General features: G+C 46.8%; 2 long non-coding RNA genes across 3 annotated transcripts; both read left to right on the top strand.

Moving 5' to 3' along the window:
• The first annotated feature begins 33912 nt into the window (after positions 1–33912).
• On the top strand, positions 33913–42433 carry LOC125616543. 2 transcript variants are annotated; one of them, XR_007347190.1, is made up of 4 exons: positions 33913–34068; positions 34187–35917; positions 41177–41289; positions 42244–42433. It is a non-coding gene; the product is annotated as an uncharacterized LOC125616543 (long non-coding RNA). The 2 variants fall into 2 exon arrangements; XR_007347191.1 differs by lacking the exon at positions 42244–42433 and having other exon boundaries at positions 41177–41363.
• Positions 42434–47213: 4780 nt separating this feature from the next.
• LOC125616542 lies at positions 47214–59167 on the top strand. Its single transcript, XR_007347189.1, has 2 exons — positions 47214–47449; positions 58692–59167. It is a non-coding gene; the product is annotated as an uncharacterized LOC125616542 (long non-coding RNA).
• The last annotated feature ends 12922 nt before the right edge of the window (positions 59168–72089 follow it).

Raw genomic sequence — 72089 nt, 5'->3', positions numbered from 1 at the left:
AACTTGGGGGTTAGTCATAGCATGGATGAACCTTGGGGACACTAGGCTCAGTGAAATCAGCTAGTCACGGAAAGACAAATACTACGGGAGTCCACAGACACGAGGCAGGGCAGTCAGCTTCATAGAGATGGCAGAACAGGTGCTCTCCGGGAGCTGGGAGTGGGGAGCGGGATATGGAGTCTGGGTTCAGAGAGCTAAACAGAGCTCTGTGCGTGTTTGTGGTGATGGGTGAGTGCATTCAGCACAGACCTCTGAAATGATAAAAGTGGTAAAATTTATATTATGCATATGTTACCAAACTGTTTTAAAAAGAAAAGCTACCAACTGTTTTGAGGTGTTGTGACAAGGACAGTGGTCACGTTCATTAGGGGCTAGCATGGGCCTGGCTTGGGGAAGAACTCAGTCAGCCAAGTGCTGCTAGTCCTTTCTCCGGGTCTCTGCCGTGCCACTGGTACCTGGGACATCGGACTCCCGGTGTACCTGGGGAAGCCCTGCTGCCTGGCCTGCCCCACAGGGTGGCTGTCAGCAACAGACAAGATCTTGTGTGTGAAAATGCTCATAAACTGTTAAAAAAAAAAAAAGTGGCGGAGTGATTGATCAAGGTGTCGTTGGCACATTTCTCAGCTAGCTGAGCTGCACGACTGTCACCTCTTACACTTTGAGTTTATCCCATCAAAGTGCCTGTCGCCTTCCACGGGGGTGTCTTCTCTAGGCCTCTCCCCCTTGCCCGTGAGTACCCAGCAGAACTCTTCCTCTCTTCTTCTTTTCCACTCTCCGGCACCCACCCAGGGGGAGCGTCATCGATTTTTGCTGCCACCTGCTCAGTCAAGGAGGCGGGAAGCAACCCTCCAGGTGATTTCAGCCAGGAGGATCTCCTCTGGAGGAAGGCGGGAGGCTCCCGGGAGTGGGGTCCCCTCCCAGGGGCAATTTGCCCGGTGAATGTGTAATCGCCCAGCCCTGCCTAAACACAGGCTCTGCAGATTAGTGGGCACTTCCCTCTGGGAAAGGGAAGGAGAATAATTTGGGGTGGAGAACCTCCCAGAAGAAGGTAACCCCAGGACACAGGCTGCCTTGTGGTGAACGATGGTTTTCATTATTCGGTTCGAGCTCCCGTGGAGCAGTTCTCAGGCTTATTTGGGGGATCTAATTCTGGAGTCTTTGAGCTCCAAAGAGTGCAATAAAATACCTGCTCCAGGGAAGTGTTGGCTGCTTCGTGGCTGCCAACTCTGTATCCACTGTGGACAGGGAGACTCCCAAGAGGTGAGGTGACTTGTCTTCCATCTCAAAGGGGAAGTGTCCAAGCAGGAACCACAGCGCACAGTTCCCGGATGGGGATCCCAGGGCCCTTCCCTGACGGGAAGGCCGAGCGTGGGGGTTAGCCTGAGGGACACAGGAAGCTTCTCTGGAGCAGGGAGGCCTTTTCTACAGTAAAACGCCAAGTGTATTCCCCAAGAGTCTACAGGCCTTCGTGACAGCTGCAGCCACTAACCTGGACTAAGCTGGGCCTTCAGACTCCAGACCAGAAATACAGCTTTTTCATCCTTCTTCCCTTTGACTCATAACAAGTCCTCAGCATGTTCTACAGAGGGAGTGCTGGCAGGCCACGGAGAAGAGCGAGGGGCTCCCTCGCTCACCAGCTGCCCAGGGACAAGCTGACTCAGACCGTCCATGACTGGCCGACTTCTCCTCAGGGAGGAAGAAAATGGCCGCCCAGTGGTTCCACTTGGGGTTCCCAGTTGGCCAGTGGGTTCAGTGTGTCTCCATAACTGCCTCTATTTCTTCTAAACTGGAGCTTGGTGGCAGTCGTGGGGTGAGGGTTGGTGGCGTTTTGGATGGACATAGTGAGACGAGGCATGGAGGAGGTGGGGGTTTGTTTGAGGGCATATGGCAAACCCCCAAATCAAACTCCAGGGGCTTCACGCAGAGTCGGGCTTCTTCCTGCTGCTAGAGGATTTCGCAAGGCCAGGAAGCAGCAGTCCGCGGGTCAAGGGAAGGGGAGGCAGCTCTGGGACACCCCCGAGAGCAGCTTCTGGTCAGGCAGTGCTGGCAATGTGTGGGACCACGGCGTCCACGCCTCTTCCATGATGAAAGTTTCTAGGCAAAGCTGGCCATCCTCAGGGGCGGGCAGCGCTTGCAGTGTGGTTCAGGGGCACCGAGAGGTCTCCCTTCTAAAAATACCTCCCTCCCCTTTCCTGCTGTGGAAGCTGAAGTCCTCACAGGAAGATGTCCTCCCTTGGTTTGAGGCATTACAGTGCTGGTAGATCTGAGGACACATTAAACACCACTGTGTGCAGAACAAACTGAGGCATTGTCCCACCATGACCCCCTACTTGGCGTCCATTCACGTATCTATCTAAATCCCAAAGGAGAATTTGACAGCCTCACACATATGATTTTTCTCAGATCGGTCAGCTCAGGGAATCAGGTCTTGTTCTGGCCAATCCAGAGAGCAGCTAGAGGAAGCTTGAACTCTGCCTTAGACATTCCACCTTCTGCTCCAACACTCTGATCAATGGCTTCCCATTGCACTTGAGATGGAATTCAAGTTCAGGAGCTTCCCAGGCCCTGAGCACTCAGGCCACATGCCACTCGCCACCCTGCCCTTGGCACGCCCGCTGCCCACGCAAAAGCACAATGCTCCTTCCTGCCATGGAGACTCCCCGGGAGCTGCCCATTCTGCTGGCAGACCTCATCCTCTGCTCCTGGTTCCTCCCGTCCTCAGGCCTTGGCTTGACGCACCACCCAGCGGCCTTCCTGACAGGGCCACCTAAGGAAGCCATTCTCCTGTTCTGCAAGACACTCTGTCCTTTTCCTTATTATAGTTTGAATAATGATCCTCATTATTCACAAAGTCTGTGCTTAGGGGTTTGCCTAATCCCTAAACTTTATTTGAAACTCCCAAATCAAAACTTGACAAGCCATGGAGGGCATTTGAGGGCATGCACAGAGCAGCGGAAGATCTGAGTCACCCAACACTCATGCTCCCAACCCAGATCCCACGGGGCGACCCCCGCTCTGAGTTCTTGCCTCTGCTCTCATTCTGTCCTACTTAAGAGTCCTTTCATAGTCAATTCAGAGCCAGCTTTTCCATGTTTGTCCTTTTTGATGATGGTTGTATCGAGTATTTCAAATAGTCCCCAAGTAGCAGTGTCCCTACTGCACTTCACAAAGGCTGTGCCTTGCGACAGGGGAAATATGTGTGTTAGGTGAGATTCATTCAAGCGCGAGTTGTATTGCTGTGGGCCAGGAGTTCAATCGATGAATCAACACTGAATGTTAAAGAAGGTGTCTTTAAACAGAAACACGGGTGACACAAGGTTATGTGCTGATTGGATGATAACACTAGAGGCTCACAGGCCCCTAACCCGCGTCTCCCCCGCAGCGGTGGCTCAGCATTGGCTACTTCAGTGCTTCAGGTGACATTGTAGATGGTCATTACTGTGAATAATGATAATAACCTGTATTTTTATTCTCTTTTTCAAAGGGGCTTTCATAATCAATACTATAAACTGGGCGACTTAAATCAACAGAGATGTATTCTCTCACAGTTCTGGGGCCCGGAAGTCTGAAATCCAGGTGTCCAGGGTCAGGCTTCCTCCATAGGCCCTGAAGAAGGACCTGCCCGTGTCCTCCTGGCTTCTGTGACACTCTCGGCCCCTCGGCCTGCAGCTGCTTCTCTGCCTGGCCGTCACATGGCATCCTTCCTGAGTCTATTTCCGACTCTTCATGTAAGGATGTCAGATTAGATTCGGGGCCCAACTCCTCCATGCAGTATGGCCTCATCTCAACTGGGTACATCTGCAGAGACCCCACTTCCAAATAGGATCATATCCTGAAGTTTCCTGAAGAGCACGCGTGGGGGTAGTGTTCAACCCCAGAGCATACATGACATGCGCACACGTTATTTAATTAGATCCTTCTCTTCGACTAGGATGAAAGTTCCATGAAGCAGGGGACCATGGTTTTCTTACTCATCATTGTATCCACAGTTCAATACCTAGCCTGATACATGGCAGGCGCTTAGTCAATATTTATTGAGGAGAAACTGATGAATGAATGCATGAGTTTCAAAGCTTAGGATGTTAGAGGTCATTGAGCCAGCAGGGGTCAAACTCTCCTGGAGTTCTTGGCTCCTGGACGTCCTTCATTTATCAGGTCAGGCAAGAAGGAGGCCGAGTAGGTGGACTTCCAGCCTCAGCCCCCTTCCCCACGCCACTCCAACCAGTTTCCCTGCTCCTGTCTATCTGTCTTATGTATTCTGCTTCTATATGATATTGTTTTTATAAAAATGCTCTAATGGAGTTTAGCAGTGTGGAAACCACTGAGCTTAGCTCTCCGTTTTATGGGTGAGGAAGGAGGTCGGAGCCACGAAGGGGTCTGTCCTGGTAGAGGCAGGCCTAAGACCTGTGTCCATTACTCCAGCAACTTTGCCTGCAGCTTGCTCTCTGCCAAGACACACAATGGGAGTGCCCTGGAATTCGCCCTCCCTGGGACCCTGTTTTTCTATCCAGAGCAACTTCTGAGACAAGGAACCAGAGCCCAGGCATGTGCCCCCTCCCTGCGGCTCTTAAAGGCCCTTTGTGCCAAGTTCCTGGACATTCCTCAGGCCTGTTTTAGACAAGTCCATCTGACGACAGGCCACCATACTCAGCCTCTGTCTCTGAGCTGAGCTGTTTGGGCCTTTCTGCTTTTAAATACATCTTCTGCTTTCTAGAAGCCAGAGCCCACCAAGGGAGGCCACACTGGGGAGGCTCTGGGGCTAAAGGGTGGGGTGGGTAGACCGCCAGAGGAAAGGGGTCTGTTTTGCAGACCTGGTTGGAGAAGAAAACGGTGCTGATTATCTCCCAGGCCAGCTGCAGAAACAAACTCCTCAGCCCGCTGCAGATTATAAATAGCCCAGAATCCACTCCCAGCCACTTAAAAAACAAGGGTAGTTTTTTCTGCCTGAAGGATAGGGCTTTATAACTCTCCCGAGCCCCCTCCTGAACCCCTCCCCCAAAGAGCTGTGATTCATGTCTTAGCACCATTGCTGGGCCCAAGGCTCACACAGCCCCCCACACTTGATTAATTCATTGCCAAGTTCAGAGAAGGGAGGCATTCCTTTGGAGGTCATCGCCTTCATTTTGGCACAGACATGCTGGCCCGGGAGACCAGAGGGGCAGCTTCACTGCAAGATCATTATCCTGGGTTTCATCTGGTCCCCTCTGTCCCTGTGCACATTGGGGCCTGGAGAAGGGCAGATGGTCCCCAACCTGGTGGGCAGCGGGGACAGATACCTGGGGAAGCGCTCATTGGAACTTAGCTGTTTGCTGAGGTGCTCAGGAATGGAAAGGTCAGAAGTGCAGAGTGGCTTCATTTACATTTAAGTTCTTCTCTCGGGAGGAAATCAGCCTCTATCTTAAGGAAATCACAAAGCAGGTCTCCAACATCCTAGCCATCCTTGAATTCTTAGCCCCAACCCTGGGACCTGAAGTTTGAAGAGCAAGTCTTAATGTACAAAGCACTTTTCACTTCCTTCTCACATCTGACCTTTACAACAAGTGTTTTGTTTTTTTCTAGAATCAAAAATAATGCCTGCTTGTTATAGAAACATTCAAAACTAGTCAGGCGTGGTGGTGCATGCCTGTAATCCCAACAGCTTGGGAGGCTGAGGCAGGAGGATTTCAAATTCAAAGCCAGCCTCAGCAACTGAGCAAGGCCCTAAGCAACTCAACGAGACCCTGTTTCTAAACAAAATCTAAAAAAGGGCTGGAGATGTGCACCTGGGTTCAATCCCCAGTACCCCCCTCCAAAAAAAAAAAAAGCAAAAAAGAAAAGCAAAAGAAAAGGAAAAGTTCAAAACTTTCAGAAAATCATTAAGAAGAAAAAAATCCCACCCAAATCCCAACCCACTAAGACAGTGATGTTTTCATGAATATCNATATATATATATATATATATATATATATATATATATATATATATAATTCTACCTAAATGGGATTATATTATTTTACTAGTAGGCTCTTGGCAGAAATAGATGGAGTCTTAACTGGGTAATTCAGGAGAGTTTAATAAGGGCATTATTTACATAGGTGTGGGCAGAGATCAGGAAAGCCAGCATGGAATAGTGCAGAACACCCCCAGCTAGCAACAGGAGAAGCCTCCATCACCTCTGGGCTGAAGGTCAAGGATGGCTAACAGTTCCCAGGAGAGCAGGACCTTGTGGGTCATGGGGACAAGGGTCTGCCAAGTCTGGTCACAGGATCTGAGGAGAGTCAGGAGGAGAGCTCAAGGGGCCATCCTAGAAGGTGAAGGCGCTGCAGAGGACACAGGGGAGGGAGGGAAGGAAGAGGGAGGGGAGGCGGGAAGTGCGCAGGTGAAGAGGAAATGATGTTTCACCTCCTGGCTGGCGTCACAGTTGTCACCTTGAGAGGTGGATCCAGTTCCCAAGGCCTTTCAGTGGAGGAGAGGAGAGGAAATGGACCTGGGTGGAAGTCGGAGCCAGAGCCGGAGCCGAGGGAGTTGGGTGAAAGGGGGCAGGTGGGAGCCCTGGGGGAGTCGGGTGGAAGGCGGGCAGGTGAAGGCTGCCTGGTTTCTCAGGGCACTACCTGCTCGCACCTCAGTCTTCTCACCTGGAAAATGGACAGAGTGCCCACCAAGCAGGCCAGCCTGAATCTGCGCACAAGAGACGATGGCCTGGACTTGGGCACTCAGCTCATGTATGTTTTTTCCTTTCTTGTCCAAAAGCTGAGGGCCGAGCCAAGTGAACTGTTTGTTTGAATTTTGAAAGTCAACAAATGTTTACAGAGAAGTGGACAAACACGAAGCACGCATGGCTTTGGCCCTCTACAGGGAGCTCAGAAACCTGCCTGCGTGCACCCCGAGACCTGAGGCTCTGGGCCTGTCTGGCCTCGTGTCCCTCCGCCTGGGACTCACTCATCTCTGCCTGGGGAAGCGCTCTCAGCCTCAGGACGCCTTGTCTGGTGCAGAGGTGACACCCTCTCATACACCATGGCAGCCTGTCTGGGCCTCCTCTCAGACCCTGTCACCTGGTGGGGTCCAGATCAAGAGCCCCGCAGCCAGGTGGGCTTGTTTCCCTGCAGCCCTGCTGCTCACCTCCCGGCTGTGTCTCAGGCTCCTCACCTGAGAAATGGGAACGAAATACTCTTCCCTGGGGCATTGCCACGACCACGGGTCTCTATGCAGAGCACGTGGCGTGGAGCCTGACCCAGGGAAATGTGCTTCTGTAAGCCCTAGAACCAGCACAGCACAGGGCTCCGGGGACGCTGGGCAGAAGAATTAATGATGTGTATTCAGTACCAAAAGAGCAGGATAAAATATGATTCCAAATGGCAGAAGGAGGCACTGGTGGGGCCAACCAGATTACCAGGACCCCAAGGTAGGAGGAGCAGAAGGAGCTGTGGAGACCCACGTCCAGCACCTCCTGTGTGACTCTGGACACAAGCTCCTAACCTCTCTGGGCTTAGCTTCATATTTAAAGATGAGGATAAAGAGCCCCTTCTCACGAGGCGTGGTGGGGATCCCCTGGGGTAAGGTGAGGGATGCTTGGGGAGCATCGTGATCCCGCAGCTGTCCTTGCTCGTCTAAGCAGAGCCATTTGGGGCATCACCTGCAGCCCTGCACAGGGTAACTCTGCCTGGCGAGGTTCCTTCGAGCTCTATGATCCAGGGTTTCCTGGTTCTGGGAGTCCGTGTCGGGCGTGAGGGCAGAAGGCTGGGGAGTCCTTCTGTGCCAGCAGAGCCTGGCTCCGCTGATTCCAGGCCCCTGCCAAGCGCCCATCTGCTGGGTCTGCCAAGGCCAGAGCCACGAGGTGGAAGTGGGGAAGGAGCCCAGGGCCTGCACTGGATGCCAGCTGGGCACTGACTTTTTACTTCCCAAGGTGTCCCCACAGGCGCCACCAATCGGCTACCACCCCTGGCCTTCCCCCAGGAGCAGCCATGGCCTCTGGCCTCCATTGCCATGGAGACAGTGTCCCTCGGAGACCTGGCCTTGTCTCCTAATTCCCCGTGTTTGCCTTAGGCGTCCTCCACCTCCACAGCTGACCTCCTCCTCCCCGCCTCCGCCACTGACCTCCTCCTCCCCGAGGGCAGCCTCCCCTTTCGCCCACTTATTGACTTAGATAACGCACATGCAGGGTGCCTCCTACGGACTGGCCACCTTTAGGTGCTCAGACACAGAACTGAGGAAGACAACCCAGTCCCTGCCCTCATGGGGATTATATTCTAGTGGGGAAGAGAGGTAATAAAAATAAATAAATATACAGGCTACAAAGAAGATCATGCAGGAGTGGCCCCCCAGGGAGGTGGCATTAGAATTGAGGCCCTGGTGTAACGAGGGAGAAGCCACATGGGATTTGCCTTCTAAGCCGGGGAACAGCCAGGGCGAGGACCTGGCCCGTGAGGCGACCACAGGGCTGTCTGAGGAATGGAAGGCACCCCGTAGGGCTAGAGCCCAGGAAGTGAGGTTGGGTGGGTGGAGGTGCCACAGAGCCGGGGATGGGGGGTGTTGCCAGAGAGGCTCAGTGTATTCAGGGGCTGGGACGGTGATTCCCCTGGAGGGGTCAAGCCAGGGAAGGTATGGCGGACTGGTGGGCGTGGGGTCCCACAGGTGGAGGCGGGGATTCAGCTGGAAGGTTAACACGGCCTCCTAGGTGAAAGGCGGGGTGCTGGTGGTGGTAATCGCCACTGGTTCGATGGAGATTTATTGTGAGGGTGCAGTCCACAGAGCTCTCTGCTCAACAGCAAGCACAGTATAAGAAAGCGTGTTTCTCAGAACGTCTCCTGAGACATTCGTGCTGAGCTACTTTTTCCTGAGATGAAGAAGATAAGGAAGGAGAAGATATATGGGTAAACTTCAGAGATCAGTTTTTGGGATGTTAAATTTGAGGTTTTAAATGAGAAAATCCCACACTGTACCCCATAAATATGTACAATTATTACACGTTAATCCAAAATTTAAAAAAAAAATGTTTAAGGAGCTGGAAATGTTAATTAACTACCCTGATTTGATCATGACATACTATGTACATGTGTTAAATTATCACATGGTAAAAAGCATGATTTGTATAATTAAAATAATATTTTTTAAAAAGAAAGCCCATATAAGAATATCCTAAAATGCTTCTCTTTTTAACCCTCAAAGAATTCTTTTTAAACATTTAAAAGGTGAGAAAACGCAAAATCTGAGCTGCCCACTGGAACTCAGGGTGTTTTGAACCTGGAAATCGGGAGACAGACTGAGGGGAGATGAGACGCAGAGGACACATGTAGGGACCACAGCCTGAAGGAGACTCTTGGTGGGCACACATGTCTGAGAGGCGAGCTCTCAGCTCCTCTGACACCTACAACTTAAGAAGAGGAGGAAGACGGTAAAGAAGTCCAGACCAGATCCACAGGAAAAGGGAATGAGAGTTGTGTTCTAGGAGCTGAGCAAAGAAAGTTTACTAAGAATCAGTGCAGCAGACAGAATAATGTCCCCCCAGAATGTCACATTTCAATTCTCCTCCCTGTGAAAATGCTATCTTACCCGGCAGAGAAACATTGCAGATGTGATTACAGTCGGGGGCCTTGAGATGGTCCTGGATTATCTGAGGGGCCTGAGAACAGAGGACTTTTCCTCAGTGAGACCAGAGGGAGATGTAACTGTGGAAAACTGGCCAGAGAAGGGCAGCGTTGCTGGCTTTGAAGATGGAGGCAGGGGGCTTCGAACCAAGGAATGAGGGAAGCCTCCAGAAGCCTCTAGAATCGGGAAAGGCAAGGAAATGGATTCCCCTCCAGAGCCCCAGAGAGACACAGAGCCCTGCCTAAGTTTTGACTTAGCGAGGCCCCTCCCTGACGCCCGAACCACAGATCTGTAAAATGACAAATTGGTGCTGTTTGAAGCCACTACTCACCTCTTGGTGATCTGCTGCAGCAGAAATTGAGAAGCAGCACCAGGAGGAAGAGATCAGCTGCTCCAACCACCATCCACGCGTGGTAAAAAGGGGGTGGAAAGGACTGGGGATATAGCTCAGTTGGTAGAGTGCTTGCCGCACATGCACAAGGCCCTGGGTCCCAGAGCCACACACACACAAAAAAGGTGTGTGTGTGTGTGTGTGTGAGAGAGAGAGAGAGAGAGAGAGAAAGTCCTCCGATGGTTTGGGTGGGGGGACCTTGACCTTATTCATTCAGTGGGGAGGAACGCAGGGGGAAGGGACAGGGGAGACATGGGAGAGGAGGAGGTGAAGTCTGGAACTGGGCCAGTCTTTGGAGATTGGTTAGAAAACAAAGCTGAGAAGTAGGGCAGAAAATGGGTGAGGGCTGAAGCGAGTTTCCGCTCCTGTTTTTGATGATGGGGATACTACTGCACGCTTGTGTGCTAATAGGAACGAGCCAGGAGAGGGGCCAAAGCCCTGAACCAGGAGCCTCGGTTCTAGCTGGAGCTCCTGCATCCGGCCTGCAGCCAGGAGCAGAGGTGAAGGGCTCTCAGAGATCACCACCTCGACCCAACCCTTCCTGGAACACGGGGCTCTCTCCCAGACTATGGGGACACAGAGCCTCTCCTGGAGCCACTCCCCTCTGTGTGCTTGATCTGTAGCACCTTGACCCTTCCTCCCCACACCCTGCATTCCAGCTTTACTGACCCTGGTGTGACAACACCATCCTGAGAGCATCCCAATCCTTCCCATTTTTCAAGGCAAGCAGGTTGAGACTCAGGGACATTGGACAACTTGCCCAAGGCCACATGGCTGGTGGATGGCAGGATCAGGACTCGAACACTGGTGGTCTGGCTCAGGAAGCCCCTTTCATAACCAGTACTGCATGTCACCTATGGCATGTACCAACCCAAGGGGAAGTCACCTGCCAGTGATGAAGAGCCAGAGGAGGGAAACCCAGGCCTCGGAAGCAGGAACTCAGGCCGTGTTTTGTAGGCAGTGGAAATCCCTGCAAGAGCCTGGAAAACATCGTGCAGGGTGCCAGGGTCCCTTTCAACAGGGCCGGGGACCAGATCTGGTCACAGTGCTAGAATGGGGAACAGAGGTGGCAGCATCCCAAAGCCTAACCTGCCCCATGACCCCCCGCATCTGACTCTGGTCTGTCCCAGTCCTCCAAGATTCAAGTTCACTTTGAAACAGCAGTGTCCAGGATCAAGGCTGGAGGGGGCTAGGACAGTGTCAGAGGAGGGGCAAAGGCCAAGCTGCGTTCAGCTTCGGACTTTGCTGAATCCCCGAGCAGCCCTGTGACTGGGCAGACAAAGGGAGAAGGCAGGCTGAGAGATGAGGACAGCATGTGACACCTGGGCCACGGGCCTGGGCAGCATTCGCTGCAGCCTGGGGATAATGGCTCCCTTTGTCCAGAGTGTAAGCTCTGGAAGAGAAAGGATCCCAGGGCCAGCTCCCCGTTGGCAGTGCTGGCAGCCATGGCACTCGAGGGGCACCGAGTCCCTTCACTGTCTCTTCCCTTCCAGGTGAAGAAAGTTGGGCGAAGAAAGAAGCAGAAAGTTGGGCGAGTGTGCCAGACATTCTGCAGGCGCTGAGACGCTGGACGGACACAGCCTGGAACTTCCTTTCACAGTCTCGAGCAAACCAAAGAATCTTGAAGCTCTGAACTAGAGTCTTAGGAGCATCTGGAGAGCTCCTTGGGATCCTGGCACTGTCCACTCCCCTGTCTGAAGCGGTCCAGATGGCTGCAGGCACAGGCTTTGGAGTCGCTAAGTCTGGTGCTGCCAATCACAATGACAACTTAGCAACCACGAGCCTTAGTTTCCCCATCTGCAAAGTGGATGTTATGGCACCTACTTCGTAAGATTGTCAACAGGAATAAATGAGAAAGTGCACGTAACATGTCTAGCACGGGGCACAGCCTCCACAAAGACTCTGTGAAAGTGATCCCACCTGTGCTTGAATTCCTCCAAGGAGATCACTTGCTGGGTTCCATTTCCAAACAGAGTACAGATCTGCCTTTTACACCTCATGGCTACCGACATGTTCATGAGACATACCCTACGTGCTAGTTTGATCATAAATGACTCAGAGAAATTGAGAGCCTTGTCCTGGCCGCATAGAGGAAGTGACAAGGATTTGAACCTGGGTCTGTGCAACCCCTGGTACCATATGTGAAAACAGCTCCCACAGCTTTAGAGGCTATGGTTTTGTGATTCCCCACCATCGTGGTCCCTCTGTTGCAAAATTTCACTGAACCTCTTGAAAATATAACCTCCAGACATAATAGTTCTACCATCTTCTGACCAATGCACAAGAGGCACGTATGCTTGCCTTTTTTATTCGAAGTGCACTGGTTATGCTAATAAAACCTAGGACAAGTGCCCTTGGACCATCCACAGGCTGCTGATGGCTCCCGTGCCCACCACGTTCGGCCTGGGAGGATTGCACTCTGAGAAGTCTGGAACCGTCGTTCGGATCTTCATTGCAGACAACAGAACGCTTCCAACTTGCCTGAGCAAGTCAAACTATTGCTTATTTGGTGGCTCACAGAATCTCCTGCAGGAATGAAGGTCAGGCCTGGCAGAAACAATGCCACGAACAGTTCCCAAACCATGAACTGTTCACAGACTTCCCTCCTGGAGACACCTCTGCCTTTGGACAAGGAGATGCCACTGTCACACTGGCAATGCTGGTGTGGAACACATGTAGCCCACCTGCAGGATGTCCCCAGTGATCCTCATTTCCCAGAATTCAAGTCCTTGTGCAGTCCTCTCCCACACTGGATAGGGGACTATCCAGAAACCAACAGGATGGTGCAGAGAGGACCCAGTGGGACATCCAAGACTAGGTCATAAAAGACATTGTGACTTCCCCCATGCTCTAGGGGAGGCCAGCTGCCTTGTCAAAGGTGGTTTAAGCAGAACTATGGAGAGGTCCATGTGGTGAGGACCACCAGCACAAATAAGCCAGGCCCATGAGGGAGCCAGGCAGACGTGGCTCCTGCCACCCCTGCCCCCCGTCAAGCCTTCAGATGATGCAGGCCCAGGCAACATTTGGCTGCAACTTCTTGAGACCCTGAGCCAGAACCACCCAGTTAATCTGCTCCCAGACCCCTAGTTTACAAAAACCACGGGAGACAACAAAATAATATAAAATAGTGTTTAGTATTGGTTGCTTAGGTTTTGGAGGAATTCATTACACAGCAGTAGATAACTAAAACAAACAGGAAGACAGAAGCTGGCCAGCCAGAGGCCTGTGTTCCTTCAGGGTGTCATTGCTTTTGTCCCCACTCACCTCTGGGCCAGATGTCAGCAGTCCTGCCTCAGCCCCTCTGGGAGCCTGACCAACAACAGTGATGACTTTGCTGAATCCCCGAGCAGCCCTGTGACTGGGCAGACGAGAAGCCTCACTTAGAAATGATGAGGGCTTGAATCACTTGCCTCGGGTCCCAAAGAGAAAGCCTGGCTGTCTGGCTCCAAGCTACCTCCTCACAGACTGGACTGAGTGTGCGAGGCCCCCAGCTTTGTGAATTGTCACTCCAAGCCTCCTTGAGCCTGGCATGTAGAAGCCTGGGGGACAAGCAGAGGCAAATGCCAGGCTCCCCTTTCCTCACCTGCACCACCACCTACCTTTGGGTGCACATGTCACAAGAACCAAGGGTAAGTGGGTGGATGGGAAGAAATTTGGAGCTGACAATGCCTTATCAGAGACTTTTCTGTTGGGATTAAGGTACAGGCTGCCTGGGAACCAGTTCGTGTCCCAGGAAGCCTCCAGGGCTCCCTCTGAGGCTGGGCCACCTTCCAGGCCTTTCTTCACCACTTGCCCTGTCCCCTCCCAGTACTAACCCTAGAATGGAATATAGCCTCCCTGCCTACTTCTTGACTGTCTCCCAAGCAGGTCCCTAAGTCCCTTTAATTGGAAGACTTTTCCTACCGGTTGCATGGGGTGGGGGAGGAAATAAATAATAAACAGTGGAGTTTCAGGACCTTATAGCATAAAGGAGAAAACAGAGGTTGAAGATGGACTCACCAAGGCTCAAATTCTGATAAAAAATATGTCAGCGAAATGGCCAGGGCAAATGCCCCAACTTCCCTGAGCCTCAGGTTAGTCATCTGAATAATAAAGATGATCCTCTGGGAAGAGCCATTTGGCAAAAGAGATCAAAATCTAAAAGGAACACACCCTTCCATTACCAAGAAACTGCTCTGCAGAAAAAAAACGGTCACGTACGCTCTGCATCAAAAGTTCCAGGACAACATTGCTTATAGTGACAATTTGCAAATATTTGCCCATCAGGAAATAGGTAAATCCACTGTGGAGCACCCATGAGCCCAAACTGCTTGGATGCTGTCAAAAAGCAGAGCTTGACCAAGCGAGCTGGCACAGCTCTCCAGCGTCGCACGGGCTGTCTGGCCTTTACCCAGTGGACTTCCTTGCTGCCCACGCTCCTGTATTCTCACAGTATCCGGCTCACACAGCAAGCAGGGCATCTCAAACCCAGCGGGGATCCTGCGAGGATCTGGTGAGTAGTGGATCTTGGGGGCCTGGGCTCCATTGCTACAGAAGAGTCAGTTTTCTGACCTTTCTGAAAGCATCTCCCTTTCCAGAAAAGTGACGACAGTGACATAGAACCCAGCCTCCCACTTCTAGCCCTGGACTCTCCTCCCCACCTCAGGCTCCGGCCTCTTTCCCGTGAGTGTCCTAGCCTGGCTCTCCCCATCACTCTCCTGTGCTCTAGCAACCGCCTCAACCGAGGTTTCCCGCCACCATTTTCCTGCAATCTGTCCCCCTGGCTGCTGCAGGATGATCTGGAGCCTGAAGCAGCTGTGCCCTACCTCAGCTCCAGGTGGCTCCACAGGACAGTCACATGCATCCACACAGCCATCCATGGTGCTGTCCAGCCCATATCTCCAGCTAATCCTCTCTGAGAAGAGCCTTTGCTGGGCTGCCACATGCCAGGGAGGGCTCCGGCCTTCGCCTCTGTCCACACTGTTTCCTGTCCGCCGTGAAGGTCCTTCCCTCGCCCTGCTCCATGCCTGGCTCTTTCTCCACCTTTTCACGCCCAGATTCTGCTAATTCTTTGACAGGAGTCCTCTAGGAAGACTTTTCTGGCCACAGCCTCTCCCTGCCGCCCTTCCCACTGTGCTGGCTCAGAAGGTCACCATTGACAGGACCCATCTCAGCCATTAGGCAGGGAGAGAAGTCACCACAGCAGATTTCCCTCCAGTCCCCTGGGGACCTGGCATTTCCTAGGCAGCAGATGCTCAATAACAATGTTAAAATGATTAATGAGTAAAGCAGAGGGGTGGGTTCCTTCTGGGAGTCATTTCCAAATGAATGAAAGAGTAAGTGAATGAATTGCCCTAAGTTCCTGAAGGAATGATTAGAACTTGACCCCCAAGCCTGTGGTCACCGGCTCCCTTGCTCCAGGGAATTGAAAACCAACAGAGCAAAAATCCTTGTCCTGCTAAAGAAAGTGCAGGCACAGAGTAAGGATATAATTTCCTCAGGATTCTAAGAAGACATCCCAGGAGAGAAGCAACCACGGAAGAGAAAGGACAGAGAGCCCCAAGCATAAGGAAAGCTAGCTAGTCAACCTCATTCGTAGTAAAAAACTGTAATTTCAGACAAAACATAATTCTGTTCTCCTGCTAAATTGGTAATGCCTAGTTGGCAAAGGAGGAGAAACAGAGAGTCTCAAGATTTTTCTTTTCTTTCTTTCTTTCTTTTGTTACTATAAACTAACATTTAGTAAGGTCAATCTGAAAATAAACATGAAAAATTCTAACTTCCCAATGTGTGCGCGCACTTTGACCCAGCAATTCTACTTTAAGAATCAATTTTAAAGAAATAATTGGGCAAGATGACAAATTGTGGACAAGAATTTTAATTTCATCATTGTTTGTAAGAAAGAAAAAGAAGGAACGATATGGAGGTCGCTCTCTAGCAATCTCGCTAAATAAATGATGCTTCATCTACACAATAAGACAACCAGACCCGGTGCAGCCATAGAGAGGAGGAAGACCGATGTGCAGACAGGACCGGATGCCCCAGGGTCCTGTCCTCCATTAAGTAGCAAAAGTAGATGAAAAACACAATCCTTTCTATTTAACATGCATGTAATGCTTATTTGTGAATTAATTATGGAAATCACACAAGAAAATGGCTAGGGTAGTGAGAGAAACTGTCAATTTTAATTTTTTACACTCATAGTTTTTTTAATACATATTTTTAGTTGTAGATGGACACAAAAACCTGTATTTATTTATTTATTTATTTAAAATTTTTATGTGGTGCTCAGGATCGAACCCAGTGTCTCACACATGCTAGGCAAGCGCTCTACCACTGACCTACAACCCCAGCCCACACTCACGTTTTTTTTTTTTTTTAATCGTCGACTATTTTTATAATCAGCAAAATACATTACTTTAAGCAATGGCCTCTGGGGAATGGCACAGAGCCCATGGGAGAGTCCAGGGGCAGCTGCAGGTCCTGGCCTGGTCCCGCCTGCCCTGGCTGGGCTTCCACTGCTCCCAGACCTCTGCTTGTTCCCTGCTCCAGGACCCAGTCCCTGGGAAACGCTGCCGCAGCCCACTTTTTGGAACAATGGAAACAATGGTGTTTTCTACAGCAATGTCAAAAGCAATCTCCAGAATAAAGCTTGGGGTCATTTCAGTCCCTGCAAGGAAGCTGAGTGTGTGAATGTCCCACAGCTTAGGGTGGGACACAGAGGAGACCCTGGGGATAGGTGTCCTCTCCCTCAGCCTTGCCCAGTTTTGTTCCAAGGTCGCAATGCCTGTGGCCACTGCCCCCACCACTCTTAGAACTCAGGGGGCTTCATCCACAGCCCCAGGGTATGAGTTAATAAGGCCTGGGGAGAGTCCAGAAGCAACCAGAAGGGGAGGGGCACAGGAGCTCTGTGGGGAGAAGGCAGCACAGCACGACAATATTCGCTAGGGCTTCTTAAGTGTCCTGGGCCAGAAGCCTGGGAATCAGCGGCTTTGGACAAGAACCTGATCCCTGTCAGCCTGGTTTTTCCATTTGTGAAATGGGATGATAACACCTTTCTTAGGGTTGCCAGGTGGAATACATAGATTTTTGCATGACAGCGCCTGACAGACACCGAGTTACCAATAAATAGCTATTTATGTTATTGTTGTTGAAGTTCCACTCTGATCTGCAGGAGGCAACAGGCCTTCTTTACCTGCCATAGCATCATGCCAGAGGGTCCATTCAGTGGGGACAGTGGCTGCTACCACCTACAGGAAGGGACCCCTGACCAGTGCAGTGGTTGGGCAACAGCTAGTTAGACTGTGAAGGAGATTAAGCCGTAGGCTAAAGGGGACTGTCCTAGGGAGGACGTAGAAGAACCGTAGAGCAGGATACCAAAGCCTTAGAGAGGGGTGACATGGGTTTAACTGTCTCCCTGCTCCACCAGTGTTGAAGGCCTAACCCCAGTACCTGAGAACGTGACCTTTTGTGGAAATGGTATTTACAGCTGATCAAATTAAGATGAGCTCATTAGGGTGGCCTGTCCTTATTAAAAGGGGACAGATGCACAAGGAGAGAATGCCATGGGAAGATGAAGGCCAGGGGACACCAGAGAATTCCTACAAGCCCAGGACCTCTGAAGATTGCGGGCAAACCTCTAGAAGCTTGGGAGAGGCTCACAGCCCTCAGGAGGAACCCACCCTCTGACACCTGATCTGGGGCCTCCAGCCTGCAGAACAGTGAGACAATAAGTCACTCAGTTTGCCACGCTTCGTACGGCAGCCCACGCTGACTGTCATCGTGGGGTACGGTGAAGACAGGACAGACCTCTCCTGCTTGCCAGTTCTTTGACCCTTGACAGGTCCCTTGGCCTCTCTGAGACAAATTCCTTATTGTGCAGTGGGGTTAACAGTGGTGACTGCCTCATGAGCGTAAGTGAGCTGTACTGCTCCTGACACAAAAATGCTCAGCAATTCACAAACACGCACATTAGTCACCACTGGAGATCACAGGATAGGGCCCTGAAATTCACTTAAAGTCTGTGTTTTCTCTGCTGGCATCTGACTACTCGACCCTGATAACCTCCATCCCTTCCTTTTGCTGAATAAAGGGGACCCGCCAGCTCCTACAAAATAGTTGTTCCACGGTCACTAAATGTTAGGCCTACAGGGACCTGAGAACCAGGGAGGGCGTGTGAGCAGCCTCCCAAGGAGAAGGTGCCCTGACTGGACCTCAGCCAGGTCCCCTGCCCTTGTGCCTCCACAGGAGTGGGGACTTGAGCTCCCAGCTCAGGAGCAGGAGAGGGACAGAGGTCTGCCTCCATCGTGTTTCACAACATGGTGTGGGATGCACAAGAAAAAGAAGCCTGCTTTCAACATCTTACAACTGAGTGCTGGAAACTCTAGCTAGCACCATAAGGTAAGAGGAGAAATATCGCACGAACATATTAGAAGGATTCGAATGGCTCCTCTTTGCCGATGGCCTAAACATTGGATAGAGAACTATGAAGAATCTAAAAGCAAAAAATCTCCAGAACTAAGAAGTAAGTTCAGAAAGGTTGCAGAATTTGTAATTGACACAGAAAAATCGAAGGCATTCTATATTCTAACAGGGAACATAGGAAAATGAAATGAAAAACACCATACCATTCACAGTCATGCCAAAGAAAACGGGGCTGTAGGGGTGTGGGCCAGTGACCTGGGACCCGATTCTCCTGAAAATCACACATGGGTGATTTTCCCAGAGACTCAGGGTCCTCACAGAACCCTCTAGAAACATCAGTGGTCTCCCTAAAGCCCAAATGGCCCTTCATGGCATTGCTGAGATCCTAGGATTCATGCAGGGAAAGCATTGCTGCCCGAGGATGTGTATGCAGATTATAGTGCACACAGAGCAAAACAGGGAGGGTGTCTTTATGCTGAAAATAATAAAGCAGACAAACATTTTTGTCATTAATGTGCCTTCCGTCCCTGTGAGGCCTGATATGGCCACAAGTCTGATATTTTATACAAAACAATGCACAGAACTTTTACACTGTTACACAAAGCAATTGAGATCATCTTTTAAGTCAGGAAATGTAGAGAGCTGCACCACCACCCCAGGTTCAGGATCGATCGTTGGGATATCCAGGCCTCAAGGTTGGGTAAGTGTCACGAAATCTCCTATTATTCTTGTCATATATGCCTTTGTTTTGTGACCATATACATTTGTTCAAAGGACGTGCTGGCAGCAAACAAAATAATGGCCAGAGGTACTCATCAATGTGAAAAGCAGATGTAAAGGGAGCTTCCACGTGGTCACTGCCAAGTTCAAAGCTTAATTATGAGAGAGCAATGGAGCAGCAGGCTTAGCAATCTGCGTCCCCCAGCCCACTCCAGTCAGTCTACACACCCACTGCTCCAAGCTGCTCTTGACAAGGTTGCAGTGACCTCCACGGACCACCTCTCAGGGCAGTGGCAGCCCTCATGTGACAAGACCTGCCACAGGGTTTGGCACCGTTGAGCACACTTCCTTCACCTGGGGCGGAGCACACTCTCAGCATTACAAATTGGCTCTTTCTGCAAAATGTATTCAGAAGGCGACACTTCCAGCTCCACTTCTGGATGGCTGAAATAGCCTGCTAGCTGGCCTCATATCCCGCTTCTAGAATCATCTTCTACATCTCTTCTCAACACATCAGCCAACAGGATCCCCTTTATGGGTGCCAGGTCATGTCACACCCTCCCCATCTCTTACAGAGTGAAGGTCTAAGGCCACACCAGGCCTGAGCCTCCGAGGCTCCTCCCAATGTTTCCCTGGCTCCCCTGCTCTGGTTACCAGCATTACTGGCCTGGGACACAGCAGGGGTCTTTCTGATCACTACCTGTCACACCCTTCACCCTGTATTACAGAGCCAGCTCCTTCACCTTAAAATGTCCCTATGATGTCTGTCACTTTTCAGTGAGGCCTGTTCTAAGCGCCTGATTTTAAATTCCAGCTCATCCTACCTCCAGTCATCTAGAATAATACCTGGCATCTAATAGGGTATTGTGCTGGGTAACCATTGATTAAATTACCTACTGAACAAATTTCTGGGGTATTTAACCACCACAAAGAATTTATTCTTTTAATAGATATTCACAGGAAATTCTGTGAAGAGGGCCAAAATATTTTATCATCCATCTTCCAGGTAAAGAAATGGTATCTCAGAGCTAAGGGTTTTCCTTCATTTGTTTAAAATGCTATCACTTGCTGGGCATGGTGGCGCACACTTGTAATCCCAGTGGCTCAGGAGGCTAAGGCAGGAGGATCACAAGTTCAAAGCCAGCCTCAGTAATGGTGAGGTGCTAAGTAACTCAGCGAGACCCTGTCTCTAAATACAATACAAAATAGGACTGGGGATATGGCTCAGTAGTCGAGTGATCCCCAGTACCAAAAAAACAAAAAACCCACTCTCACTTATTTACTTAGCAAAAACTTAAGAGTGGAAACATGGTTAGAGCTATGCTTTAGAATAGAGATTTGTGCCTATCTGTTCCTGGATGTTTCTCTCTTTTGAGAAATATCAAAATCTCATGCACCCCTCCCCTCTTCCCCAGGAATAAAGCAGGGTCAGTTCTGCTATAGCTAAGAAAGAGTGTGTTTTAAGTCTACCTCCTCGGCTCTCTGGCTCTGTGACCTGGGAATGTCCCTCAACAATTGCCCTCCTGGGTTTTCAGAATTGTGAGATAAGAAAGGCAGTAACAACCACTTCCTGGCATTGCCATAGGTCCCGTGAAACAATGTGTGTAGGCATTGTTACCCTCCTTGTGCTCTCTGCCTATCCCTGCCAGCCAAAGGGATTTCATCCAATTTGCTTCTCATAATTTGCATGACAAAACAGGCTCATTCTTTTCATTTCCAAATATAAAGATATATTGGATCAGCTTTTTCAAACCCAGCAGTTTGATGTGCCCCCTCCTCGTAGCCCAGATGCCTCCCGCATGCAGATTGTCAAGGGTGACCCCAAGTGAGGAAAGGCTCTGCTCCAAGCCTTCCTCCTTTGCCTCTGCTCCCAGCTGAGGAAGAGCTACTGATTTCCAGCTGCAAGGTTGAAATGGAAACCAGCAAAAGTGCAAGCAAAGGGCTCGATTTCCCAATAGCTGCAGCTGTCCAGCGCCCTGAGCTATTTTTAAACCCCTTTTCAGAAACTCCAGCGCTTGCAATGGACCTATTTTCTTAACTGCCAAGAGATAATGCTTAAAAGGGATAGCTTGAAAATATTCCACAGCACTCATAAAAATGACTGAAATAGATAGTGCATATAAGACGGCCTCTGTCTAAGAGCCGCAGAGGAGTCTCAGACCCCAGGGCCCCAGGGCTGCTGGATCTGCCGCTGACAACCACGGCTTTGTGTCTTGAACGTGCACTATGACCAGAAAAGGCAAGAAAATCAAACAGTAACTGTAGAGAACATCAGAGACCTGGCATTTAAATTGGTCACAATCCCAGGAAATAGGAGACCCCAAAATAACTCCTAAAGAATGTCCCTTGACTTGAGCACAGGCTTGTCTGGTAAACCTGTCCAAACTGTCTCAACTGAATTTGACTTCTGCCCCTTCCCTGAACTCCCGAATTTTCTCTGCCTCACTGGGTTGAAGCACCAGTCGTGCCAGCATGCATTACAAATTTAGGAATCATCCTGAATTCCACTTCTCTTCACCTCCTACATCCAATAAAGACTTACTAATATTGGCTCCTAAATATTTCTCAAGTCGTATTCTCTTTATATGCCTACAACCACTGCCCTGATTCAATCTTCATCATCTCTCACCTGGATTTTTGCAAGAACATCCTATCTAGTCTTTCTGCAACTATTTTTGACCCTTGCACCCATTGACACAAGGATTAAAAACATTTTTTCATCTTCTTATGTTACCTCCTGTTTAGGATCATTGGTGCTTCTTAACCACCTTCAGAAGACAGTTTCAATGTTTTTATTTATTTATTTTTTAGTTTTAGGTGGACACAATATCTTTATTTCATTTTTATGTGGTGCTGAGAATCGAACCTAGTGCCTCAGGCATGCCAGGCGAGCTTGCTACCGCTCGAGCCACATCCCCAGCCCGACAGTTTCAGTGTTTTAATGTGACACATAATACTCGCATCACCTCCCTGACCACTGCACCTCTTCAACCTCAGTCCTTCTCTCAGCCCCCTCACCATCCTGATCCAGCAACACCACGTTACTCGTAGTTTTCTGCACATTGCCATATTTCCTCTTCCATGTCTTTTGCTCATGCGCGCTCCCCTGCTGGGAATGCCATCCACCTCTATTTTTAAAGGAAACATTTTAATGGTATTTGGAATGAATATTGCAAAGTGCACAGACTCTGTAACCACTGCACCAGTCAAGGATTGGAATATCAGCAGGCTCCAGAAGTCTCCCTCCTGCCCTTCCCCACACACCACCCCTAGAAGGTGGCCAATGTTGTGATTTCACTCCAAATCAGGTAGGTTGGTTTCAGTTTGCCCATTTTTAAACTTTAAATTTAAATTTAGTGGAATTATACAGTGTATGCTTTTCTTTCGTCGGATGTTATTTTGTGAGACTCATCCATGTCGTTGCACATGGCAGCAATTTGCTCAATATACTACGATTTATTTACCCCAACTAGTGAATGGAACTGTGGGTTGAGGAGCCTCAGCTGGTAAAGGCTTTCCTTTTTTAGGGGGACGCACTGGGGATTGAACTCAGGGGCACTCGACCACTGACCCACATCTCCAGCCCTATTTTGTATTGTATTTAAAGACAGGGTCTCACTGAGTTACTTAGCACCTCACTTTTGCCGAGGCTGGCTTTGAACTCTCTATCCTCCTCCTTCAGCCTCCTAAGCTGCTGGGATGGTGAGGGCTTTCTTGCTGGCAGAGCTGGCAAAATCCAAAGCTCACTTGCTCTGTCTTCCTAAAGCTACCAGGATTCATTCCTGGGGGCTCCACCCTGATGCCCTTTTCCTATCCTAATCACCTCCTAAAGGCAGCACCTTTAAACACCACATTCAGATGAGTTTCCACCCTCTCAATACCTCACAATGGGGGTCAAAGTTCAACACAGGAGCCCCTGGGGGACACTCTCAAAACATATTCAAACCATAGCAGATGGCTTCCAGGCTTTAGCTATTCAAAAAGTGGTGCTGCTGTGAACACACTCAGCCTTGTTTTGGATGAATTCGTGTATGCATTTCTGCTGAGTAGAATTGCTGGATTATATTATATTATATTATATTATATTATATTATATTATATTATATTATATTATATTATATTATATTATATTAGTATTTTGCTGACATAGATGATGCCAAATAGTTTCCCTAAGTGATTGTACCAACTTACTAACATTCTCTTAAAAAATTACTGAGAGTTGGGCTGGGGCTGTAGTTCAGTGTCACAGCGCTTGCTGTGGGTTCAGTCCTTAGCACCATATAAAAAAATAAACAGATAAAATAAAGGCATGCTGACTATCTACAACTACAAAAAAAATTTTTAATTACTCAGAGTTAATTGAAAGACTATGCTTGTTAATCTCAAAGCCTGGATCACCTGTATTGACCCTTAAGTTCTCTTTTACTGGAATATCTACTAATTTTTTTATTAAAAGGTAGTTGTTTTCTTACAAAGTTGTAGAGAATCTCAATGATGTCATTGTTCCAGAGGCGATTATTCTTTTCTTCTTTAGTGCCGTTTGTGTAGAACCAGTACACCTTCACCTGATCAGAGATGGAGATGGTTTGAAGGTGAGCTTGTTTTTGTAAGGCCTGATCTATTTCTGATGGCCCTCACTCCTGGGGCGTGGATCTTCGGTGGTCTTATTGAAAGTCTGGTCTGTTGACCAGGGCCTTTCCTTCTGTAGAACTTGAGTTCCCCTGGCACTTGTCAAATTTTTTACTTAGTTTCTTGGAATTTCAGTTCTCACCTTCTGATAAACTGCAAATGCCTTTAAGAGGAAAGTGATGTAAAAAGAGGCTCACTTCTCTATATTTCCATTTTGCCTGCTGCGTTGACCTCTGAAGTCCTGGTTACCTTGGTTACCCTCCAGCCCCCTGAAACAGCTGTTTCACACTCAGTCTTGTTTTGGATGAATACATGGTGCATTTCTGCTGAAGAGAATTGCTGGATTATATTATCTACATGTATTTTGCTGTAATAGACGATGCCAAATAGTTTTTCTGAAGTGACTGTACCCCTTTATTGTCATTCTCTTAAAAAATTACCCAGCGTTATTTGAAAGACTGTTAATCTCAAAGTAGTTGTTTGAGATTGAAACAACTGCTGTTGTTTGAACGGTTGTAATCTGTAATCCAGCCTTCCTAACTGCTCTTGCTAGGAGAATTGGTGGGCCATGAGAATTACCTAGGAAGTGGAAGCCGGTGTCCTCCTACCCTTTTTTGACTGCTTTTCAACTTTTTAGATTTAGATGTCACTTCTCCAGGAAAAAAAAAAAATCTCCCTTTATGGTCATTCAACCATCCTCCTCTCTTGATTCCTCACACCCCTCCTCTACAAGCCCATGATACCCTGTATAGTTTCCACTCAGCACGGAAGCCCTTTCCATAACCACCTGACTCTGTCTCCCTCTCTTTTCCACTAAGCCATGAGAATTGGAGCTGCGGCTTATTCTTGCCAGTGTCTTCCATACCCGGTGCAAAGCTTTGGCTGAATAGACATGCACATTAGTGTGAACCCAGCCTGCTCTCAATAGAATGCTCAGAAAAGTACAAAGTGTCAGCCAATCAGCAAGAAATGGGTTTTCCCTGACCTTAGAAGTTTCCATCCAGATTTCCAGACCCGCTGTCATGACCTCCTTAAACTCTTAGGTGTTCTCCCGGGGCCTTAAGAACATAGCCACTGAAACCCAGGCCGTGTGCCCTGTTCATCCAGAGTCACCTAAGAAGGTGGCAGTGACTTACCCAGATGGGTCCCTTCCTCTTTCATCTTCAGGTCTCTCAAATATAAAATGATAATATTAAAATCTGCCTTCCTGGGTTGATATGAGTCAGTTATAACTTCGTGGTTAAACACACAGACTTTGAAGCTGGACTGCATGGATTCAGATCCTGGATAAGCTGCTCACAAGCTGTGTGACTGTGGGCAGAGTACTTAACTTCCCTGTGTTGGTAAGGAGTAAGATTCACAAAAGTCTTAGAGCAGTGCCCAGTAGCAGAGTAACCTTGAACCATTATATCCTATGAGCTTCCAATGAAACACAATATAAGTGGCCTATAAAATCCCATGTTAGCACCATGATGATTTAGTACCAGTGTGGTTTAATCATTTCTCCTGGAGAAGAGATGCTTCACCCCAAGGCTTGTTTGGGTGCTACCAAGCGGCACACTGAACACTACAGAATGAACATCCAACCTTTTACTGTTGGCTTCTGTAACTTGCTTTTTGCAAAAGGCATTTTCAGCTGGAATTGTACTCAGAATGACTCACATGTGAGAACTGAGGTTTTCCCTCTGGTTCCTAAAATCTGCAAACCAGAAGCCCAGCGCATCCCATATTTCCCCAACCACAGTCTGCGGCTGGCCTGGGCCAGACTCAGCAGAGGAAGTGCCCTGAGAAGGGGGCAGAGACATCCAGGCAGCATGGGTTTGTTCTGCCCTGGGCCTCTGAGCTCAGAACCAAGGTGGGCTCTGAGGGTGTTGCAGAGAGGGGCTGTGAGACTCAGCATCTCTGTGGCCGGGACTGTGGCCGGGTGAAGCAAAGTTCCAGGGGGTGTGCAAGGGTGCAGAGCAGCCAATGGAGCCCGGGGTGTGTGGGCCAAGGTTTCTCCCTGAGATGAGGAGCCCTGGTGAGGGGTCATGAAGCCCCAAGGTGCCAGCGCCCACCAAGAGTGCAGGAGTGAAGGGTAGGCAGAGGGAGAGCAAGAGGTGTCTTGCACTTGGGCTGTGGTGGGTTCAGAGCCAGGACAGAGCAGGCAGCAGGGAAGGCTGGGGACATTGTTAAGATGTTAGGGGGTTAAGAATGCCCCGGAGGACTTGTCAAAATGCAGATTCCAAAGCACCACCCAGAGGGTCTGAGCATATAAACTGGGCAGGGTCTAGAGTTCTGCACTGTTGACCGTCACCCAGATTATCCTGACAGATGGCTCCCAGGCCACAGTTTAAGAAGCGCATACTCAATTGGCTTAAGGGTCAAGACTGTAGCTTCTTTATAGAATTTTCCTGCTGGATATGGGTGGCCCTGGGTCCCCAGGGGTTGACAATAGCCAGCAGGAAGTCAAAGAAGGCAAAACAAACATGTGATCCTTCTGTACCTGGACAGCTGCTTGTCTACTGGGTGCCTTTGCATGAATTCAAAATCGTTGTCCCCAGTGGGCAGATGAATTTGATCGAATCCCACTGCTCTGGCTGAAGTCTGATTAGGGCAGAGGGTGGGTTTCAGTCCCCACTGTCCCCTTGGCTGGGTGTCCTTGTAGCACCTGAGAGACAAGGACTGGCATTGACGTTTGGGGTCTGCTTAGTCACTGACAGGTCGTACACACAGGGGCACTGGAGGAGCCCATGCTCTGGGCTTGGTAGGACTGGGCTCAAGCTTTGTGCCTTCTATTTGCTGGTCACATAACCAGGAATAAACTTCCCAACCTGTACCAAGGCACTTAATCTGTGAAACAGAAAAATACTACTGCCTGCCAGTGAGCCATGATTAAAGCAGAGTCAGGCATTCGGCACTTGTCAGGGACTTTGGTAAACATTGGTGGCCTCGGTGACCACAGGAAAGAGATAATCTAGGTCTCCCCTCCCACCCCACAACTTCACTACCAGAAGGAATGTTATAGGAAAGCAAATTCCAGACGACATTCTGCCATATGCAAACATAATTAGCAGATAGGCACAAAATACAGCTGTTCCTCCAGGCTTGGCGACATCCCTGCTGTCTATCTTTAGGCATCCCACCAAGCGCTTGCAAGACAGTCAGACAAGGCATGTAAGGCCTGGCCCGATGTGCCAGAGGCAACGAAGAGATCCAGGAGCCTGGTCAATTTAAACAAGTTGCCTGCTGATATACAATTATGTGAAAAAGAATCACAGAGACTGCTGTTGCTCTAACCTTTTCATTTTTTTCTTTAATAATTTTGGTAGTCAATAGCTCAGTGATGTGCACCTTAATCCATTTGTGCCGCTATCACAGAAGCATCCTCTGCTAGTGTAAGGGTAAAAGAAATTGAAGTTAAAGCGTAAAAGTTAAAGGGTAAAAGACCGGGTGTTGTAAAGTTTCTAAGCTGCAAGGTCTGAGTTAAAATGTAAAGGATTAGGTATTGTTAGGTTTCTATGCTACCTGCAAAACCTGAAATTTCTGTAGCTGTTAAGACAATGCTTGGAACTGCCCAGTAAATATTTCCCCTGACTATTTGGTTGTTTAATAAGGGCTCTGTGTGGTCGCACGTAGGCATTGCAGGGCCTGGACCAATCAGTTTAAATGTAACCCCCTCCTTAGGAATGACCTATCACTCCAGCCTGACCTGTTCCCGCCAATGAGTGAACTAATCACGTTTAGGAGTTGTTGTTCAATTTTCCCGTGCCTCATGATGATTTGTTCTGATGTATACAAAGCCCTCCGCCCTCCCCAAAAAGTGTACTTAAGCAGTGCTCAGCCCCTGCTCAGGGCTCTGGGCTGCTTTCCCTTCTTGAGTGGGCACGGAGCCCCAGCATGCTGGTTCAATAAATCCCCCTTCTGCCAATTGCATGAGTGGTCACTTGGTGGTCTCTTTCTCTGACGTTTCGCGGGACCCTTACACTAGTCACCATAGTCCAGGTGGCTCACAAATTACAAAATTTATTGCTCCCACTTCTAGTGGCTGGAAGTCTAAGATCAAGGTCCTGGTAGGTTGGGGTGTTTAGTGAGGGTCCTTCCTGGTTGACAGACATCTGCCTTCCTGTTGTGTCCTCACATGGCAAAAGGGGCAAAATAAGAGCACTAATTAGATAGCTAAATAAAAACGCCATGATCATGTTTGTAAGAAATAAAACAAACAAACAAAAACATCATGAGTCCTCCACTTTTATTACACAAGGACCTTCCAGAGGCCCCACCTCCTAGCACCCTCACTCTGGGAGTTAGGATTTCAACCTAGGAATTGGCTGGGCACGAAAACACGCACTCTCTAGCCATTGCTGATGTATCTGGACTGGTCTGAAGCCTCTTCCAAAAGACGTTTGGTGGTACCCTCCTGTGGGTGACATCGTGGCTCCAGGATAGAAGGGAACCTCCAAACTCAGCCAGGAAGGTTTTTCTTGGAAAGAATGATGAGTGGCAACCTACTAGACCAACTGGCTGCAGGACTGTGGGGCCCGGTGCTAAATGCCAATGTGAGGCCTCTCGTTCAACAAGCAGGGAAAGAAAGGTGTTCCCTTTCTTTAGCCAGTCGTTCTTGTGCGCTCTCTCTCTCTCTCTCTGTCTCTCTCTCTGTCCATCATCATGTTTTTCATTTGCTCTAACATCTCGCTCCAGGATGCACAGGGACACTTCTGGGGTGAGCACAGCCCCCCATGAGCCATGAAGCCTCTCTCCCTCTCCACCCACAGGTCAGTGCACACACCTCCCACTCGCCTCGCCACACCTGCTCTCGGGCCCTGCAGTGGCAGTGAGGGGGTGGGGGTGGAGGAGTGGGCCAGGTAGGGGGTGGCAGGAAACAGGACCACACCTGAGTCCACACTCCAAGCCCTTTGTAGTCTTCATTGTCCCCTTGAACTTCACAATCTAAACACAAATTCAAGGACAAAAGAATTTCGAGATGGTCATCATAGCACATTAAATTGCAAGCTGAGAGCCTCTTTCTGGGCGTGGGGCTCTCTGTGGCTGTACTGGTGTCCGCCCTGATGCTGGCACTCAGAAAAATAAGAGGGCGGGGCTTTGGCCTTGCCCAGGGAGCTACTGTGTACAGAGCAGCACCCGGAGTCTATCCAAGAGCACTTCCAAGGGTGTCTTACTCTTCGTCAGGCTCAAAACTATTTCAACATCGGGGCTTTGAAAGATCAAAGCGATTGAAAATAGGCCTAGATACAGAGAGCCAAAGCAAAATTCACACCAAAATAAAAGTCCATATCTGAGGGTCTCAACCTCACTATAGTCGACATTTGGGGCTGGGCTGCACATTGTAGGATGCTGGGTGGCACTCGTGGCCTCTGCTGTTGGACGCTAGTCACACATGCCCTCCCTCCCCTCATTTTATGACAATCAATAACATCTCCAGATACTGCCAAAAGTCCCCTGCAGGTCAGGGTTGGAATTGATGATATAATGATACTGTACCTCTTTCTTTGAGTTGTTTTGTTTGATGAGCAAAAAAAATTAAAGATTTTCCTCCCACACTTGAGTCAAATTCCAGTGGGTTATGTATGTGGCTTTTTTTTTTTTTTAACTTAAAATTTCTCCGTGCCCAACTGCTGGGCTTTCATTATCCAGACAGGCGGCAACTTAGGTCAGCCCTTGACAGCAAGTGGAGAGAAGGGAGGAAGGGAGGGAGGGAAGAAGGGGGAAGGGAGGGAGTCCCTGTCAGGTGACCCCACAGCCTCAGTGCAGCCCTGTCCTCTAACCTTCACGTTGATGGCCAATGGCGGGAGGGAAGCAGATGTGCCGAGATCTAGGGGAAAAACAACGACTATGCAAAAACGTTCCTATTTGGCTGTGTTTTTGTGCAGATCAATCTCAGTGGTCTTTGTTTGGGCTGATATTGAAGTGGAACCTGCAGCCATGGGAGCCTGTGGGAATCGGGCATTCAGAAGGAAGACAGGAGATCACCTATTTGAATTTGACCAAAGACGTTGCTGAGTGAACTTCTCCACTCTCCTACTTTCTGCAGACTTCTCAGCGATCTCTTCGTGGACTAAAGAGAGGGTTAGTAGAATCTGAACTGCAGCCGCCACTGTTGGGCCCTCCCTGGCCCTGGGCCTGTCCCTCACGTCTGTGGACATTGCAGCTAACTGATGGCATCTTTCCCTGGTTCACAGCATTGCCCTCTACCCAGGAGTAGACAGGTATGGGGGACACAGGCACTGCTACTTGGACTCCAGCCGGGGCAACTCAGGTGTGATTTGGGCACATGCTCTTCAACCTAAAATAGAGTAACATTCCTATAAACCCATCATAAACTGAAAATATCCTAAATCCAAGATGCATTTAATACACCACATTATCACTGAACCTCATAGCCCAGCCCAGACGACCTTAAATGTAAACATATTTGCATTCCCTACAGCTGGACAGTGTCTTCTAACCCAAAGCTTATTTCCTGTAAAGTTCCGAGTATCTCATGTAGTTGATGGATTACTATACCCAAAGTGAGAAACAGAGTGATCCTTTAGGTAGGCTTTCATGCCATCTTAAAGTTGAAAAATCATTAAGTCAACATCATAAACTGGGGACCATCTGTGCTGAATTCCCAGGGGAACGAGGTGAGCTGGGCTCTGGCTGAAATCCCAGAGGTGCCTACTGTCCTTCCTCCTTCCCCATCTTCCACTTCCTAATTCATCTTTCCCGAGAGCACTTTGCTAATGCATCACCTGGGCTCAGGGTCAACTTTTGGGAAAAAATGAGCCTAAGACACTTCTTTTTACCCACATGACCCCAAGGGAAATGTGCTCACCAAGATGGGCTCACCCAGGTGGTCTGGACCACACAGCCAAACTGGGAAGACAAGGCATTTCAGGGGCACCAATAAGACCTCACAGCTTTGAAACATCTCCCCATTTTTCAAGTACTACTTTGGAGGGCCAGAGCTGGAGGAGGGACCTGCACCAGATCCAAAAGGGCCACCAGAGGATCCGGAATCAAACTGAAGAACCTAATTATTTGGAGTTCAGTCTAAACTCATGTCACAGGAAGCAAACCAGCTTTGGTTCAGGGGGCTAAAGCATAACGGGTGGGAGCCCTGGACACCCCCAGACCTGAACCCACACTGAGGAGAATGGCTAGCACAGAGCAGGCCCGAAGCCTCATGTGCTAACTCCAAGGTCAATGCTCCTTCTTGCAGGCCCATCCCCTACTGCAAGGTGCAGCCTTGTGTTGCTGATGCTCTTTTGCCTGGTTTCCCCTATTAAGTGAAATGCAAGACTCTTCAAGATCAGAGACAGGGAGGCCCCTAGAGTGCCTGGCCCAGGCTCTCAAAACACAAGTTTGGGTAGCTGGATGACCGACAGAGCAATGCTTTTCCTGCCTCCAGGTTTCTGTAGAGCAGATCACAGGGCCACCGTTCACACATCCTGCCAAGCAGAAAGGCCGCGCCTGAGGGGCACCGTGGACGGACGCATCTTATTCTTCGTGGAAGTCCTGGGCTGGGGTGATCTCTCTTGCAAAGAATCTGCAACTTTCTCTCCCTATACAGATCCTCAGGGTCCCCTGGGAGTCCTGGACATAAAATTGCAGCTCAGGATCTAAACTGCCTGGAGGCAAAAGAGATGGACTTTTTTCCTCCCACTCAACGCAATGCGTGGTGTGTGTGACTGTTTTAAAGAGCTCAGTTGGTCGGATCAGCACTGCTGCAGGCGGAATGACACCACAAGGGGCCATGAAAAAAAAACTGAAGGCCTTGGGTTCTTTACATGAGCTGCATCGTGGGCTGAGGCTAGGCTGCTTGTAGCTGTTTGCAGGTTCCTAAACACACACCTGTGTCCGCCTCACCCTTAATCCCCACCCCCTTCCCCAAACACACACAAGAATTGCTGATGGGAAGGAAGATACAAACAGATGGGAAGTGCCGCCCAAGAGCCCATCTTCTGTAGGACAATAAGAGCAGCGAGGCTTTGTGTTTAAAACACTGGTTTGGGAGTGAGACACATGGCTTTGAATCCAGACTCTGCTTGTACAACAGCAGGCGAGACCCTAGGCAAACTACCCCTGTGGCAATGGAGATGTGAGAGCGAGAGAGTGCGCATGGGTGTGCTCAGCACAGGATCCACACTAGACAGGTAAGTGAATGAACAAACAGAAAGATGTCCATGCTCTAGGCGCAGTGGCGCACATCCGTCCTCCTAGAGGCTCAGGAGGCTGAGGCAGGAGGATTGCGAGTTCAAAGCCAGCCTCAGTAACAGAGAGGTGCTAAACAACTCAAATGAGACCCTGTCTCTAAATAAAATACAAATAGGGCTGGGGATGTGACTCAGGAGTCAAATGCCCTTAAATTCAATCCCCATACTCACCCACCTCCCCCAAAAAGAAAGATGCTCATGCTTTTGAACCTGACCGTTCATTCAGTAAGCACAGGCAGGACAGGGCTGCACATCACAGAATGTCCAGGTTCCGACAAATGGTGGGCAGCTGACTCCCGTTGTCCTGCCCAGCCGGGACAGGAGAGTGCTATTTGCTGTCCAAGCCATTTTTTCTCTACATGTGTTGTGTGGTTAAGAAGGAAGTGGCCCTGATGTGTAATCCCACCATGACAAATAATGACACACGGGGAAATTTGCTTCCTGTGTCCCTGTTAAGCCAACTCGTGGAAACACAAGCTCTCTCAAGCCTGAAAACCCCATCAGCTTGTGTCAGAGCCAGCTGCCATGTCAGGAAAGCCATCGGGTGGCTGGATTGTTGGGGAACCTAGAAGAGTAGAGGCTTGTGCCTTGGGATTCAGGGTGGGGACAACTCAGGATTTGACCCAGAAAGCCAACAAGAGCATCTAAATAAGACCATCCCAAAGAGTGAGTGCCAAATGGTTCAATAATCTCATGTGCAAGAGGGATTCGATCAGCTTTTGAGGAACTCTGCTGAAGTGGACAGTTGGCAAGACTAACCAACCATCAAAATTTTGATCTTTCTTTTAGAGCCTGCTGGGCACAGTCACTGAGCTGGTTGCTAGGCAAACAGGACCTAAGGGTACCCAATCCCAAGAGTCCTTGGACACACATGTTGCTATCCCCAGTTTTCCAATGAGGCAACAGGAACTCTGAGGAGCTAGGTCACATGCTCACGACAGGAAGTGGAGGTGACACTGGAGCTCAGGTCTGACTCTGGCTGGGGCTTTGCCAGAGGAAGCGGGATTTATTCATCATATAAAGATGTTTCCTTTCAACAAACCATGCGATGAGTTACATCTACTCTGATGGGGCACATTTCCCCCCCTTTTAAAATTTATACCATAGCTGAATGTGCATAACTAGAGCTTTGGCTGCACCTTTTTATTATTATTATAATTTATTTCATACATGACAATAGTGGAATGCATTACATTCATAATTATCCATTCACAGTGGCTGCACCATTTCTGCAGGAAAAGAATTCTAGCAATGGAGAAGACAGGGCATGAGAACTCTTCGACACCAGAAGGGTGTAGGTAGCAGAAATGGGAAGATGACCACCCTCGATCCTTCTCGTTACAGTTACTCGTGTCATTGTCCAGATTAACACTCTGCAGTGGCTCCTGTCTTCCCAAGGTTCTGCACAATGTGACCTTTACTTACCTCCCTATATTTTTCTAGAGCACTTTGACCACATGGGCCGCCTCTGATTCTACTTCAGAGACTTTGTATTTAGCTTCCTCTGTGTTTTCTTTCTTCCAAACACCCTCCCAGATACACTCACACTGACCCTCAGATCTGAGGTCTCAATGCATTTCTTCAGACGCCTTTGCTGACCCACTGGTCCAGGCTGAACTCTCCGTGTAGGGGTCAGGTCCAGAGCGGGCTGTAGGACCACACTAGGCATTTCTATGGGAGGGAGGTTAACACAGGGGCTTGATTATACAGTTCCTGTCATATTGAGCAAAAAGAGACAATGAGGTAACTCAGGGACAATAGTAACTAGTTCAGGGATAGAGTAACCAAACCCAGGATTAGGAAACACAGGAAAGAAAGGAAGCTTCCAGAACCTAAGAGTTTAGGTTACTGCTGGTTTATCTGAAGAGGCCATGTAGGGCTAGTGCTGGGGACTGCAGCCATCTGCTGCTCCTGGGAACAGGTCATGGTGGAGCTCGTGCTCAGTCATCTGAGAAGAGAGCACCACCCAGCTGTGGTGAAGTTGGCAAGAACAAGAGGAAACAGGAAGTGAGCTCCTTCTGCCTTCCTTCTGCCCGCCGGTCTCCTCCTAGTGTCCCCTGAGCCCTGAGCTGAACTTAACAAAAAGACAGTTAGCAAGGGCACCTACAAGTGGAATTTGCAGAGTCCCAGCCCCAGCATCAGAAAGCAGGGTAAAGAAGGGCAGAGGTAGAGTTCAGAGACCTACTGGAACCTTCCAGTTACCCTTCCTCATACTTTCTTTTTTTCTTTTTAAGAGAGAGAGAGAGAGAGAATTTTTTAATATTTATTTATTTATTTATTTTAGTTTTGGCGGACACAACATCTTTGTATGTGGTGCTGAGGATCGAACCCGGGCCGCATGTATGCCAGGCGAGCGCGCTACCGCTTGAGCCACATCCCCAGCCCAAGCCACATCCCCAGCCCCCTTCCTCATACTTTCATATCCATGATACATGGTATTAATCACAATCGGATTTTTATGATAGTTACATATTTGTCTTCTCCGACTAGACTCTAAGCTCACTGAGGGAAAAGTCATGCTGACTGGCTCCCTGCACCCCAAACACTTCTGGAACATGGGAAGCACTCAATAATTGTGGACTGAAATGAAGGGCATCCAAGATCAGGCTTTCGAGAAGTAGAACCTAATAGGATTCTTGTACAAGGGATTTATTGAGGAAGAACTTTTGGAAGGAGGGGAGAGAGAAAAGCAGAACCCGCAAAGGAGGCAGTAAGGACAGAGGTGGTGTCAGTCAGAGACTGGCCTCAGCCTGGGGCCAGGGCCCTGGAGTGTGGACACTGCCCAGGAGGTAGCTCCTTGGGGCCTCTCTGTCAGCCATAGTCTGCAATGGAGACCCTTCCAGGTTGCAGGGCTGGAGAGTCGGCTCCTGAATCTGAGGGAAATTTGCCAGAGAAGGGGGCAGCTGTCAGCTGAGCAGGCAGCCACCCCTCACAGCACGGGGCAGGGGTGTGCCTACCTGCCAAGGGGCCAGGGTGGGCACCGACAGTACCCCGCACAGGTGACGGGCACACTGTGTGGGAACCGCAGCAGAGACCTCCAAGGTCTCTCGCGTTGGAGTCTGTGATCTTAGGATTCTAGGAATCCGTCCAGGGAGAGATTTCTTTCATCTTCCGGGGATTTTTATCAGACACGACAGAAGCTGAAAAGTTAACTGTCCGCAACTCTGGGCAGCCTGGGCCTTGGCGTCCCTTCTCAAGCCTGAAGTGCCTGCCGGCGTGGCCCCAACCCCCAGGGGCCCCCAAACAGCAGATTCCACCCGCCAGGCTCTCTCTTCTCTGGAAGAGAGACTGCCCCTCGCTCCTTCCCTGCCTGTCCCGCAGGTGCCCTGCTCAGTGGGGGCCTGGCAGCCTCCACCAAAGAATGTCACTCTGGCCTGAGGCCCGGCCTCAGACAAAAGCCCTTTTGGAGCTAAGCCTGCATCTCTGACTGACAGGACCCTGCCGCCTCCCCCGCAGCCAACTAGGGAGGGCAGCTAAATCCATCCCCTGGCACTGAGGGCTTCCACAGAGCAAGGCCCCCTCCCTACCCGCGCAGCAAAACCACTCTGAGCCCTTGCTCACTGTCCTTGGCTCCCAGAAAACTAGCTGACCGTCCTCACACTGCAGAGAAAAGGAAGATGAGACACCCTTGCCCCAGACCAGGGCAGGGACAGGGAGGCCCGCAGATGCCCACAGATGCTCATGATGCGCAGGGGGCTGGGAGGAGCCAGCCCATGGCTAGAACAAAGGACAAAGCTCTGGCCCCCAACGAATCGTCACACCCAACCCCAACCCTGCCTCTAGTCGGGGCTTGGAGTCAGCCCGGCCTGAGCTTGAAATCCTGGCTCTGCTGTTGATTACAGTGCACCCCTAAGCAGGCCATTCTCTGAATCTTGGTTTTCATCACTTTTAGCTGAGGAGAGCAGAACCTTGTAATTGCCTGTTTCGATGAATAACGGGGATGGTGAGGAAGTCCTACCACTTTCTCAGCAAACCAGTCTTCTAATGCCACCCATCGTACGCCTCAAGTTCATCTGTAAGTTTCGGGTTTTAATGGACTTGGTAAACCCCTTCACTTTGTAGCCCCCCTAATAACAAAATTCTTCCTGCTAGAACTTCCCAGGTGGTGCATAAAGACCTCTTTTGAGAAGGTTGATCCCCAAACCAGCCTCTCGGGTGAACATGGCCTTGTCGTTTGAGATGCCAACAAAGACTGCAGCTCTTTGTTCGGCGTCTTTTGGCTGACATTCAGTTCATGAGGAAGTGTCTGTATTGAAGCCAATTTGAATTGATTTTGCAAGTGAAATTTCAGGGGACAATGTGCCAGGTGTCTCAGAGAGCTGGAGTCTGGTGGCTTCTCTGTCATCTGCTCACAAGGGCTCTAACTCATGTTTGTATGGTGAGCCACTGATTCTCACACTGGGTATTTAATTTCCTCTTCACAATAACACTGTGAGGTTAAGATTGTTCTCTCCACTTTGCAATTTTCCTGTTTAAAAGATGAGAGACAATGAAAGCTTAAGTGGTGTCCCCAAGGCTATGTATGCAGCACCTGCTGGTCTGTCAGAGGATTTCATTTAAGAAGCATTATTTTAACAATTTAGTGAGCATCTATTATGTACCAGGCGTGCTGTACCAAGCACTGAGGATTCAAATGCGAATGAGGGGGAGCAGCAGCCTGGTCGCTGGGGAGGCTGGTGTGGATGTCACAGGTGATATGCTGTATGACATATCACCTCCCAGAGCTCACAGCTACTTCCTCCCTCCAGGTCTGTCTTCAAAACACTCTCAACAGGCTTCCACTCCCCCAGGCATCCTTCCCCCGCCTCCCCAACTCCCCCAAATCATACCGTCCTTACCAATGTTCCACCAACCTCAGGCTACCAAATCCAAATCTTCATCCTCATTGAACTCCAAATCTCAAGAGCAATCGTCAAGGGTTGGTCACTCGCCTCCTCCACTGTCTTCTTGGGTTTCATAACATCCGACGCCCTGAGTCTTCCTTCACAGAGGGCCAACTTCTTCCTCAGTCACCTTTGCTGGGACTCGGCTTTTGTTTTGACCCATTTGTGAATGCCGGAGAGCCCTGGGTCCAGGCTGGGCTCCTTCTCTTGTCCTGACACACACTCTGCCTGGCATCTCTTCAGCCCATGGCCACAGATGCTCTCGGGATGCTGAGAACTAACTCACTCCAAGGTGCTCATCTTGGACAGTCCCTGCCCTGAGCACACACCGACATCCCCTGCATCCATGGAGCCTGCTCATGTCCCCACCAGGGCTCCCAACAGTCATCTTCAAGTTCGTCAAAGCCATTTTAAGCATACTTAAAATTCTCATGTTCTCCCCGGGCTGCTCCGGAGTTTGCCCCCATCTCAGTTGGTGGCACCCAGTGACTGAGTTCATAAAAGCCCTCCTCATGGAGCACAGCCCACCCCGCAGCACGCTCTGATCGCCGTCTCCAGTCCCTGTTGGGATCCACTCAGCCGTGACATCTCCACCACTTCCACCCTGGCTTTTTTCTCTCTGACACTCGTGAAATGGCTCCCAGCTCAGGCCTCGATTCTTACCCCTCGTGCCTCCTGGAGCAGCCAGCGGGATATTTTAAAAGATTAGATCGTATCATCCCTCTGTTTAAAACCTGCCACTGGCTTTCTGTTGCTTTCACAGTGAAACACAGACTCCTCAGCAAAACCTACTAAGGGGCCTTTCAGGATCCCACTCACCTTTCCCTCTCTGACCTCGGATGTCCAGCGCTCATCCTGGCTCCCTCACCCCCCTCCAGTCAAGCTGCCCCAGGCTCTTTGCACTGGCTCCTCTCTTGGCTTGTAGAAAATTATCACTAGCAGCACTGTGTGCAGTAGGAAAAAACAGCACCGAGGTGTCGCCCAAATCATCAGCAGCAGTAAAGTTGTAAAATAGTCATGACGTAATCTATACAGCAACCAGAATTAAACAAACTGTGGTTACGTCGGACATGGAGGAAACTCACAAATATGATGTCGAGTGAAAGAAACCAAACACAAAAAGGTAGTCTTGGCATTTTTCTGAATGCTCAAAAGTAAACACACCACACTGTGGTGTTAGGTCAGGATCAAGGAAGGGAAACAGGGAGACCTCTCCAAGACAGCTCATGTTCTGTGATCGGTCAGGTGCTGACGTGTGGCTGTGGATTCTGTGACAGTTCCCGGAGCTGAACGCTTGCAATTTTTGCGTTTCCCCATATTGTGTTATACTTCAACAAGAAGTGTTAAGATATTTATGATTATATCATCAGGGAAATTCCCAAATATGGATTTTCTTTATTAAAGGAAAGAAAAATAGGGGCTGGGGATGTGGCTCAAGCGGTAGCACGCTCGCCTGGCATGTGCACGGCCCGGGTTTGATCCTCAGCACCACATACAAACAAAGTCATGAACAGGATCTGGACGCAGAGGGACAGAAGAGTAAATGAGAGAAGGAGGAGAAGGTGGACAGAGGGAAAAACAGCACAATTTTCATTTTTTTGTGTCCGCCAATAACTAAAAAAAAAATGAATATTAAAAAATTCTCTCTCTCTCTCTCTCTCTCTCTCTCTCTCTCTCTCTCTCTTCTCTCTCTTCTCTCTCTCTTAAAAGAAAAGAAAAATATTACTGTTGTGGGTTTAATTTAATACTCAAAAACAGAGTTGAAGTCCTAACCCTCCATACCTGTAAATATATGACCATATTTGGAAATATGCTCTTTGCAGACGTAACCAAGTTAAAAAAGGCCATACTGGATTAGGGGACGCCCTAGTTAGGGGAGGCCCCAATGACTGGACTTGGATGAGAAGGGGAGGCCTGAAGACACTGGCTCACAGGGAGGAAGCCCCATGATGCAGAGCTGAGAGGTGGAATGGTGTACCTGGGCCAACGGTGCCAAGGAGGCTGGGGATTGCCCACAGCCACCAGGAGCTGGGAGAAAGGCATGGAGGGTTCTCCTCGGAGCCCTGGTGGAACTAACCTGCGACTCTCATTTCCGACTTCTGGCCTCCTGAACTATAAGACAATACATTTTTGTCTCAAGCCACCCCATCTGTGTTCGTCTGTTATGGCAGCCCTAGGAAACTAGCATAGGAACCAAATTCCAAGAAGAACCGCTTTCCAGTTCCCATTCAGCCTCCCGGTGAAGGCAGACAGTAGTCCCAATTTAATTGTTTCTATGATGTTTTCAGCCTAGCCTGGGTCATCTCATCTCCCTGACTGCCCACAGCGCATGACTCAATCTTTCAGCTCCCCCAAACAGAGAAGTCATGAACAGGACCTGGACGCAGAGGGACAGAGGAGTAAATGAGAGAAGGAGGAGAAGGTGGATAGAGGGAAGAAACAACACAATTTTCAGATGTCACCTGTTCCCATTCCCCTCCACTATTCATGTTTTGCACTATCTTTTTTGTATTGAACCCATTCTTATTACATAAATAACTTAGATTTACTTATAAAAATTAGAAAACACAAGAAAGCAAATATTAAAAGAAAAAAACCTAATTTCACACCAAAAAAACCACCATTTGCATTTGATTGTATTGTCTACCAGACAATTTTATTCAAAAGAATATGTGTTGGTTAGATTTTTGTTGCTGTGACAACATAGAAAAACAACTTGAAAGAGGAATGGTTGGTTTTGGCTCATGGTTTCAGAGGTTTCACAGCACGGTCATTGTTCCTGCCTCTGTGGTGAGACGGAAGGACATCATGGTGGAAGGGTGTGGTGGAACAAAGTGCTCACCTCGGGGCAGCTGGGGAGCAGAGAGAGAGAATGCCTAGGGACAGGAGAATGCCTCCAAGGCCATGTCCCCAAAGACCCACTCCCTTCAACTAGGACCTTCCTACTACAGTTCCCACCACCTTGGAATTCATCAGTGGGATTACTCCATGGATAAGATCAGAGCCCTCACGATCCATCACTTCCCAAAACCCCATCTCTGAACACTGCTGTGCTGGGACCAAGCCTTCAACACATGAGCCTTTGGAGAACATCCCGGATCTAAACTATAACAATATATATATTTCTTTGTCACAAGAAAAAATACCGTCCTTTCCTAATTGCCTATGTCTTCTCCTCTTCCTTGACGAACACAGATTTTAAAAACATTCCTGAGACCCTCTCCATGACCCCCTCCCCACATTTCTGCTTGTTCTTCATGAAACAGTCCCCGCCTGGCCCCTCCCTGTGCCCAGCCCATTCTTTCCCCCAAGGAGTGAACCCTCTCTGCAGCTCCACAGGCCCAAGGGAGGACCAGATCCCAACATGAAGAGTACAGGGGAAGGGTGCTCTGTTCCTTTGGTGTGGTGACTGCTTTGTCGGCAAATATCAGATTTGCTATCTCTTTTGGCTTCCGGTGCCGAGAGTCAAGTTAATCACACCCTCCACCCAAGACATGATTAACCTTGGCCGTTAGTGCAAATAACTTGTTTTAGGATGTTCCTTTAAACTTCCAGTCCCCACTCCCCGTTTGCTCCCCCTATTCACACCCACCCTGATGGGCTTCCCTTGGCTTCTCTAGACCACTCTCCGTTTCTCAGTCCAGTCCTGGGTCTCTGGGGGCTCATATGTAGGGTGTATGTCAATGGGCTGGCTGACCCTCTGCCTCCTGATTAGGTTTAGCTGGTGTGGTACCCTCAGGAGATCCAGAGGTGGCAGGAGAGGGAGGTCGGATGTCTATCCCCGTACTCCCTCACCACCAGGGAGTAAGTCCTTTGAAGGACAGGTGACGAGTACATCTCCACAGCCTTTGCAGGAAGACCTTCTCAGATGGCTCTCTCAACCTGGTTGGCCCCTTCCAGTGGAGGGTACAGTTAGGTACATGACTGTCCCTAGCTCTGGGGCACCTTGCCATCCCTGGGTGCTTTTCCTACTCCTGCCCTACTTTTGTAAGTAGTCTTTTTATTAAGGTGCTAATTACACACTGTGTGTATGGTCACCTCTTCCTGCCTGGACAGGACAGACACAGATGATATGTATGTGTCTTGGTAATATTTGGAAAGTTCTTTTGTGCATATGAATGTGTGCAATGCATGTCCTTAGAGGACAGAACATTACTATCCTCCAGATTTCACTCTGTTTTTTATTTAATTCCTGGAGCGAAGCATCTACAGGTTACACCACTGTGTGCCTCGGGGTGGCCACCACCAACCGCAGCCACCGCTCTCACCACAACCCCCTTCCCCAGCCCTAGTGAGGCGCTGCCTCCAACTTTCTGCTATCACACACGATGTCGCAGTAAATCAGAATTTTTATGGACTTTTTAACCCAGAGTTTTTACATTCTTTTCTAGGTCTCAGTTCTGAGTTGACGCCAAGCACAGTAACTTCATGAACAAACCGTGTCACATACTCAGACCTCAAGTCTATGTTCCTCAACTAAACAAAGTGACCTTAAATTCATAAGGTGCTTTTAAAATGTTTCCCCTGGACTTCCTATGACAACCACAGATTGGGTAATAAAACAAATGACAAGCGTCACATGGCTGTCATCTATCGAGCTCTGCATATGTGCTGAGCTCTCTTTCTCTCAGGCCCCATATGAGCTTTAGCACATTCAATAGTATATGGAGCCAGCTTGGAACAGTTTGCAGGAGCTGATTATTAAATTTTCAAGAATTTTGCAAGCTAGTTAGTACACACTGCAGTTGTTTAAAATTATATTATGTAAACTCACAATTACACAAGTTACATAAAACCCAAACATAATAAAAGCCCATCGGTTCCTTACTAGCCTTAAACATTATCCAGGCTCAGGCAATTTCTGCTGTATCTGTGCAGTGGAATTACTAGATAGTGCTGCACGTCTCTCTCCAAGCCCACGTTCAATGACATTTCATTGGTACCTTGAAATCAGCCACAGTGGGAGTGCTTGTGCCATGGAAATCAGCAAATAGCACAGATCTGAGTCTCTGTTCCCAGAGCTGATTATTAAACACTGAGCACTTAATCCTCCCAACAGCCCTAGGAGATGGGTCCTCTTCCATTTTTCAGATGAAGAAGTGAGGTTCTAGGAGATAAATACTATCCCAAATCTCAGAGTTAGTCAAGAGGGTATCTAGGATCCACGTAACTCCCCAGATGACACAGGCCATGCCACGGCTATGGTTTGAATGTGATTTGTGTCCACCAAGGGTATTAATTGCTTATTCCCCAGGGTGGTGCTGATGGGAGGTGGAGCCCCATGGGCGGTTCTTAGATCACTGGGGATGTGAGGCAGTTCTCATGAGACCCTTTTGGTAGTTGTCATGTCACCCCTTTCAGAGTTCTCAGGAGAGGGTTATAAAAGGAAGCAGCCAAGTATAATCCATGTTTTTTCTCTCTACTTTGTTCATGATGTGACCACTTGCTCCTTCACCAGTTCCCACCATGATATATTGCCATTCAATATCTCACCAGAGGCCAAACCCATGGACTACCTGAACTTGGGCTTCAAAGTTTTAAAATGGTAAGCTAAGTAAACCTTTTCTCTTTATAAAACTGGTTTCCTTGAGTATTCCCCTGTAGTGATGAAAAGTTGACTGATACACTCACCTGAAGGACATTATAGAACAACTGGGGCACATTGTAACCAAATGGTCAGGATTTGTTGTTCGGCACCCTTATGTAGACAAGGAAAGTAGGCACAGAGCGATTAAAATTATTTATCCAAGGGGCTGGGGTTGTAGCTCAGTGGTAGAACGCTTGCCTAGCATGTGTGAGGCCCTGGGTTCAATCCTCAGCACCACATAAAAATAAATTTTAAAAATTATTTGTCCAAAATGATATAGTTAATAAGGAGTAAAAAGTGGGTTCAAGCCAAGACTTTTGGCTGTAGCGCCCACCCACTTACCCACCACCTTCAGATCCTCTTAGGAACTGGAACCAGAAACGGGCAGGACCAAGGCAGCCACTGGCCCAGTGTGTGTCTCCCTCCCCACCTCTCCCTCTCTCTTACTCCATGATGTCTTAGTTGTCTTCCACCCACGCTTGTTGTGTTTCCCCCTCTGCCTAGTGTGTCCATTTCCACCTCCCAGGGCCCAAGTTTGCATGTCCTCAGTGTAAGAACCACCCAGGTTGGAATGACTGTGTTCCAGAAAATCCAAGCTTCCCAAAGGCAGGGTCTGACGGGAACAGCCTGGGTTACACAGCTGTCCTTGGTTCAGTCGACCAGGGCAGAAGGGGTCCTGGACATGCACCCAGTCTCAGGAGAAGGGGGAAAAGCTGGGAGGGGTGTAGATTGGAGACCCTGAGTGCACCCCTGCCTTCTGGTCAGGCACCCGGGCAGCAGGACGGGGATGCTCATTCAGGCAAGCAGAACAATAGTGAAGATGTCCATCACTCTGTTTCTAGAATGTGCATAAACACTGAGCCATGTAGCAGAATAACTCTGTGAAGTGCTTGCTGTCAATCTTATCACCCTTCCTTACACGATCCTTGTACATAACCCATCATATTCTCCCATGGGCTTCAAATCATCTCTATCTAGATGGCTGACTCCTAATATGAAATCAATGCTATGTGAATAATTGCTGCACAGTATTATTAGGGGAAAATTACATGAAAAAACTCAATAAAGATACCCCACTTTTTTTGCACTTTTAATCCATAATTAGTTGAATCTGAGCATGCAGAAGCCACGGACATGGAGGGTCAGCTGCAGTTGTTTAGGGGCATGGCCATGGCCAGGAGTCCAGCCCAGGCGGCCCATCTCCAGTGCAGGCTCTCTGGTCTACCCCACACTCTGCCTGAGCCTAACTGCTCAGATGGGCCAGCCTGCTGCTGAGCTGTTGCAAAGACCAAATTAAGTAATGCCTTGGAGAGCTTTATAAACTCCATTAAAGAATGAACATTTCTCCTCTGTTCCCGTATGGTTCTTTATACTGCAATCAAGGCAGTGGCTCAATACAAGAGCAGATGAAGGATGCCTTCCGGGTTAGGCTGCCCACCCCCAGCTCTTCTCCCACATTCCACCACCAGGAGAGGCACCCATGGCCTCGAGCCACGTCTCCAGGAGGACCCAGTGAACCCTAAACATACAACTTGGAAGAGCAATAAGCTTTTATTATGCCGACAGTCGTGGCTCATTTTCTTCATTGAGGGCTTTGAGGGGGTGGTAAAGAGGGTGGGTAAATCTCACATCCTGGATTAAGGACAGGAGGGGAGGCAGGATTCCATGCTAGGAGGCAGTGAGGACTATGGAGTAAGCTGCCCTGGAGCAGAAGTGGCACCTGGTGCCAGCTGTTCCTCTTCACGAACCTGAGCCACCAGAATCACAGTGTGCTGGAAGGAGCTCCCCACTGTACAGATGAGGAAACTGAGGCCCAGCCCTGCCCAGGGCCAGGCTGCTTCAGCCTCTTTTCTGGATCACAGTTTACCACTGTGGGCCCTTCAATAATCCTTGAAGGGTCAGGCTGCCCACTCCCAGCTCTTCTTCCACATCCTGGTGACTTCCAGGAAAGTCGCCCGTATTCTTCCAGGAAGATTTCCCCTGCCTGGGACGGGCAGCAGAGAGTCACCACCAGAGACTCAGGGATGTGGCAAAGGTCCCAGGCAAAGAGAGGCACAGAGGATCCTCAGTCTGGGTGCCCCTGAGCACCTTGGCTTCCATCGCTTTTCTTCTTGGGTTGGAAGCTTTGACTGTAGTAAGAACCTCAGTTCCTCGCGGTCGGCACTCCTTGTATTCCATGCTGCCTGCGCCGAGAGCTGTGAGCCTGAAAGGTCTCTCAGGTAAGTCTTTTGGATGCCACTGAGGAGGTTTTTCATTTATCCACTGCCCAACTCTTCTACATCCCCCGCCATCTCTCTTCCAAACCTGGGCCCTTCCTCTCACCCAAGGAAAACGACAGTGAGAGCCGCCTTACGTGGAGCCTCAGCTCACGTCTGTCACTGGATACTTTCTTGTGACATCCCCAGCAGAAGGTGGTGCGATCTCCAAACGGAGGTAAAGAACTGGAGGCTCGGCCACCCCGCAGCACCTTTCCACTTAGGAGACCCAAGGTCAAGTGCATGTCTGTCTGCCTCCAATTTTCACACCGTCTCAAATCTCCACTACTCCTATCTGGTGGACTTTCCCTCTTATTTTCAAAAGCAAATTGAGGCCTCCAGGTGGAAGCTGTCCCCACTTCTTGCTGCCCACCTCTAAAAGCACCTATATCCACACTCATTGTCACTTGCTGCCTTTCCTTCTCAGTTCCTCACTGAGCTCAGCCTGTCCACATCTAGAGGGTAGGGGCCCAGAGGATACCAATTTCCAGATGAGAAACAGACTTGGAGACATCACAAAATAAGTGGCAGAACTAGACTCAAATCCAGAGCCTGGGGCCTTAACCACTGCACCAGGCAGCTATGGATAAGTGCATGAGTTATCCTTGATTCCCAAGGCTTTTAGTCCAGAGATTTTTCAAGGTGTGGTTTCCAGACTACTAGCAGCTGTGCCTGGGAACTTGTGAGAAATGCAAACTGTCAGCTCTGGGTGGGGCCCAGCCATGGGCTTTAACAAGCCCTGCAGGTGATTCAGGTGCAGGCAAAAGTCTGAGAATCTCTGCCCTAGTCTAGGGCATAGTTTTATAAATAAAGCTTCCTGGGAACACAGCCATGCCTGTTTGTTTAGGTATTGTCTACAGCTGCAACATCAGAGTTGAGTGGATGGGACAGAGACACTTGGGTACACAAAACCAAAGTGCTTACTATTTGGCCATTTAAAGCACAAGGTTGAGGCCCTGACCCAGACTCTCACCAAATCCTTCAGATTTTGTCTTCTTAGTCACCTCCAATCTGGATCTGTCTCCACGCTTCTGTTGCCCTTGTTCTGGCCTTCGCCCCCCTCTCTAGCTCAGACTAGTGGGAGAGACTTCTCCTAAGTGGCTGCCTCCCCCATCCATCCCCACACAGCTGCAGGAATGCAAATGTGACTGTGTCTTCCTTTGCCTTCAAAACCAAACCCAAGCATTTTTGGCAATACATAGTGAATTCTCCATGACTCAGTGCTTACCTCCTGATCATGTTCAACCACAGGATGGGATCCTAATTGGAATAAGTTTTATTTCATGTATGTATAATATGTCAAAATACACTCTAGTGTCATGTATATCTAAAAAGAACAAATTAAAAAATGCCCTCTGACTCTTCCCACCCTCTCACGTGGCAAACTGCTCATCCTACAAGACTGCATCCAGCTGTCATCCAAGAAGCCTTCTCCAAACTCCCCACCTTCCTCCTGACGTCAATTACTGCACCCACCCTATTTGGCTTGGCCTCTCCAGCATCCAGGACAGGCCCTGGCACATAGATCTCAGTAATAGTTCATTTAACTGATCAGAGACAATCTACTGGTCCCTCTCTTACCTTGCGATCACCTTAGCTCCCCAACCTGTTCAACTCTCAAGTGGAGCAGGTGGTGTTCATGTTGCCACATCCTGTTCAGGACAAGAGTCCTGTTTATGTACGTCGCATCCTCCATGGCAAGTGGCACAGTGCCTGATAACTAGTAGGTACCCAACAAGTATAACTAAAGGATAGAGGAATAATTTCTGTCTCTCAAAATCATTTATATATATATATATTTTTTTTTTTTCTTTTCAGGTGAGTTTTATTTTTAATCAATTTTTCTTTTGATTAAAATTACAACACACACATAAAAATTTTACTTTAAAAATCACTGAAAATTCTTAAGAAGAAGGTAAAAATCACTTAGAATTCCTCAACCCATGTAAATGTTGCAATGGATTTCCTCCCTGTGATTTATTATGCTCAAGATCTCAGGGATGGAAAGGGGACGTGCTGGGTGAATACGTGTATGTGTGTGTGTGTGTGTGTGTTTAAATCCCACTGTTCCTGGGTTCTACTTCTGGCTAATTGATCATAGGATGACTGCTTTGGGTGGCTCTCACTTTTTAAACCTTGATTTCTGAAAATTCACATTGCTATCACCTTCATTCACATGTTCACATTAATAGGGAAAGCAAGCAAAGAGCCTCCTACGCGCATCAGAGATCTTGCCTTTAAGAACAAAGAACTGAAAACGTACTGTAAGAAGCTTCCAGTGAGGTGGGTGTGTGTTTGCTTCTTGGCAGTTCACTTATTCTGAGGCAGGGTTGAAGGAAGTGTCCCAGCTCAGGTCAGCCTTGCTGGGAAAAGCCCTGGGGGGCAGGTGGGAAGGAACCTGAGCCGTGGTACAGAACATGGCAAGGGAGTCACCCAAGAGGACAAAGGAGGAGCAGAATTGGCACTAGAAGCACAAGAAGGTTGGCTTTGGTGCAAATTAATGGCTCCTATGTCGATGTTAAGCATGCTGAGATTAGTGCAGGTTTCTAAATGATACTATCTTCACGTATTCTCCACCCAGTTCTGAACCGTTTAAAATAAGAGAGGACTGTGGCTGTGGAGATCAAAATGACAGAGCCATCTTAGAGGGCCCAGCCTAGGCTCATGGAAACATTGGACTTCTTTTTCCTGCTGACCAGAATCAGATGACTTGACACCCCTTCCTCGACAGTGGTGGCCTCCTGAGGAAGTGAGCCTCCCCAGAAAAATTTAACAGCCAAGTGGAATGTGTGCTGGTGTCAGCAGCTGGGCCCAAAGGAAAAGTAAGTACTTCCAAATCTGCCAACCAGGTCATTCACTCCTCCTCCCCAGGAAAGTGTGAGCACAGGACCAGAAAGAAGCCAGGAGTGTTACATGCATTGATGTCCCTTTGCGTGGAAACAAAGCCAGAGCAAACGGAGGTTCCATATGAGAGGCATGAGGAGTTCCAAGTATTTCATCTCTAATTCTGAACAAACCTGCAAGACGATATTAATATTTTCATTTTTAAGATGAGAAAATTGAGAGGAGTAAAATAAGAGCACAATGACATACCACTGGCAAGTGATGGGGCAAGGATTGGGATGGAGATTTTGCTCCTTCTACTGTGGTCGCGGGCCTTCTCCTTGCCTTTATGAGCCTTTCATTGCTGAACTGCACTTCTGCTGGCTGAGAAGCCCTGATAGCAAAGCATGCAATGGGTTCAGGGTGAAGGGGCCATGAGTACAGTAAAAATAGCATTAAAAAAAAAAAAAAAAACCTTGGGGTTGTGGCTGAACAGTGAGCGCTTGCCTTGCACATGTGAGGCACTGGGTTTGATCCTCAGCACCACATAAAAATAAAATAAAGGTATTGTGTTCACCTACAAATACATATATATATATATATATATATATTAATCTCACTTAAAGGAATAAGGAGAAGACCACTTTGTTTGGAATGATCAAGCAGGTAGAAGATTCAATGTAAGTCAGGCTTTGAAGGAAAAAGAGGATTCCAGTGAACAGTTTGCTTCTTGTTTCTGATTATTTTTATGTTAGTTCATAGAAATCAGCCCAAATACCCCTTGTTCTTTTCTCATAATTTCTAGTAGTGGTTTAAGTTTGGGTTCTACCATCAATGATCTGGGGCAGGTTTCTTGCCCTTCCTGAGTTTTCAAGTCCTCCTTTGTGCAAAGTGATTGTGGTAAAGACTAAATTAGATGAAAGTGCTGGGTCACAGCTTGGCTCAATGTTTTTCCCTCCATGCTCTCTTGCTTTCGAGTCATTTTTCATTGCTGCTTTCAGAAACCCTGCCACCAGTTCACTTCTGGAGGCTCCCCTGACTTCAATGCTACCTGCCATTGATACCGACAGCCACTGGATGACATTCTTGGCCTTTGCTCAAATTCTTATCTCCAGTCCCCGCACAAACATCCTCCCCTCACAGGAGCAGAAACAAGATGTTCTGATCCGACTCTTCTCTGGATACCTGCTGTTCTGCACAATGAAGCACCTTTCTGTTTGGGAAATGAGAGCTGGTGACTGTGGATCCAGGTCTCTGGAAGGGGAGAGTCCTCCAGCCATTTGTTACCTTAATTAATCCTTTCAACAGCCCTTAAAATAACTGGTGCTTAGAGAAGTTGGTTCACTGGTCCAAGCTTTTTTTCCAGAAGATAATTGGTGAAGGTGAGATGGGACCCTAGTACCCAAGCTTCTGCTGGTACCCAAGCCTCTTATCAGGGTGCTACTTCTCCTGCATCTCCTTCCTGTTGAGTGGCTTTGGCTGGGACACTTTCCCTCTGTGGGCCTCACTGGTCACATTTGTGAAATGGAGGCAGAGGACACGTGACATGCTTACTAAGATCCATCCCTATTAGAACCCTTTCCACGAGATTAGGAGCAACACCAAATGGCCATCCATCCTGCTAGGGCAGCATTTTGCAGTTCATAGAGCCTGTACTCATCCTTCTCGTGAAGCAGATCACCCTGGAAACAAGATATGCCCAAATGGCCAGACCACGCCCCTGAGTCACTGCTCCAGGAAAATCTGTGCGGAGAGGGGCCGTTCCAGGAACAGGCCTGGCTGCCTCACCCTGAGGTCCCAGGAGGCACTGCCTGTCCTTGCAACGCAGGCTGCCTTCTCAGACCTGGCAGGGGTCCCATGTAGGATGATCAGAACATAAAGCCACGTCCTGGTACAATCTGGGCAATGCAGAACCAGGGACTGGACAGTATAGGCCTCAAGGAACACCTAGGCAGAGTCGCTGTGAACATTTCTGGAACCCAGACTTGCCCAGCCTGTGGGCTGCCGGAAGAGACCTGTCATCCATCACTTCTGGTAGTCCATTGTCGCATTCACTCACTCATTCAACAAACATATAAAGGACACATCCATGATGAGACCTCATTGTGCTAGGCACTTAGGATAAAAGATGGTGTCTCCTTCTCCTAAGGGAGGGGGTGGAGAACCAAGTACACAGGCAGATTAACCCAACCAGTACAACATTTGTTAGCCGTGGGACCCCACAACACTGCATACCCTCTCTGAGCTTCCGTTTCCCCATCAGCCAAACAGGGTTAATAATATTGAATTCTTAGCTTCATCCTCCAGAGCTTCTCCCACCCTTTGGGTCACTTCCCATTTCCCAAACACATCATTTAAGGTCCCATTCCTTCACCTTACTATTCCTTCTTCCTTTCCTGAGAGCATTTATTTTTTCCCCTTTGTCTCCAATCACATCAATTCTCATCTTCTGATCTTTGCCAAATGCAATGGGGAAATGGTCTCTTCTTGATGGTTCTAATTCATGGTTCTGATCCTTAGAGAAGGGCTGTCCCTTCCCCATGTCTCCAAAATACCCCACAACCCATCACCAAGGCTAGTCTCAGCACACACTAGAGGAGGAATAACTATTTGCTGAATGAATAAATCCCACAAGATTAAGTTAGCACTATCTGACTTCCCAGGCAGAACAATTATTGGTCTCCTCCATTAAATTGCAAACTCCTCCTGTGCAGACCCTGGCTGAGAGAGAACGTTAGTGTTTAGTAAACAGTAGTAAAAGTGAAAAACAAGTTGGTCAAGGAAGGGATTACTATCTTTGTTTTAGGAATGACTCAGGTTCTGAAAAATCCTAAAGGACTCGGTGAATCATTCTGGAAGGTGAGAAACAGGCCCAATTACAGGGGTTCCAGGGCAGCCTCACTTCCTGCCTTGATTCTGAGCTGTCAGACCAGTGCTCTCCTAGGTAGTTTTAAAAAGAACTTATTTCACAAATTCTAAATGCACATGTTTAACATCCCAGAACTTGGGATGCATTTTTTTTTGTTTAATGGTATGTAAAATAGTGATAATGTGTCTTACAACCAATGTGTCATAAGATTTGATCAAATACATTATTAGTTGTAATTAGAAAAAGAAAAATACAAGTAATCAAGTTCACCCTCACTCGTTATCACAGCAATAAAAATCAGAGCTATAAAGCAGAGACCCTTTCCCCCTATTGCATTTAGCAAAAATCAGAAGAGGAAAAAATTATGTGGTTGGAGGGAAAGGGAAGGATTCTCTCCTATAGAATCAGTGAAACGATGCATTGATATAAACTTTTGGCTGGGTGTGGTGGTGCATATTTATAATCCCAGCACCTCAGGATGCTTAGGCAGGAGAATGGCGAGTTCAAAGCCAGCTTCAGCAAATTAGTGAGGCCCTAAGCAACTCAGGGAGACCCTGTCTTGTAAAATAAAATATAAAAAAGGACTGGGATGTGTCTCAGTGGTTAAGGTCCCTGGGATCAATCCTAGGTACAAAAAAACAGAAGTTGTACTCCATGTAAGTATGATATGTCAAAATACATTCTACCGCCAGGTGTAACTAAGAAGAACAAATAAATAAATAAATAAACTTTTGGGGGAAGGAATTTGAAATTTTTTTGACACATGAAAAATGCTTGCCCCTTAACCCAGGCACTCCATTTCTAAGAGTTTATCCTAGGATGAATTCGTGTTTGCACTCTGATTTATCTACAAGCATATTCTAAGAAGCCTTGTTAATAGTAAGAAAAACTGGCAGCAATGTACCTTTGGCAGTTAAGATTGAATAAAGGTAATTGGATGAAGTTAAATAATACAAAATAATGAAAAATACTGTTAATAATTACAATCAGTTCTAAATCATATGTATTTAATGTGCATGTACAGAAAAAAACGATTTGTGATACTTGGTTTTACTAACAAAACTTAGCTTTATTCCGATTCCACTTTTATTTGAAAAATTATTCCAGATTGATAACCACCCTGGTAACCGGAAGGATGACCTGGGCTTAATAAAATTGCAGGTGTTTCATTTTTACAGCTAAGTCTTAATAACTTTTAAAAATTGTAAGTCCACTGTTGTTTTTAAATTTGTTTATCTTTGGGGAGTACTGGGGATTGAACCCAGGGGCACTCTCCCACTGAGTGGTATTTTGAGACAGCGTCTCACCAAGCTGCCAAGGTGGGCCTTCAACTGATAATCTTTCTGCCTTGTCTCCCTGGGATCACAGCATGCCCCACCACACCCACTCTGTACTTCTTTAAATGTATTGTTTTAAAACAATTTCCAACTTACAGAAATGCTTTAAGAGTGGTAAAAACAACTCTATATACCAATTACCCAGAGTGGCCAAGTTTTGACCCAGGGCCTCTTCTCTATTATTTCTGTCATGCACATACATTCTGGCTTCCCTCTTTTTCTATATCTGTGCTTGCATAATTATTTTTTATGAAACATTTGAGAGTAAGCATGCCCTTTTACCATTTAATATCTCAGTGTGCATTTCTTAAGAAAGAAGATATTCTCTTACTTAACAGTAGAACCATCAGCAAATTCCAGAAATACACTATTGATACAATATTTTTATGTGAGCTACAGTCCATATTCCAACTGAACCAATTGCCTCAAAGTACATAGCATAGCAGGTGTGTTTGTTTGTTTGTTTATTTTATTTTGTTTGCAATACTGGGGATGGAATCAGGGGCCTCACCCATGCTAGGTAAGAGCTCTACCACTGAACTACGCCCCCTAACTCTTTTTTTCTACTTAATCTGAAGCAGCACATCAGCCTTTCTTTGACTCTCATGGACCAAGGGGTTGTCCTCCATATAATTCAGGTGGTCTGATGCTTTCTCATAATTTGGCTCCGTTTATGCATTTCTGGCTGGAGCATCCTATGTAATGTTGTGTCTTTCTCAAGGTATCATGTCTAGGGACACATGATGTCTGTTTGTCCCTCAGTAGTATTACTAGTGCCACTCAAGTTGTATCACTTAGTCATCATTTGTGCCTTCTCCACAGTGTGGTTTCTATCTCTCCTTCTCAGATCATTCATATGAAGACACTTGGAGACTGGAAATTTCCTATTTCTTATCAGATTTCTTCCCCACCTATTGAGGATTCAATGCTAAATCTTGCTTGAATCAATTTTTACTACATAGTTGCAGAATGGTGATTTTTAAAAATGTAATCCTTCCTTCTATGCTTCTTAATCATAAGAAAGAGCTTCACATTTATTTATTATCGAAAGTTATTTTATGCAAGGGGTTAAGATTCATCACTGTCCATTTTTATCTTGATGCTCAGAATTTATCCTAGGTCTGGCCAGTTTGCCCAGCGGGGGCTGTTCACGCATGCTTCTGTGCCTCTTTGACATGCTCCGTAATCTTTTTGTGTGTTTGCCTGCTTAGCCCTTCTTGTCTTCCTTTTGGCACAGCTTAGACGTTCCAGACTTCTCTCAGCCTCTCTATGCTGTAACCTTGGAATCAGCCACTTCTCCATGGGGACTGGTGGCTTGTAGTGGATATTGGCATTTAGAAACCAAGATCTGGCTGCATAGAGATGTTTCATTTTCTTCTTTTCAGTTGTTTGTATCTTCTACTTTTTAAAAACGAATGAAGCATATATGCCTTTATAATAAGAAAAGGTTGAAGTCATTTTTCACATTGTTCTTTAAAGGGAAGAAAAACAAACAAAACAGAGTGGGCCCTGGGAGCCAAAATTCCTGAGACCCATGAGAAAAAATTTCCTCTGCAGACTTTTCAAATGCCAGAGGAAGTAGCTCCAAAACAGAGATGGGCCCCAGGAAGTCCTGGCAGGGAGCTGTCCTTCATCCTTAGAGGGCAGGAAGGCACACACGGAGTTCTTTTGCTGGATAGATCTGCAGAACTGGCCTGGAGACCCGGCGTGGCATCCCCATGGTGATGGAACAAGACCCCCACAGAGAGACTGTTCACCCAAACCCATTGCCCACACAAGATGGTGCCATGTGCCCCAACCCCCAATTCTCTATTGACACTAGGCGGGCAGGCTGGCACATCTGCCTCCAGCCCCGGGCACACTCATCCACGCCTGCCCCGGGACCCAGAGTGGGTTGGAAGAAGGAGGGACGTGTGGCTAGGGGCTATGAACGCTCATGCCTGTTTAACTATTCTAATTAAGTTTTGATATGCTGCCCACATGACCAACCCCTGCCTTTTCACAAGAGCAACTGGCTGGGACTGTCCCAAATAGCTCTGTTTGACTAGCAGTCACCCCTTGACCTGAGGCCTTTCTGAGGTCCTGAGTAACCACTTAACCATGGACTGGTCCGTGGTTGGATTTCTAGAAGAATTTAGGTCAGGGGCACAGCTATGGCAGCTCCTGGGAACAGCCATCCCTAGGAGGAGTAGGGGCAGGGAGGGGTGGCCATTCCCTTGCACCCCTTTCTTGTTCCCTCCAGAAGTGGCATGAACATTGCCACCCTCGTTTTGTTCTTGCATAAAACTGCACACTCTTTCACGCCAAGGCCCTCATCTCCCCACGAGAACGCCCCCTGCAGGCTGGCCCCCTGACCTCCACCCCCAGGGATTCTTCCTCTGGGTTTCTTACAACGCTGATCTCATCGCTGGGTCACCAAATGTCACCCTTCCTCCCTGTGAGCTAGGAGGCCAGAGGCTGTGGCGGTTCATTCTTGCGTCTTGGTGCCAACCACAGCGTCTTCCAGTAGAAGTCAGTATGAACTGGAAGGAAAGAAGGAAGCAGGGCGGGAGGGAAGGAGAGGAGCTGCAGTGGGGAAGGCCAAGCAGAGGGGTGTGGGGCACAGCCGTGTTCCCGAAACCGAGCTTCAGGGCTGGCCCCATGCAAACCACCCTCCCTGCCGGCTGCCTGCCCCAGGCACTCACACCCCTGCTGCATGTGCTGTGCAGGACTCAACACCCTCTGAGGGGCCCTTCACCTATGCACCTGCTGACTTTTGTCTTCCAACCTTGCCCTGCCTTCAGGGGCTCCCTGTAGCACTCCTAAGCCCTTAGCTACTTGCTGAGGGGTGAGAGTGGGGCATGGACAGACTCCGGCTCCTTTGAAGACCTACATTCTGCTCCCAATGCCTTGGTTTGGTACTTTTTAAAAAATATTTATCTTTTAGTTGTAGTTGGACATAATTCCTTTATTCTATTTATTTATTTTTATGTGGTTCTGAGGATCGAACCCAGGGCCTTGCATGAGGTCAGCAAGTGCTCTACCGCTGAGCCCCAGCCCTGGTTTTGTACTTTTTATAACAGGCATGTTCAATTTAAGATGCACCCCCCCCCAACCTCTTGGGGAAGGTAACAACCTACAGAATGTTCTCTCTTTTCTCCCAGCTTCTTTGTTACTTCCTGTTTTGTATCTGATGTGCATTCATTGAGTGCCTACTAGGAGCTGCACACTGTACTAGACAATAGAAGTACAAGCACAGCTCAGGCACAGGGCCCCATGGGATTCCTAGGGATGAATGTCAGGAAGAAGGTGAGGGGTGGGTGGGCGCGGGGGCGTGTGGATCCTCCTAGCACATCCTGTCCACCTCCACCTGGCACCAGACAACTGTGCTTATGGAACGACTTAGGAGCCTGGTTAAATGACAAGCACCATACAGTACATACAGTAGCATTAAGTGTGATGATTGTACCTCAGAATGTTCTATTTGGTATGAAAGAACATGGTTATTTGAAATTACTGTGATAAAGATTCTAAAGCTATTCTGGCTAAGAGGTGACAATTTTCTGTCACTGCCTATGACATACATAAAGGGAGGTGGCGGGAGGGTCCCTCCTCTTCTTGAGAATGAGGTGGAATGTACTTTTCTGGAAGTGGAGTGAAGAGGAAGCCTGGTATTCCCCAGGTAAAGGACATTCTGATCCATTCTACATATTCTCATAACTTTATTCTGATTATAAAATTAATATGTACTCAATCTGAGGATAAAACCAGAAAATATAAATAGGAAAAGGACAGTCTTTTTATTTTTTCTCTTTCCACTTTTTTTTGGGTGCATTTTAGTTTTACATAATGGTGGAATTTGTTGTTATATATTCCTACATGCGCACAATATAGCAATATAATTTGGCCAATATCACTCCCTGCTTCTTCTCCACCTCTCATCCCGGGTCCCTTTCCTCTACTGAACTCCCTTTATTTTCATGAGGACCACCCCCACCACACACACACACACACACACACACACAACTTTCTTTTCTTTTTTCCTCTCTAGATTCCACATATGACAGAAAACATGGCCCTCACCTTCTGAGTCTGGCTTATTGTGCTTAACATAATTGTCTCTAATTCTATCCATTTTCTTTCTTTTTGGCCGAATAAAACTCCATTGTGTTTTATGCCACACTTCCTTTTTAAAATTAATTATTTTATTTACTTTAATTAGGTGAATATGACAGCAGAATGCATTTTGATTCATTGTGCACAATTGCAGCACATCTTTTCATTTCTCTGGTTGTACACAATGTAGCATCGCACCATATGTGCAGTCACACATGTACCTAGGGTAATGATGTCCATCTCATTCCACCATCTTTCCTGCCCCCATGTCCCCTCCCCTCCTTTGCCCAATCAAAGTTTTTCCATTTTCCCCATGCCCCCCCCCCTCATCATGGATCAGCATCCACTTATTACAGAGAACATTTGGCCTTTGGTTTTTGGATTTGGCTAACTTTACTTAGCATGATATCCTCCAACTCCATCCATTTACCTACAAGTGCCTAATTTTATTCTATTTTAATGCTGAGTAATATTCCATTGTGTATATATACCATGGTTTCTTTATCCATTCATCTATTGAAGGGCATCTAGGTTGATTCCACAGTTTAGCTATTGTGAATTGAGCTGCTATAAACATAGATGTGGCTGCATTACTATAGTATGCTGATTTTGAGTTCTTTGGGTATAGACTAAGGAGTTGGATAGCTGGGTCATAGGGTGATTCCATTCCAAGTTTTCTAAGAGATCTCCATACTGCCTTCCAGATTGGTTGCACCAATTTGTAGTCCCACCAGCAATGTATGAGTGTGCCTTTTCCCCCACATCCTCACTAACACTTATTGTTGCTTGAATTCTTGATAATTGCCATTCTGACTGGCATGAGATGAAATATTAGAGTAGTTTTGATTTGTGTTTCTCTAATTACTGAAGATGTTAAACATTTTTTTCATTTATTTGTTGATCGAATGTTGGGGGCTGGGGATATAGCTCAGTTGGTAGAGTGCTTGCCTTGCATATACAAGGCCCTGGGTTCAATCCCCAGCACCGCCAAAAAAAAAAAAAAAAAAAGAGCAAGATATGCCACACTTTCTTTATCTATTCACCCATTGATGGACACCTAAGCTGGTTCCCTAGTTTGTGAATTGTGCTGTTATCAATATGGGTATGCATTTATCACTAGAGTATGATGATTTAAATTCTTTAAATAAAAAGGAGTGGTAAACTGGGTTATATGGTGGTTCCATGCCTAGTCTTTTGAGGAACCTCCATATTTATTTCCATAGTGGTTGTACTAATTTATACTCCCACCAGTAGTGTAATAGTGTTCATTTTTCTCCACATCCTCGCCAGCATTTATTATTGCTTATATTCTTTTTTTTTCACAGAATACTTTTATTTTATTTACTTGTATGTGGTGCCTCACAGGTGCTAGGCAAGCGCCCTGCCACCGAGCTGCAGCCCCGACCCCTGTTGTGTGTGTCCTTGATGACTGCCACTCTGACTGGTGTGAGGTGAAATCTCAGTGTAGTTTTGATTTGCATTTCGCTAATTGCTAATGATGTCGAGCATTTTTTTCATATATTTGTTGGGCATTTATATTTCTTCTTTTGGGAAGTATCTGTTTAATTCATTAAATGCATTAAGTGTCATTAAATTTATTCATTAATTTAATCCACTTGCCCATTTATTAATTGGTTATTTACTTTTTTGGTGTAAAGTTTTTTGAGTTCTTTCTATATTCTACATATTAATCCTCTGTCAGACGAGTAGCTGGCAAAAATTTTCTCCATTCTGTGTTCTCTCTTCATATGCCTTTGTTTCCTTTGCTGTGCAGAAGATTTATAATTTGAAGCTATCCCATTTATTAACTCTTGGCATAAAGACATTCTCTTTAAATCTCTCCCCAAAGCATACATCTATAAAGTAGTAGACTACTATTACCTTTGAGGTATTCTTAGTCTCACTCCTAAGCAAGAGTTTACTGTGCGCATTTGAGAACATGCTACCCATATAATACCTTCTCTTGCTTTTCTCACTTGGTTTGCCATAAATATTTTCCCACATGATTAAAAAATGCATCATAAGTGAGGAATTCAAGTTGCAGAAAAATACATATAGTCTGGTACAAGGGGAAAGAAAAAACACACGCAACCCAAATAATATATATTTTCTATGCCTATGTGGAATGTTAACTCTGTGAACTACAAGCCCAAAATAGTAGGATATCTCTGGGAAGGTGAAGATGGAGAATGAAGCTGATGCAGAAAAGCAACAAAAATATTAGCTTTGCCTGTGATGCCCAGAGGTTCAAGTTCTCAAATGTTGTATATATAAGTGAATTTGCTTTTAAGGTTAAAACTTTATTAAGTCATAATTACACTGCTTGATGTTAGACAAAATGACTGAATCTTATTTTATTTTATTTTATTTTTTTTAAACGAATTGTGAGATTTTTTTTTTTTAATATTTATTTTTTAGTTTTCGGCGGACACAACATCTTTGTTTGTATGTGGTGCTGAGGATCGAACCTGGGCCGCACGCATGCCAGGTGAGCGCGCTACCACTTGAGCCACATCCCCAGCCCCTGAATCTTATTTTATTTTATTTAAGATTGGACATCAGAATTTTTTTTCAAAATTTTAACTATTCTACATAATTTCTATTTATTGGATACAAATCTGTCTTAAGTCATTTCCTCTGAGTTCATCCCTGTGAGTGTCTGAGTCACCACGTCTCCATAAGCGCCAAGTGCTATCAATTTTTAAAATTATTACTAATTTGGTACTGACTCATTTAATTTTAATTAGTACTTCTCCATTACTAGTAGAGCTAAAAATTTTTGGAATATATTCATTAGCCATTTTCGCTGAGGAGGGACTTTTCCTCATAAACTTTAAGGGAAGAAACTCTTACAGGAGGGGCGTACCGGGAATTCAGATTGAGCAGAACTTTTCTTTTTGTTTCTTAAATCCTTGAAACTTTCTTCCTTTCATTGCACAGGAGAAAGAGAAGCAAAGAAAAGGCAGTTTGGGGACCAGACAGCAGGAGTGACATCAGCCATGGGTCAGCTTGAACTCCTGAAGAGCAGCCCTGGTCACATTGTCGCTGACTTGCCCACATCTCCAGTGTCTCCCCACACCTGACGACAGAAAGTCCTCCTCCGTGGAAACCAACCTTCTCAGGCGTGTTTCCCTCGCCTCTCACACACACCCGGTCCCCCATTCGCCAGGTTCGTGGCCATCCTTCAACCGCACACAGCCTGACCTCTTCTCTCCTTTGCTCACACTGTAATTCCCTCCCCTGCGATGCCCTCTCCACTGTCCCAACACCAACCTTTCCTTCTTCCAATGAAGAAAGTATCACTTCTTCTGCAATCAGGCTTTTGCTCATCCCTAAGATTCAAGTGATTTTTAAAAAATTCTTTTAAATGACTATTTGTTCTCGAGGCAAGCATTAAAGGCCAAGATTTAAGCCCAGGTTTGTTCGTCTGCTGGTTAATTTCAAGTTTTATCTTGATTGGACCAAGGGATATGCAGATGGCTAACACAATTTCTTGATATTCTGTGAGAGTGTTCCTGGAAGGGTCAGAATTCAGCTCTATTGACTGAGTACAGAGGATTCACCTTCAACAAAGTGGGTGGGCATCATCCTATCTGTTGAGGGCCTAACTAGAGCAAAAGGATGGAGGAAGGGCAGTTTTTTTTCTTGCTTGAAATGGGTCATCCATTTTGTCTTGTCGTCCGACATTAGTGCTCCTCTTTCTCTGGCCCTTGGACTCAGACGAGAACTTATGCTATGGACTCTCCTGCTTCTCACCTTTAGGCTTGGACCAGAACTATACTCCCAGCTTTTGTTTCTTTAGCTTGAAGATGGCAGACCATGGAGCTTCTCAGACTCCATAACCATGTAATCAATCCCTCATAATAAATCTCTATCTAGCCTATTGGTGTCTCTGGAGAACCCTAACACAGTTAGTTCTTGCACTTCCTATGAAGTGCAAGAGCAAATTATTAAGGAAACTGAACCAATGATTCATCTCCCTAAAAATCAGAAAATGAGACCACATCAATAAAATAAACACATTTCCTGACACACAGTAGAAAGTCAATAACTGTTAGTCTCTACTTCAGTTTATTTTGTCTTGCATTAGAGTGATATGTGTAATGTTTATACCATTTCTAGAATAGAAAGTCCTGACAGGAAAGACCCCAGTTCCTTCACATTTAAGTGTCTTCTACACTATAGCGTCTATCACAATGCTTTTCACATTTGACATCTGTATTGAATTTGGATAAAGTTAAGGCAAATCATTGAGAATTTACTTTTGACTAAAACATAATAAGCAAAAGAAATGTGCACAGTTTCTATAATAAGCTAACAGAGGGCAAAGAGAAATGTCTGAATGTGAACATGAATTCCAAGTCTGGATTTTTTTCATTCTCTGGTTGTGAGACTCTGGGAAAGCCATTTACTGCATGTAAAGGCCTTGGTTCCTGTGCCTTTGAAGGGAGCTATTAAAAGAACTTAGCTCACAGAGTTCCTGGGGAAGAGTAAATGAGATCATACATACAGTGGACAGCACCAGATATATAGTAAGCCCCCAAGCAAAACCAGTTATTTCTACAAAAGAAGGCAAAGATGAAATATTGCGGAAATTAATGTTATTGAGGAAAGACTAAAATAGGCAACTCGCTAATTCACATTTTTAAAGGTTCATAAGAATGCTCTTTTATGATAGCATTTGTTTAAATTTTGATTGTTTAATGTTTTTTAAAACAAATATTTTTATTAAAAAGGAGTAAAATGTTTCATTCAGTAGGTACATCTGAGAGTGTCATAATGCCATCGTCTTATTTTTCCAGGAAATCTGTACCTTGCAGTCAGGATGGCAAGACCACAACGCAATTCCACAACACAATGATATGGTTGCCATTCATTTATTGAGTATCTAGTAGGTGCCAGGCACTTCACAAAGCATATTTCAAGTACCAAGTACATTGCTGGTGGTCTAGTGGTTAAAATTTGGTACTTTCAAAGTACAAGGACAATTTAAAACTTTCTAAGCTATTTCTTTTTGTGCTAAAACTGCAAAACCAGGGAAACGGAAGAGAATTGGCACATACACAAGTCCTTTTATAAGTCCAGTGGTAGGAAACACAAAGCATCCGCTTCTGGCGGTATCTGTATTTTTCATGTGCACTTTAAAAAGATAGTCTGGGTAGAAATATTCAAAAAGTTGTTAGAGAAATATGAAGCAATATTTTTACTTCATCCACCCCTTATTGTCTAGCAGAAAGTGGAGCCTGGTATAAATGAGGTCACAAGACAGTTGGGTTTTGATGATCCTGGACTCAGGAAATCAGTGGCAGGTAGAGAAGTTCTGCAGCATTGATCTTGACGTGCCCACAACTTGGACTGCAAGCCAAGACGGAGTAGGCAGTGCGGGGAGCAGGAGGCTACCATGAATTTGTGCCTCAACTAGGCCTCTTTCAACTAGGCCTCACTTTCAACTAGGCCTCACCCTCCTGGCTTCAACCATTGGTTCTGAGAAAGGAAGGTTCTGGATTTACTCAATCATTTTGCATAACATCCTGTTTTGAGCTGTTGGGCCTAAACATGTCCACATCCAAATTCTGCTGATCATCTCTGGTAGGGTGGCCCAGGGCAATGATGAACTCTTGGGCAGACTGAGCTAGGAAGCAAGTCTCAACCAGGCTGTGTCCTCTCCTCATCCTGTCTGAATGGTGACTATGCACCCCTCACCAGCCTGAGGACTTTCCCACCCACTCACAGCCCAGCCCTCACTCTGATTCACCCTGGTCACCCAGTGGGGAGACAGGAATCTCTCTGCTGCAGCTGAGGGGGCAGGGAATGCTCTGGCTGAAGGGTCTGCATGGCAAGTAGCCTTTTTCCTTTTGTCTTCTTTAAAAACCTTATTCTTTTTGGCAAAACATGTGCTTATTATAAAGCAAAATACACACATTAAAAAATTATGTCACTGTCAGTTCCACCACCCAGAAGTAATAACCTTGACATTTTGGTTTACGTTCCCTCTGGGGAACATACACACACACACACACACACACACACACACAAAATAGTGTGTTATGAACACAAAAAGTCAGGAAAGAGAAATGGCGTTCAAGTACTCCAGGGCCCTTATATTTTCTGGGAAGTGGTAAAAGTGCTCTATATGAAAGTACACTTTATATTAAGAGTACTAAATCAAGGAGGCACATTTAAATCTTCAGGGTAAATACTAAGAGAACCGTAGAAGCACGTGCTAACTACACACATTACCGGCAGACGCTGCAGAATGAACAAAAACATGTAGTTTCTAGAAAGGATATAACACTCAGAAGGAAACAGTACAGTTTTTTTCATATTTTTATAACTTTTTGCCTGAAGGCAAGTCTTATAACAGGCAGCTGAATCTCTAATAGAAAACCTGCATTGTTAATGACTTAAGTAATCAGAGAATAGAATGCAGAATAAGTATAGCTGACGTAAAGTGAGGATACCAAATAGCCCGGCTAAGACTAAGAGAAATTTGAGCTTCTGCCAACCACCTGGAAGATAGAATCTGCAGTTCAAGTTCAGCCAAGTTAATAGCTTTCTTTAAAATATTATAAGAGTCTAGAGCTTCTATAACATATCATTCAAATGTCCCATGTACTGACCTAAATTAATTTTTATACAAAGCAACAAAAAATTTTACTCTATATAAAATTTGTTCAAGGAGAAAAGCTAATAAATAGAGATAGGTCATGTATTGGAGTTGGCAGGCAAGGATTTTTTTAAAATATTTTTTTAGTTACACATGGACATAATATCTTTATTTTGTTTTATTTATTTTTATGTGGTGCTGAGGATTTAACCCAGTGCCTCACATGTGCGAGGCATGGGCTCTGCCACTGAGCCACAACCCCAGCCTAGCAGGTAAGGATTTTAAGGAAACTATTATAACTATGTTTGAGGGCATAAAGGAAATAACTTGTAATGAATGAAAAGACAGGAAATTTCAGAAGAGAACTAAAATAGCAGCAGCAACAACAAAAAGACCAAAGTAGAAATTCTATAACTGATATAAATATTTAAAATTCAAAACTCTGGGCTTAACAGAAGAATGCAAGTGACAGAGAAAGACAGACTTGAAGATAGATGAACAAGGCTATCCAACCTGAAGCAAAAAGAAAAGATGGAGAAAAAACAAATTGAACAAAGTCTTCAGAGACCTGTGGGAAAATAGCAGTCTAATATGTGTGTATAACTGAAGTCCCTGAAGGAGAGGAAGTGGGACAGAAAAAAACACTTGAACAAACAATAGCCAGATACTCTCCAATTCATTGGAAGACATAAATTTACAGATTCAAGAACATCAGGAAATAACATTGAAGGAGACTGCAGATAGGGAAGTCACAGTCAAACTGCTGAAAATCAAAAACACATAGAAAACTCTTGAAAGCAGCCAGAGAAAACTGATAATGGAGCGACACAACTTTAAGGATTCCTAACTTCTTACTAGAAATTACAGAGCACAGAAGACCTTGGGGGGTGCTAAAAGAAAAGAAGAACTGTCGACTCAGAAGTCCCATATCCAGTGGAAACGCCACTTAAGACAACTAAGTGCGGCTGCTGCCAGCAGACCCCATTATGAAAATAAATGAATAGTAGAGGAAGTTATTCAAGTCTAAAGGAAATTATGCAGAGTAGACACACCTTTAGGAAGGAAAAGATAGCATCATAAATTATAAATTTATGGGTAAATATGAATGATTTTTGTCTTCATTTCTTTAAAATACCTATGCCTATTGAAAAACAAATCATAGTGTTTTCGTTTAGGCCTAGAACAGTCAATGCAATACCTATAACAACCACGGCACAGAGAATACCACGGGTGGGAGGGGCCCACACAGGTACGAAGTTTTTACACCTAACACGAGAGGGTACCGACGTTGACTTTAAGCACAGGGAGAAATGTTAAGGACGTGCATTCTAAACCCTGAGAGCAGCCACTAAAAACCAAGAGAGGTATAGCTAAAAAGCCAGTCTATCAGTTAAAATGGAGTACCAGAAACTATTCAATTAAACCAACTAGGACAAGGGTGAACCAAAAGGGTTGAAAATCAGTCCTGGTCATAAAATAATCTTTTTAATGCATAGACCATATATAAAGACCGTATATAAGTAAATGTACAGTATATTTACAGTATTTCAACTTCTGGGAGATGTGATTGGGGGAAAATGTCTTAATAGTTCATAAGGAGGGTGATAATGAGAAAAAAGGAGGGAGTGGAGAAATTTTGAATTAAGCTAAAAGAAAGCAGCAAGGCAGAGCATAGAAACAAACAAAAAATAAGCAGAAGGAAAACAGAAAATAAGTCATACATTGCTTAAGGGAGATACGTACTGAGAAATGCGTGGTTAAGATATTTCTGAGAAATGTGTCATTAGGCCACCTCATCGCTCTTGGAACCTCAGAGCATATTTACACAAATTATCACAGCTACAACACCCCCCAGGCCACATGATCTTATGGGATCAACGTCCATTGTTGATCCACCATCCTTAGATGGTGTGTGACTGTGTTACAATAGTGGGCCTAACTCCACACCTATTGATAATTACACGAAGGATTAATGGACTAAACAATATGCTAAAATACAAAGAGGACAGAGTTGGAGCTTTGAAGTCAGTCAGGCTCATAGTTGGACCCAGCTTAATCAGGTACATTTCCTCAAATGTACTAGATATTTGAGATATTACTAGGATTCAATGATATTATGTGTGAAATATGCTTAGTATAGTGCCTGGTGTCACGATATATATACTTAATATGTATCAATCCCTCCCTTATAATCTAATCTAATAGAGGAGATATTGAGCAACTACTCCAGTGCTTAACCAGCATGAGAAAGCTGTGTTCATCTAAAATGGGTTGACACAGCCAAATCTAAAATGTCACTTATTTTTACAAAAAAGTTCTATCGGAACATGACCACATGCACTCGTTTATGGATTGTGCATCTTATGACTGTAGAGGCTGGTCCTTAAAGCCTAGAATAGTCAGCATCTGGCCCTTTATAGAAAAAGCTTGCCTGCCTGGTGCAGTGTAATCCCAACCTCTCAAGAGGCTGAGGCAGAAGGATCACCTGTTCAAAACCAGCCTCAGCAACTCATTGAGGCCCTAAGCAACTTAATGAGACCCTGTTTCAAAACAAAATATTAAAAGGCCTGGGGCTATGGCTCAGTGGTTAAATCACCCTGGATTCACTCTCCCCCCACTCCCCCCCCCAAAAAAAAAATTGCTTGTCTGTCTCTGATCTAGGTCATGACTATGGACTGTGGCATCTTACCTTCCTTCCTAGTTTTCATTTTTGAGATCTCTTACACCAACTTTTGCTATTGATACTTATAATTCCATTTATTTAGCATTAGATTGATCAACTTATAACAAAAAGATACTGGGGATTATTTAGATATTTGTCTGATGAAATTTCCAATCTACTCTTGGTATATATTCAATATCCTGTGCAAGGCCTCTGCCTTTCTTTATAGGTTTTTATTGTAATATCTCTAAAAAAAAAATCACACTAGAAGAACTGTCTAGGGGTCACTAAAATCCACCGTCTCACTCCGTTGTTAAAAATCACAATCACTTTTATGTGTATTAGCTTTAGAACTCACACACACGTTTGTCTTTGTTATTCCCATTTTGCAAATGAGAAAACTGAGGTGGAAGAGGTTTGGCGCCTGCCAGTTATGGGCAGGGGGAGAGTGCACTGCCCATCACACCACTTATTCAGCCCTTCCACCCTATCTCACTTCCTGTGAATTCCCGACTGTCTGTGGTTTATGGGAGCAGAATCCAGGTCTGTGCCCAGTGTTGAGGCAGTCCGAACTCTGACTTCAATAAGTAAACAAAGTGGGTGGAAGCTCTTGGGTATAAAGGCCCCAGAGCATCTTAAAGGAGCAATTGAGGCCTTTAGTTAAGTAATCAAAACTATTAGCTCTGGCTCGCATGCTGTAAAAATTTACAGAAGCAGCAGGCATGCAATGCAAACCTATTAAGTTAGCACAATAAGCAACGCTTGAACAAACCTCCCTTGTCCAGAGAAAGTCCCCTGTGTGATGCTAGCGCTCAGCAAACTCAGCCAAGAACTCCGCAGACTCCCAAGTGTCAAGCTCTGGGCTAATTCTGGGCTAACTCGGGTGGGGGAGGAGAGGGCCATAGCTGAACTGTGATGCCAACCTGCGTCTAAGGCAGTCTAGCAGGGACACACACACACACACACACACACACACACACACACACACCTGAGAGAAAACAGGAGGAAATTTGTAAGGTACAACTATCTGGAAGTTCAAACTATTTCATTCTGGCTTGGGTAAGACTCAAAAAGAGCTCCTAAAAGAAATGAAATTTGAGCCCAGAACTTTGTGCTGCCCACTTGTCCATGGAGGTATGCTCTCTAGCCTTCCCCACCCACTGGGAGGCCCAGGAGGCTGGCTTCCGTGAGTTGCATCAGTGGGCTCTGGTCCACATCCTGTGAAGGGTGGATCAGAGGCAGCTCCAGTACGAAAGGGGAGGATGAGAGACAGCTGGGGTTTCATCCCCTACTATGAGCCCTGGGTTGGCAGCGTCTGGTTTCCTCTTTGGAGGGACACAGTTCCTCCCAGATGGCTGCTTCTTTGCAGTTAGGGAAAGTGCTCCTTGCCCTGACCCACTTGGACCTAAGTAGGGGAGCAGCTCCCTGCTCTTGCTGGTCCCGGGCACCTAGCTTCCCTTGGCTTCCTTAACCTGCCCCTGTATTTCCAAGGTTCCTTTATTAAACTCACCCTCATCACCCCTTAGAGCATGCCCTCAGCCTCCTGCTGGGGTCCTAGGAGACATCCCTGAACAAATCTTAATAGTTGTGTAATGTTCTGCTAAAGAATATGGACTTCGGAGGCAAACAAACTACAGTTGAATCCCAGTTTCCCTACCCAGAGAGCCCTGCAGGAGCTCAAGGTACTTCCTCAATCTCTTTGAGCCACAGTATCCACATGTATATACTGCAGACAGGAATGCCTGCTGTGCACATGTCAGGGAGATTCGATGAGCTAATACTAAGCACTGAGTAGCAGCAGTTCTTACTACTGTTGTGACTGCTGGGTGGGGAGCAGGGACAAGTTAAGCTGTAAACACAGGAGGTACCCAAATGCAGAGAGCTCTGGAGCCTCCGATGGTGAGGACCAGACCATCCTGAAGAAAAGCCTCTCAGAGACACTGAAAAACCAGCCTCTATCTCAGAGCAAAGCCTGTCCAAGGAAGGGACATGGCCTTTGTCCTTGGAAAAACCCACAGAGCACTCCTAAGCACATTCCCACCCTGCTAAGTTATTTATCTACAAATAACAGAGAGATCTGCTGCGCCAGGTATCCCTGACTCAGTCAGGCTAGGTGGGGACCTATAGCAGCCCCCTAGCAGCCACCAATCAGCATGAGTCAGGGAAATACCTGGGATGCCAGATGACCCTCCCAGTAGTTTATGGTGGTTGATAACATATTGGGAAACCATGTAGTTCAGCACGTACACCCCTCTTGGCTTAAACCAATCAGTTCAAATGAATACCCCTTTTGTACTGACCAATCACCCCTACCTAACTTGTTCCCACCTGTGAATGTGCTAATCATGTTTTAGAGTTGTTGTTTGATTTTCCCGCGGTGTGAGGTGATTTGTTATGCTGTATGTGAAGTCCCTGCCCTTTTCAAAGAATGTATATAAGCTCTGCTCAAGCTGTTCTCGGGGCTCTTTGCTCTTTGCTCCTCCGAAGTGAGCTCTGAGCCCCAGCATGCTGGACCCCCAATAAACCCTTTGCTGTTGCATGAGACAGTCTCTTGGTGGTCTTTTCCTCCGACGTTCGCCCGACCTTTTCAACACAAGAGAATGACCACAAACCTCCTTCTGCCAGGAGCTGCAGGGAGACCTATGCAGGTAGCAGCTACGAGCACCTGATTTTAACTGGTCTCCTGTCTTCTGCTTGTTTTTCTTTCTGGCCATTAAATCTGGCTTTATTCCAACTCTGAATTAAGCAGTACACTCATACAGCTATTCATTTGTTCATCCATTCCCTTTTCCAGCGTCCATTCACTCTTTGATTTGCCCTTCCAATCATCCACGTACTGATCCATTCATTCATTCCCTGATCGGCTCACTAACCGACTCAAGAAAGTGAGAGAGGAAGGGGAAAGGGGCCGGGGCCCAAACAGCCCAGTGTTTGGCCTACATTGTATTTGATCTGGCCCGGTGGGGTCTGCATCCCACATGGTTCACCAAGTGCTCTCCCTGCCTGTTCCACTGGCCCTGAGGCATCTGGGTTTGTTGTCCCTGGGTCTTAGTGACCTGAAGCACCTGAAGCACCTGTAGCCTGTAGCATTTCTGAGGGACCAGTCCACTTACGACATGTCTTTTTTTGTGATTCAACTGAACCACAAAGGCATTTGACTCCCATATGGACATATGACTCAAAGAACATGAGAAGTTCCAAACAGTACGTTTTTTTTTCTCACTGAGGCATAACTGACCCCTAAACATTGTCTGTATTCAGGGGCACAACTTGATGTTTCAAAATATATTTGTATTTTAAAATGATGATCACTGTCAGGCCAATGAACACACAGCATCACCTCACATAGTTACCTTTTCTGTTTCATAATGAGGATTCTAAGTGTCGCAGTCTGGCTGGGCATAAAATAACCGAGCCACCATGAGGCACTTGTAGGTTCAAAACAGGAACTCCTTTATTGCCCGAACTCCCAAGAACATCACCTACGTAGCCCTTCCAGCAAACACCACCAACCGGAAATCCCTCCTCCGGCACTTCCCCAACCTACACAAACTCTCCAGGAATCCCAGTGAGAACTCCAAAGTAGCATCGAGGTGGACAGCAGGGGTCTAATATACAATTGAATACACAGCTTAACATAACCATCATCATCTCAATGGCTCGCTGGCGTCACCTCTCAACCACTCCTTCTGGCAAAAATGCCTTGTGTCATTCCGACTCAGCTGTGGCTCTCAGCAACTAAGGATCTCCTCTTCTAGAAATTTCAAGTATTAACTATCATCACCAGCTGTACATTTAATCTCTGGAACTGTTCATCTTCTCCCTGCAAGTTTATGCCCTTTGACAAAAGGTCCCCTCTGACTGTTCAGGTAGTATCATTATTTTTAAACTATCTTTTATTTTCTATTTTGGACTTGTTATCCTGTGAGATGTCAAGTCTCTGTTTCTTATTTACTTTTTAAAATAACCTGCTATAAAAATAATGTTTATGATAGGAACATAATATCTGAAAATATAGGTAGGACAAAAATAATCTGTTACCAATTTTGTTTATATCCTTCCTGTGCCCATTCTGTGCATTCAGATACATAGAAAAGTGGGGTTGGTTTACCCCCAGCTGTTTTAAAATCTTGTTTGAAACTAGGCAATAGAGTATCAATGGTTTCTCCTATTATGAATTATTCTTGCATAGCATGTTTATTAATCACATGTTGCCAAGCACAGTAGCACATTCCTGTAATCTCAGCAATTTAGGAAGCTGAGGGAGGAGGATCACAAGTTCAAAGCCAGCCTCAGCAACTTAGGGGGGCTCTAAGCAACTTAGAAAGACCCTGATTCAAATTAAAAAAAATGTAAAAGGGTTGGAGATGTGACTCCGTAGTTAAGTGCCCCTGAGTTCAATCCCTGGTAATAATAATAATTTTAAAAACCATGTTATTGTATCATATGTCTGTACCTCACATGCATGAAGTTCCATCTATGATGGAGACACAAGGTATTTGGTGGCAACTCTGGCAAATGAGCAGACCAAACGCAAAGGAATCAAATACAAGGATGTAGTTGCTCACAGAACTGAAGGTCAGCCAAGCAGGGACCGGGTCCCAGGCCCGCCTGGGGTCCTTGAGAGCAGACTCTTTGCTGAGACTTGGCTTAATTGGTTTTCATCTGCCTGTGGGTTTTTGTGCCCATGAGAGACAGGCTAACAGGCCTAACCCCAAGCGGTACGCCCGCTCCCTCTCTCCCACCCCTAGAATCCCCTGAATTGGGGGCAAGTCGTGCTCCAAAGGAAATGTGGAGTACCGTTGCCGCGAGAGGGAGGAAGGGACACTGGGCAGCAAAACCAAGCTGTGTCTATTACATAGTTCATATTAAGCCCAAGGAGCCAGCTCACAGGAGTGAGGTCCCCGTCCCTGCAGGCATACCAGACGGACTGGCTGAGCTCTTGGCAATAGATTACAGAGATTTTCCCTCTAATGGAATTTGGATTATATTTCATCAAGATTTTTCGGGACTCAGAGCTTACGTTTCCATGAACATGGGCAAATGCTGAGTGGCAGACGAGGCAGCTCCAAGAGAGCTGGGGCCACACCTCTCTAGCCAGTGTGATTTCAGATTCCCTATGGCCAGGACCAACCAGAGTCAACTCGTGTTCTCCCCAGGCCCTTGTCTCTCATCTTTCTTCTCTCTGGAAGACTCTTTCCATGTACTTCCCACCTTCTCCTTAGATGGTTTTAAGAACTCGAGGAGAATAGAGTAAACAAAGAGCCCTATCTCTGCGTTCAGACTTCAGATCAGCACCAAGATTCAGCCCGCATGAGCTGGATGATCCTAAGAAAATGACTCAACTTCTCTGGGCCTGGATTTCCTCATTTATAAAATGGAGATAATGGGACTATGGATGTCTAGGGAATGACGTAATAAATCTAAGGTGATCCTTAGAAGGACTGCAATGGAGACAGGCTCCAGAAAAAAAAAGGCACCTCCACCTCCTTCTCTCAGCACCAGGGTCTTCATCTACGACAGCAATTAATACAGGTGGTTTCAGAAGTGTCTGCCAAAAGTGACCTGGAAATACGCTTTGTGATCCACAAGAGACGGGACCACATTCCTATTCGCTTTCTAATTCCGGTCCTTAGCAGAATTCCCGGTTCCCATGGTGCTTCCTAAATGTCCGTAAGCAAGCGATCGAGGGAAAGAATCAGTGATGGGTGAACGGAGGCAGATGGGGAAGGGAGGCTCCAGAACAGCAAGGCAGAGGGGGAGGAAGTGTCCGCAAGGAGCGTGGCGGGGAGGCCAGTGACCTTCAGTCAGAGGTGACTCGCAGGAGGAAGGTGCCCAGCAGGAGAAGCCGGGACCACCTTGCCCCTTGGTGCTGGAAACCTGGTGATAGGCCAGGAGGGTCCCCAGGGATGGCTTCGTACTGATCTGGGTTTCAGGGTCGAAAGAACAGGATGGAAGTTTTCAGAGTGAGGCACTTGGGTCATCTATTTTGGAGGAATTATCTGGAGAAAAGAAAATGAGAACTGCCAGTAACCTTTGCAGGATCGCGTTATTCCGGAAAGAGGTGACTTGGGGACATACATCCTCATGGCCTCATTCTTCAGGCCCAGCGCACTGGGGGGTCCGTGCAAAGTAATGTCAGAAATTGAGCAGCGTGCGTTGCATGAGAGAGTCCAGCAAAGGGGCAAAGTGCTCACGGGCAGAGACCATGCCCCGCACGGGAGGGGACTAAGTCAACTTTTTAAATATAGGACATAGATAAAATGATGAATTTCTAATTCTGCTGGGCACACAGTACACATTCCTCAAGTATTAGCTGGCATTCTTGTTTAAAAGATCCCCTGGCCACTTTCCAGATTATTGCTACAGAGTCGGGAGACACTCGTGTTTTAAAAACAAATGCAATTAAGTTGACCTTGCATCTGGGTGAAAGGTGTAACTCACAGATATATGAACAAATTTGTAAAATGCATCCACATATATGAAACAGCAGATGTGTAACATAGACCCACAGCACACATTTCTGTAAGCACAGAATATATCGAGAAGGATACACAAAAAAACTTAATAGGGGTTGCCTCAAGGGAGGAAGACATTTCTTATTTTTTTTGTCATTCTTAATTACTATATCATTAAATGACTTAATATCTGTACACTATCTAGTAATTGGTAAATATAAAAATAATTGTTGCCAGCTAGGTGAGGTGACATACGCCTGTAATCCTAGCAGCTTTGGAGGCTGACGCAGGAGGACGGCAAGTTCCAAGCCAGCCTCAGCAGCTTAGTAAAGCCCTAAGCAACTAAGCAAGACCCTGTCTGTAAATAAAATATAAAAACTGGCTGGGGACACGGAGGTGAGTTTTAAGCACCCCTGTGTTCAATCCCTGGCAAAAAAAAAAAAAAATGATCTCAGCAAATATTTGTGTCATGGAAACAGATTTCAAAACTCCAATGATGGCACAACTATTCCAATAAAACTCAAATTCAACTACAAAAAGATATAACAGGCAGAGAAAAGGAAATAAATGAGAAACACAACTCCCTTGAATTTTTAGAAGGTGAACGTGCC

This window comes from Marmota marmota, unplaced genomic scaffold (genome assembly GCF_001458135.2).
Source record: "Marmota marmota marmota unplaced genomic scaffold, marMar, whole genome shotgun sequence".
Taxonomy (NCBI): domain Eukaryota; kingdom Metazoa; phylum Chordata; class Mammalia; order Rodentia; family Sciuridae; genus Marmota; species Marmota marmota.
The sequence above is the reverse complement of the archived record's forward strand: the minus strand, read 5'-3'. Positions and strand labels throughout refer to the sequence as shown.